The sequence below is a fragment of the Ranitomeya variabilis genome, chromosome 4 (assembly GCF_051348905.1).
Source record: "Ranitomeya variabilis isolate aRanVar5 chromosome 4, aRanVar5.hap1, whole genome shotgun sequence".
Lineage (NCBI taxonomy): Eukaryota > Metazoa > Chordata > Amphibia > Anura > Dendrobatidae > Ranitomeya > Ranitomeya variabilis.
The window spans coordinates 43430515-43502603 of NC_135235.1; the positions used below are offsets into that span (position 1 = coordinate 43430515).

Below are 72089 nucleotides of genomic sequence, written 5' to 3' on the forward strand. Positions count from 1 at the left end.
CACCTCAGTTCCCAGCAGCAGGATCTCACAGAGCACAGATCCAATGTATGCAAATAAATAATAACAGAGTTCCCTTTATTCTTGATAACAAGCACAGGTAAAACTGACAGCTGTGGGCTGCATCCTGCAACTGTCAGCTTTATCCTGGCTGGTTATCAAAAATAGAGGGGTCCCACACGTTTTACTTTACTGTTCCCATTAGCCTTTGCCTACAGCTAATAACAAGAGCAGATGGCAGCTATTAGGAGTATTCATCAGCCAGCACCTGCGCAGCTGTGGGCTGCAACCCTCAGCTGTCAGTGTTATCAAGGCTGGTTATTAAGAATAGAGGGATCTCCATGCTGTTTTTTTAAATTATTTAAATAAATAATGTATATTTAAATAAATAATAAATAAATAATAATTTATTTAATAAATAATAATTTATATTGGCCCACCCCAGCCTTAAAATAGCAACACACAGCCACCCCAGAAATGGTGCATGTAATAGATAAGATAATTCTAGAGCTTTGCCCAGCTCTTCCCACTTGCACTGGTGCAGTGGCAAGTGGGGTAATAGTTGTGGGGTTGATGTCAACTGTTTTATTGCCTCTGACATCAAGCCCATGTGTTAGAAATAGAGAAGCGTTTATCAGATGCCCCCATTACTAACCCCATAGTCAAATATAATAAACACACAGACAGAATGAAGTCCTTTAATTGAAATAAACACACAGACTCCTTTATTTGAAATGAAAACTCCCCGACCCTCTTTTACCCATTTATTCACCAAAAATTAAAATAAAAAAGCAAAGTTATACTCCTCTTTCTGCCGACAATCCATTAATGGCTATGTTGCATGATGAGCAAGATGGTTTGAAGACCTGTAAAATCAATGATGCGACTGATCTCTATGGCAGCCAGCCCACTGATAGATGCTTCTCCATTGCTAACATCTAGGCTTGATGTCAGATGATATTACAAAGCTGACATCAATCCCAATGCTATTACCCCACTTGACACGGCACCAAGGCAAGTGGGAAGAGCTGGGCAAAGAGCCAGAATTGGCGCATCTAATGGACGTGCCTTTTCTGAGGTGGCCGTAGGCTACTCTTTTTAGGCTAGGGGGTAATATCTAAGGCCCCTTACCAGTCTGAGAATAACAGCCTCCAGCTGTCAGCTTGAACTTGGCTAGTTGTCAAAAATGGAGGTGAATCAAAGCCATTTTTTTTAAATTATTCATTTAAATAAATGCTGACAGCTGAGGGATGCAGCCAGCACCTGTCAGTTTTGCTTGCACTGGTTAGCAAGGTTAGAGAGGACCCCACGTGATTTTTTTATTTATTTATTGCACAGGTGCCGGCTGATGATTACTGTCTTCATCGTACACCTACTCTCACTGCTCTTAGCAAGACCAGGCGTACAATGATGAGAGTAATGCTTTCATTAGCCGACCGATTGTAACCTTTTTACCACTGGTTACAGCTGCTGGCTCACATGCTGTCATCTGTATGACAGCATGGGAACTGCAGCGCTCTGATGGGCGGTAACAAACTTACCACCGAGCAGAGCCGATGTTGCTCGTTCTGTCATACAGATGACAGCATGGAAACGCTGGATGTTCCCATTCATTTGAATTGGGTCCGGGTTTGAGTTCTGGTACCGTTCTGATACTAGAACTGAACTTTTTTATTCCCATCCAAACCCAATTGACCAGAGCATCCATGGTTCCGTCCATCCCTACCGGTGACAGATCTACTTTGACCTGAATAAGAAGTCAATAGGCAGTGCTCTATGGGAGCATATGAAAATTACCTCTCTCCTGGAAGGAAATAAAACTTTTTTGCTAGTGCTATTTAGTAAGTCAATGACCAAGGATATTAGCCAAACAAGACCCCATCTATAGACAGCTGTTTTGGGCTTTATCACTGTGAATGAGACACCTTTGACATTTTTAGGATGGAATGGTTGAGACAAGATGAATATTAAAGCCAAGATTTGAGCAAACTCCATGCATAGAACATACCATCAGCAACATGACCCAACCACTGGACATAATTATAATTATCATTATATATATATTTTATAGACACAACCACATTGCTGCTTAAAACGAAGTAAAATTGTATTTTAATTCCACATTAGATACCAGGCTACTCCATTTACCCTGCTCAGGCCTGTGTACACTTTACTGCCATCGTCTTTACTTCCAACATTAATCCTCTGTTATTAGATCTCTGCTAAAAGTGCAAAACATTCAGATTCTTCTTCTTTCTCAGCTTCGGAAACATAAGCACCGGCAGGACATGTGAGAGCTTCAGGCCTGAATTATGTGGCCTGTATAACAGTAGTAACCATCAGATATAGGGGATTCAATGAAGATCATGTAATAAGATCCATCAATGTGAAACGAGCGCTGTCGCACTGGATGCAAAGTACAGATGACAGCCATGTTTGATCTCGACGGACCCATAAGGCTGTTTTGAGGTGTCACTTGAAAATGGTCAGATCAAGTAAGATTTACTTGTTTAATTACATTTTGTCTAAAGACTACTTTCTCCCCAAATAAAAAGAAAAATTGAAGGAAATGTGTGAAATTAAAGCTCTCGCCCTTTCTTTAACCTCACCAAGTTTTTCTGTTTTTTCTTCTTTTTTTTTTTGGATTTCCCAATCACTTAAATTTTACACTTTCCCACACATCGAAAACTGCCAAGATAAACAATGAAAAGCAAGAAATTAGGAGAATAACAAAACAAAAGAGGTTCAATTTCATGAAATCTTCATTGTTTTCCAAGAGTGTGAGAAAGTGCTGTGCAAGAAGTAACTTTAACAAGAATTTTACACTGCGACATTTAAGGATACCAATGATTTCTATACAACTGTATACCGCAGAGATTGTCTAAGGCGTGGGGCAAACCTATGGCTTGCCTATTACTTTGGGCATACTGTACCATTTTGTAGGCACTTGAGGTGCACCGAATTATTGATCGGTTTGACATGTCTAACATTCTAAGATGTACAGACTGGCTGTGGGTCTCCTGTTGTGAATTCTGCTCTTGGGCTCCCTCCGGTGGTTGTTGGTGGTAGTTTGGTTGTCTTGGGGTTGTAATCCGGGCAGGTGTTTCTGCTGATTGCAGCTCTATTAGGTATTTAGGTGTGCAGGCTCCATGAGTCAGTGCCAGTTGTCCATTGTAGGAGTTTTTTGCCTGATTCTCCTGAGGTACTTGAGCCGGTCGGCATTCTGAAGGAAGGGGTGGTCCTTTCTGCCATTTCCCCTGATTTGCGACGGGTTCTGCAGGAATTTCAGGCTGACAAACCTGGCCGCTGTCCAGTGGGGAAACTGTTTGTTCCTGATAGATGGACTAGTAGAGTGATTTCTGAGGTTCTTTGTTCTGTGTTGGCTGGCCATCCTGGTATTTTTGGTACCAGAGATTTGGTTGGTAGGTCCTTTTGGTGGCCTTCTTTGTCGCGTGATGTGCGTTCTTTTGTGCAGTCCTGTGGGACTTGTGCGCGGGCCAAGCCTTGTTGTTCCCGTGCTAGTGGGTTGCTTTTGCCTTTGCCGGTCCCTGAGAGGCCCTGGACGCATATTTCTATGGATTTTATTTCAGATCTTCCGGTTTCCCAGAGGATGTCGGTTATCTGGGTGGTTTGTGACCGGTTTTCTAAGATGGTTCATTTGGTGCCTTTGCCTAAATTGCCTTCTTCTTCTGATTTGGTTCCGTTGTTTTTTCAGCATGTGGTTCATTTGCATGGTATTCCAGAGAATATTGTGTCTGACAGAGGTTCCCAGTTTGTTTCTAGGTTTTGGCGGGCCTTTTGTGCTAGGCTGGGCATTGATTTGTCTTTTTCTTCCGCATTTCATCCTCAGACAAATGGCCAGACCGAGCGAACTAATCAGACTTTGGAAACTTATTTGAGATGCTTTGTGTCTGCAGATCAGGATGATTGGGTGGTTTTCTTGCCATTGGCCGAGTTTGCACTTAATAATCGGGCTAGTTCTGCTACCTTGGTTTCGCCCTTCTTTTGTAATTTTGGTTTTCATCCTCGTTTTTCTTCGGGGCAAGTTGAACCTTCTGATTGTCCTGGTGTGGATTCTGTGGTTGACAGGTTGCAGCAGATTTGGGCTCATGTGGTGGACAATTTGGTGTTGTCTCAGGAGGAGGCTCAGCGTTTTGCTAACCGTCGTCGGTGTGTTGGTTCCCGGCTTCGGGTTGGGGATTTGGTCTGGTTGTCTTCCCGTCATGTTCCTATGAAGGTTTCTTCCCCTAAGTTTAAGCCTCGGTTTATTTGTCCTTATAGGATTTCTGAGATTATCAATCCGGTGTCTTTTCGTTTGGCCCTTCCGGCCTCTTTTGCCATCCATAATGTTTTCCATAGATCTTTATTGCGGAAATATGTGGTGCCCGTTGTTCCCTCTGTTGATCCTCCTGCTCCTGTGTTGGTTGATGGGGAGTTGGAGTATGTGGTTGAGAAGATTTTGGATTCTCGCTTTTTGAGGCGGAGGCTTCAGTACCTTGTCAAATGGAAGGGTTATGGCCAGGAGGATAATTCTTGGGTTTTTGCCTCTGATGTCCATGCTGCTGATTTGGTCCGTGCCTTTCATCTGGCTCGTCCTGATCGGCCTGGGGGCTCTGGTGAGGGTTCGGTGACCCCTCTTCAAGGGGGGGTACTGTTGTGAATTCTGCTCTTGGGCTCCCTCCGGTGGTTGTTGGTGGTAGTGCAGTTGTCTTGGGGTTGTAATCCGGGCAGGTGTTTCTGCTGATTGCAGCTCTATTAGGTATTTAGGTGTGCAGGCTCCATGAGTCAGTGCCAGTTGTCCATTGTACTTGGAGGGATTGCATCTCTCTCTGGCTCCTCATGCCTTGCTGCCAAATTCAGCTAAGATAAGTGTCTGTTTTTTGTCTCCGTGCACACATGCAGTGTGCTTTGCAATTCAGTGCAATTTATTGTGTTTTTTGTCCAGCTTAGACTTTGTTTGGATTTTTCAGTCATGCTGGATTCTCAGGAGATGCAGATATACTTTCTATGTCTTTAGTTAGATGTGGAATATTTGTATTATCTGCTGTGGATATTTTTAGGATTTTAATACTGACCGCTTAGAATTCTGTCCTATCCTTTTCTATTTAGCTAGAAGTGCCTCTTTTGCTAAATCCTGTTTTTCTGCCTGCGTGTGTCTTTCCTCTTATACTCATAGTCAATATTTGTGGGGGGCTGCCTATCCTTTGGGGTTCTGCTCTGAGGCAAGATAGAATTCCCATTTCTATCTATAAGGGTATTTAGTTCTCCGGCTGTGTCGAGGTGTCTAGGACATGTTAGGTACATCCCACGGCTACTTCTAGTTGCGGTGTTAGTTTAGGGTTTGCGGTCAGTACAGGTACCACCTACTCCTGAGAAAGTCTTTCATGCGGCTCCAAGGTTACCAGATCATAACAGTCTCCTCACCCGGGCTTGACAGTATCATAGGCATTTATTCAGCTGTTGAGTTCAGGTCTAGGGAGTCTGTACTTAGACTATGAATGTTGGACGTGTTATCCCATCTTACATGTAATAGCCCAATTTCCACCTAGTCTTTCCACTCCTTTCCCCTCCACTTTTTGTCCTTCTCTCAATCCTGCTCTTCCCACCAGTTCAACCAAACTATGACAAGACCAGGGCTTTATCATTTCCCTCTTTAAGTGCTGACCCAGCTGCTCCACTCCTCCTCCCTGCCAGGGACTTTTGCAGTGACTCAAGACTCATGCAGGGAAAATTGACCTCATGTTTCTATATAGTGCTTAGAAAGATTCAGCTTGTGTATTTTTAATCACATGATGTCATAGATCTAATGGAATAGAGAAAAATTAACTGGGTAGAAGGGCAAAATGAGCAATTGTAAGTACACAGTGCTATATAATTTGGTGACTGCAATCTATTAAAAGGACACAAATTTTGATGAAAATGCTTTTTTAGTTAATCCTAATTTCATCTGTATATTTTATTTAAAGACTCTCATTGGCGATCCTGTGCTGAGATCTAGGTCTAGGAGGGATCCTACGAGTCTTATTACTGTGAGTACCTCTATCTGGTGTTTGTGGTTCCATCATTGATAATATGGTCAGCTCGTGTTTAGTTTTAAATATTGGTGTAGTTAGCCGAAAAGGTTCACCATTCTAAATCTACTGTACGAAAGAGAATGGGTCATCATGACACTTAAATCAGTATATCTTGGGATCCTGATAACCTCCGGGTTCCTCAAATGGGTAAAAATGGATTACATTTTGTATTCGTTATGTTGCCTTCATTATTTAATATAACTCAGAGCAGTCCAAGGTTCATAGGAGGGGGAACAAATGCAAAAACTTTTCACACTCTGTATAGCTGGAGCATATAAGTATAGGTAAAATACAGTATGTGTAGTGGCAGCGGTCTTCGACATCAATGCAATATGTATAAAGCTCTCCTGTAACATTTTATTAAAATGAGTTATAAAGTGAACCTGATTAACTACTGTAAGTATTGTCAGTCAAATTTCTTTTTTAAAAGCGTCAATTTTAGGTGAGATCCAGGCATTCTTCAGCAGGTTAGACTAGATTTCCCATACGATGCAATGAGGATATAGCACCCTTACTCCACTTCCTTGAACTGACATGCTGCTTAACAGCTATGCCAATTTTTACACATTATCCTCATTATTCCAGAGCAATACGATGATAAAGTAAACTCTTCCAAATCTAAAATAAGCTTCAGGAAAATTTGAGTGAAAGTCCCAAATATATATATCCGCTGTTAATTATTTCTTAAAGAAGTCTTCAAACTTTTTAATAAGTAATATTTGCCAAGTCTGTGTTTTTTAGGCAGTTCCCTAATTAGTTTGAATAGATTCCTAGTACCAAGGCTCTCCTTGGAGGTAGACACACTGGATCTGTGACATGGTGACCTTCTCTGCTCCAGAAGTTCTTGTGGTACACATTGGTAATGGTCTACCAGTCCACTTCTTTTGGCTTTTCCAATTAGTCTTTTATGGTTGAGTGAGAAGTATTAGGTAGTCAAAGGGTAGAAGATAATGGAAGTGTTAGGGGTGGGAAGATATAGAGCAATTGCAAGGAGTGGTAGAAGATAGTGATGAGCGAATATACTCGTTACTCGAGATTTCCCGAGCACCCTCGAGTATTTTTTAGTGCTCAGAGATTTAGTTTTCCTCACCTCAGCTGAATGATTTACATCTTTTAGCCAGCTTGATTACATGTGGGGATTCCCTAGCAACCAGGCAACCCCCACATGTACTTATGCTGGCTAACAGATGTAAATCATTCAGCTGCGGCGATGAAAACTAAATCTCCGAGCACTAAAAAATACTCGGAGGTCACCCAAGCATGCTCGGGAAATCTCGAGTAATGAGTATATTCACTCAACACTAGTAGAAGATAAAGTGAGTGCAGGGAGTGGGAGAAGATAGAGGAAGTGCAAGGGATGGGAGAAGATAGAGGACGTGTAAAGGATGGGAGAAGATAGCGGAAGTGTAAAAGATGGGAGAAGATAGAGAAAGTGCAAGGAGTGGGAGAATAAAGAAGAAGTGCAAGGGGAGGAAGAACACAGAGGATGTGCATGGTGTGGGAGAAGATAGAGGAAGTGCAAGGATAGAAGAAGATAGCGGAAGTGGAAGAGGTAGGAAGATAAAGAAGAAGGGCAAGGAATGGAAGAAGACAAAGGAAGTTCAATAGGTTGGAAAAGATAGAGAAAGAGAAAGGGGTGGGTTAAAGTAGAGGAAGTGTAATGGGTGGAAGCATGTAAAGGAAGTGCAAGTGGTGAAAAAAGATAACCAAAGCGCAATACCCAAAGTGCAAAGGGTGGGAAAAGATAGAGGAAGAACAAGGGATGGGAGAATATAGAGGAGGAACAAGGGGTGGAAGAAGATAGAGGAAGTGTAGGTGAGGGAGAAGATAGTGGAAGGGCTGGGAGAAGATAGAGGAAGTGGAAGGAGTGGGAGGATATGGAGGAATTGCAAGGGGTGGGAGAAGATAGTGGAAGGGGTGGGAGAATATGGTGGAAGTGAAAGGGGTGGGAGAAGAAAGTGGAAGAAAAGGGGGTGAGAGAAGATGGAGGAAGTGGAGGGGTGGGAGGATATAAAGGAAGTGCAAGGGGTGGCAGAAGATAGTTGAACTAGTATAAAAGACAAAACAATGGCACGTGTTTTTGTTTTTTTTACATACAGTGGGGCAAAAAAGTATTTAGTCAGTCAGCAATAGTGCAAGTTCCACCACTTAAAAAGATGAGAGGCGTCTGTAATTTACATCATAGGTAGACCTCAACTATGGGAGACAAACTGAGAAAAAAAAATCCAGAAAATCACATTGTCTGTTTTTTTATCATTTTATTTGCATATTATGGTGGAAAATAAGTATTTGGTGAGAAACAAACAATCAAGATTTCTGGCTCTCACAGACCTGTAACTTCTTCTTTAAGAGTCTCCTCTTTCCTCCACTCATTACCTGTAGTAATGGCACCTGTTTAAACTTGTTATCAGTATAAAAAGACACCTGTGCACACCCTCAAACAGTCTGACTCCAAACTCCACTATGGTGAAGACCAAAGAGCTGTCAAAGGACACCAGAAACAAAATTGTAGCCCTGCACCAGGCTGGGAAGACTGAATCTGCAATAGCCAACCAGCTTGGAGTGAAGAAATCAACAGTGGGAGCAATAATTAGAAAATGGAAGACATGCAAGACCACTGATAATCTCCCTCGATCTGGGGCTCCACGCAAAATCCCACCCCATGGGGTCAGAATGATCACAAGAACGGTGAGCAAAAATCCCAGAACCACGCGGGGGGACCTAGTGAATGAACTGCAGAGAGCTGGGACCAATGTAACAAGGCCTACCATAAGTGACACACTACGCCACCATGGACTCAGATCCTGCAGTGCCAGACGTGTCCCACTGCTTAAGCCAGTACATGTCCGGGCCCGTCTGAAGTTTGCTAGAGAGCATTTGGATGATCCAGAGGAGTTTTGGGAGAATATCCTATGGTCTGATGAAACCAAACTGGAACTGTTTGGTAGAAACACAACTTGTCGTGTTTGGAGGAAAAATTCTGAGTTGCATCCATCAAACACCATACCTACTGTAAAGCATGGTGGTGGAAACATCATGCTTTGGGGCTGTTTCTCTGCAAAGGGGCCAGGACGACTAATCCGGGTACATGAAAGAATGAATGGGGCCATGTATCGTGAGATTTTGAGTGCAAACCTCCTTCCATCAGCAAGGGCATTGAAGATGAAACGTGGATGGGTCTTTCAACATGACAATGATCCAAAGCACACCGCCAGGGCAACGAAGGAGTGGCTTCGTAAGAAGCATTTCAAGGTCCTGGAGTGGCCTAGCCAGTCTCCAGATCTCAACCCTTTAGAAAACCTTTGGAGGGAGTTGAAAGTCAGTGTTGCCAAGCGAAAAGCCAAAAACATCACTGCTCTAGAGGAGATCTGCATGGAGGAATGGGCTAACATACCAACAACAGTGTGTGGCAACCTTGTGAAGACTTACAGAAAACGTTTGACCTCTGTCATTGCCAACAAAGGATAGATTACAAAGTATTGAGATGAAATTTTGTTTCTGACCAAATACTTATTTTCCACCATAATATGCAAATAAAATGATAAAAAAACAGACAATGTGATTTTCTGGATTTTTTTTTCTCAGTTTGTCTCCCATAGTTGAGGTCTACCTATGATGTAAATTACAGACGCCTCTCATCTTTTTAAGTGGTGGAACTTGCACTATTGCTGACTGACTAAATACTTTTTTGCCCCACTGTATATTCTAATTTATGTTTGCATTACATTGCTTGTTTTGCACTTAATAAAATTAATTTCCTAATGTAATTCCCACTACTAACCCACACATTTCATCCATTTTTTCCATTTTTTTCCCAAGTCATTCTAAGGTCATGGTCAACATTTGTTTTAAAGAATTATATACCCATGAAGGTTTATCCTGTTATGTACAACAATAATCGAAAGTATTGAAGCACCAAATCACACAAAAAGTAGAAAAATGAAGCTGCGATAGAAACATCACAACGTCCCTTTACTTCAGTAGCAGCATCATATATGGCAGTGGACTGATATTGCTTTTGGAGTAAATATGAAAACATTAAATCACAGACCTCCGGGATGAGAAGTATTGGACAGGGTGTTAATAGAGGAAGTCAGTATGATGGCAATGAAGAATGAGGTAATTGTTATAGGATATTTCAATCTGCCAGATGTGCACATGTATCTGTTGCAGGTCTAGCATAAGCAGGGGCGGATTGGATGCCTGTCAAGATGAGAAGGGGGAGGACAAGTAATTGATGAGGAAGCCCACTCAATCAAGCAATATTAGTCTTTCACAATTAAAATGTGCAGGAAGTATCAAATGAAAGTTAGGTTGAAAGTATAGAGTCCAGTGATAATCAGTCAATGTAACTTGTTATACGGTAATATTACAACAGTTGCATGTAAAATAGCTCAATGTGAAGCAGTTGGTTCATGGACTTTCCAAGGTGCTGCTCAGATTTGATGGCAAAAATAGTCGTGCTCTGCGAATCTTAGCATCTACATGTCGGAACTACATGTCTGGTAGACTTCAATAAAAATCAATGGAGATCAGAAGAACTTGTTAAAAGTTATTGAGGTCGAGTAGACTTTGCTAGGAATCAATGGAGTCTGGCAGTTCATGTTAAGAGACACTGGAGTCCAGGAGAACTAGTTCAACGTCAATAGAGTTCATCAGACTTTATTAAGATTAGGTGGAGTCCAGCAGATCTTATGATAAGGCAATGGAGGCTGGAAACCCTCGCTTTAAGGTCAATGGACGCTGACAAACCTTAATAAAAAGCAATGAAGTTCAGAAGATCTCGTGATAAATCGGTAGAGTGCAGCAGCTCTCATAATAAGTCAGCAGAGACCGGGGAAACCTGACTTAAAGTCAATGGAGTCTGGAAGCCTTATCAAAAGCAATAAAGTCTTGCAGATGTCCTGATAAGTCAATGGAGACTGGCAAAGCTTGGTAAAATGTAATGTCCGGCAGACCTTGCTTAAAGGAATCTGTCACCTGAATTTGGCGGGACCGGTTTTCGACATATGGGCGGGGTTTTCGGGTGTTTGATTCACCCTTTCCTTACCCGCTGGCTGCATGCTGGCCACAATATTGGATTGAAGTTCATGCTGTGTCCTCCGTAGTACACGCCTGCGCAAGGCAATCTTGCCTTGCGCACGCGCAGTATGCTTTGCCCAACTGCGGGCAAAGCCGAAAAACATTAGTGCGCATGCACCGGCGCACTATGTCCCGGAACACAGCGAAATACTTCTGGGACATAGTGCGCCGGCACATGCGCACTAATGCTTTTCGGCTTTGCCTGCAGTTGGGCAAAGCATACTGCGCGTGCGCAAGGCAAGATTGCCTTGCGCAGGCGTGTACTACGGAGGACACAGCATGAACTTCAATCCAATATTGCGGCCAGCATTCAGTCAGCGGGTAAGGAAAGGGTGAATCAAACACCCGAAAACCCCGCCCATATGACCGCAAACCGGTCCTGCCAAATTAAGGTGACAGGTTCCCTTTAAAGTCAATAGAATCTGGTAGACCTCAATAAAATTCAATGGAGTCCAGCAGATCTTGTGGTAAGTCAGAGGAACCCAGCAGATCTTGTGATAAGTCAATGGTGCCTGGGAGACCATGGTAAAATTTAAGGGAAACTGAGAGTTGATACATGCTGCCCTATCCACCGACAGCATGTATCAGACAGTGGCTGCATGATTCCAGCCATATACAGTGTGGAAAATAAGTAATCGATACACTGCCAATTTTGCAAGTTTTCCCACCTACAAAGAATAGAGAGGTCTGTAATTTGTGTCGTAGATACACTGCAACTGTGAGAGACAGAATCTTAAAAGAAAAGCAAAAAATCACATTGTATGATTTTTACATACTGTATAATTTCGCTTTATAAGACGCCCCCCAAATTTTGAGGAGAAAAATAGGAAAAAAACCCTTTTTTTAACAAAATGGTGGTGCTTCTTATAATCTATGCGTCGTATTGCTTATCGGGGTGGTGGCTGCTGTGAAGGGGGGTCCCAGGGTCGCCACTGGGAGTGGAGCGTTGTTGCAGGCCGCAGGCTTGGATAAGGGGGTGTTCGGATGTGTGGCGCACTGCTGCGGGTGACCGGTGCTGAGGGGGTCCGGAGCTGCGGATGTCCGATGCTGCGGGGGCTCTGCCGACATCTTGTGAAAGCCCAAAGATCCTGCAGTTACTTGGTTTCCTATGCGGTGGACTGGACTCCGGGAAAAAGGCTGCCGGCTGGGAGAGGCGCATGCGCAGATGGAGATCTCAGCATCAAGATCTCGGGAGATGAGATCTCAGTATAATGCCCGATGAGGCAAACTGACATGGAAGGAAAATCCTATGTTCCTGAATGTCAAAAACACATGGCCTGGGAGAGGTTTGACTGATAAAAAAAGGTTAGGGTTCACAAAAAGGTACTCCTTGTCGTGGCTGGTGGGGATACACACAAATATATAATATATGTTTGTGTGTGAGTAAATGTAGTATATACAGTTAAACAATAAAAAAATAAAATAATATGTGTTTTACTATTCAGGAATGTGGGTGACAAACATTGTTGTGCACTTACAACAATGGACAAATTGATTCCACTCCAAAGGCATACTGATAAGAAATTTAGATTGTGAGCCCCATCGGGGACAGCGATGATAAAGCCTCTTTCACACTTCCGTCTTTTGGCATCCGTCGCAATCCTTCATTTTGGGCAAAAAACGGATCCTGCAAACGTGCTCTCAGGATGCGTTTTTTGCCCATAGACTTGTATTAGCGACGGATCGCGACGGATTGCCACACGTCGCGTCCGTCGTGCGACAGATCTGTCGTGTTTTAGCGGACCGTCGTCACAAAAAAAGTTCAATGTAACTTTTTTTGTATGTCGCGTCTGCCATTTTCGACCGTGCATGCGCGGCCGAAACGCCGCCCTCTCCTCCCCGGACTTCAGAATGTGCAGCGGATGCGTCGAAAAACTGCATCCACTGCCCACGTCGTGCAGTAAATTCACAACTTCCGTCGGTACGTCGGCCCGACGCATTGCAATGGACTCATACCAACGGAAGTGTGAAAGAGGCCTTATGTGTGCAAACTGTAAAGCGCTGCAGAATATGTTAGCGCTATATAAAGATAAAGATTATTGTTATAAATTGATTGCCACTTACGTTATTCAAAAAAACATATACAAGCAAGGACTGTTTGGAACTTTACCAACTTGACAGAAGAACACTATGCAAAGATTTTTCCATTGTTTGGTAAGTTGTTTTTTCATTTATCATGGGGATGTATTTTGCAGCTGCTTTTGATGTATTATGCTATCTTTCTACCATCTACTAAGTAGTCTTTCCTACATTTTGGCTACTCTTCTGACATTATAATATAAGCTCATGAGGCTGTAGAGTAGAGTTTAACAGTTGATGAAGATAAACAGAGGCAAAAACAGAACCGGGAAACCAGAAAAGGATTGTCACATGCAATAAATGTTCATAAATTATTTCACCCTAATAATGACTGACAGCATATTATTACATGGGTCTATAACATTGGCGATAAAGACAACCTTAGAATGACATTGACTGGGTTTACACATTGCAATTTTGAAAGTTGCAATCCATCTGCTGATTTCATAGAATTGTACAATAAATGAGTATTACAGCATTGTACATGTGTAACATATCCGCATATTAGGCCAGCAATGATACATGGATCAGAGCTACTGCAGTACTGTAGTTCTAGGAATTAAACTGTTGCCATCAGTTGAATCTTCCTTTTGTCAATGGAGTCTATCAGATCTCATGATAAATCAGTAGAGGTTGACAGACCTCAATAAAAGTCAATGGAGTCTGGTAAACCTCAACAAAAATCAATGGAGTCCACCAGATCTCATGATAAGTCAATGGAGACTGATAGACCCTTAAAATATCCACAGAAGCTTCCATTGGTGACCAGAAGATTTCCAGTAGACACCATTTGGCAAATATACCTGTTGCTATTAGACCAACTTTTTTAACAAAGCCAGGGTACAAAAATATTTTATTTGGGAAGCCTGAAGGATATCCAAACAAACAATTCTTCAGTGCATTGTGACACAAAAATAGAGGAAAAGGCTCAGTAGAGTCCATGAGGTCCAACAGAAGACAACCCCATCTGAAGCTGATTTTCAAGTACATCATTAATTGTCTAAAAGTAAGTAAACATTTTTATAATTTTGTCCAGTATGGAAAGTGGTAAAAACTTTGCAAATCACTTTATTCATAGATTTTTATTCATTTCTGTAAAAAAAAATTGCACGTAAATGGCTTTCAAACCCTGTTTTTCCAGTCTATTTGACAGCTTTTAGCTCCATTTCTATCAGTGTAGTGAAGTCAATTTTCCTAATAAAGTGATTTGCAAATTTCAAAACTTTCCTGCTGAGCAAAATTCTAAAAAAAAATGAAAGTTTAGTTATTCTTTTAGATTCTAAAAGAATAACTAAACTTTCATTTTTTTTAAATTTTGTTAACCAGGAAAGTTTTATGAATTAACCCCCCCCCCCAAAAAAAAAATTGATAGTTCTAAAATTTAGAACTATCAATTGGGGGGGGGGGGGTTAATTCATATATAACCTAATAATCCATAAAGAATTGTCACAAGAAGACGGGGTGAAGCCGCGCTCAGGGGTGAATACTGCGTGGTGATGGGTGGCAAGTGGCTGGTATCTAGGTTCGGGGTGTCACCCAGACCACAGTTACAACTATATACCTTGCACGACTGTTGTTGGATGACTATTAGGAATAACGTCAAGAATACGTGTGTGTGTGTGCATAAAACCTGTAATACGGAAAGGTGTTTACCCAATGTGTAGATGCGCTTGTGGTTCCACTGCGGAGCCCAAATGATTGCCCGAACCGGCGATCGCTGTATCGCTGTTGCAGCGTCGGTGGGGAGTTTGGGAGCAGGAAGGAGTGTAGCAGCTTGCGCGATACCTGGGAGCCCCGGCCGAAGGCGTCCCTGGTAACCGCGAGGAAAAAGATGGCTGCTAGCGCCGGCTCACGGGTGCCTGTACAGTGACGTCACTAGAGGTACGGAGCGGCGTTGGGGCCAAAAAGTGAACGACTAACCAACGCGTTTCGAAGGTGCTCGGCCTTCTTCATCAGGGTTACCTGTTAGCAAAATTCTAAAAAAAATGCAAGTTTAGTTATTCTTTTAGATTCTAAAAGAATAACTAAACTTTCATTTTTTTAAATTTTGTTAAACCAGGAAAGTTTTATGAATTAACCCCCCCCCCAAAAAAAATTGATAGTTCTAAAATTTAGAACTATCAATTTTGGGGGGGGGGGGGGTTAATTCATATGTAACCTAATAATCCAAATTTATGATGGTCTGTGAAGCAGAATATACAGGTTTGGTTCAGCGGCATGGCGGTATCTTGGTTGACATTTGAAGGAGAACACGCTACAGAGACTTGTCTCAATGACTTGATCTTGTAACCATTTTGTAAATGCATTGTGTGATCATAGTAAAGTCATCTTCTTGTATTTTGCCAAAAAGGAAAACAAAAAATAAAAGGAAACCCTTGAAAGCTAATACAAGACATGAGCATGGATCCCGCGGGGTCCTGAAATGGCTTAGTCGACCTTGTAACCAATCACAGTATACTTTATACTTCTTATATCACTTGGCCTATGCGATATTTTAAGGACGTACGTTAACATAACGTTGGACATGACTACCGCTCTCTAATGTACACATCACTGTTACATGTTTGTCTGCAAAGTAAAAATCAATTCTGGTTAATCTCAAGTCTTTTACTTGAAATGAGCAGCCCGTAACAAATTTCTGGCAATGTCACATTCCTTAAGGTGATCTGTCCTCTTCTCTCATACTCCTTGGCTTATGATGGGGTCATGGATCCGCCTGAAAGTGAGTACTTGGAAAGTTCCCATGCTAATTAGATAAAGACATGGATCTGGTTTTGTTCCATGCTAACTACATTGTACAGTGCTTGCCCTTTGGGAGATTGCTTTGACATAGCAAGGTTGCCTCGTCATAAAACATGTTGCCAAAAACACAGGAGTATTCTTCAGTGGGTGTCTCGAGGAAGTGGTGTACATCTGACCTTAAAAATTTGTCATATTTTTCTACAAAGCACAAGTTCTCAGAGAATATTTTCAAACAATTTTTTTTTTGTTGATCTTTACTTTTCATGTATTTTTGTATTCTATGGGAAATATGTTACTGGTCAATTATAGCAATTTGTATGTAGTCAAAAAATATATCTTTCTTCTAAAAGACATATATGCAATATATAAAGAGAAATCCACAGGGACAAGTCATATTAACCCTCAAAGTAATATCTAATTTATGCTTCATTCTGAAAGATGATGTCCTAACAAGTCACTTTTTCCCCTGACTTGTAGAAGAGAAGGAAAGTATTGTGGTTTTCCTTCTTTGCTTATATTAAAGAAGCATTCCCATCAAAGTTTTTATCCTCTTAATATATTTGTACTTACAATTGCTCATTTTACCTTTCTACCCAGCTCATTCTGTTGTTTTCTTGGCTCTATGTAGAAACAGGTAGTCTCTTTTCCTGCATGAGTCATCCCCCTCTCCAACTCCTGCCCAGCTGCTGTGCTCTGTTCCCCCGCCAGGAACTTTTCAAGTCATGACCCATACAGGGAAAACAGTCTTCCTGTTTCTACACAGAGCTTAGAAGGATTCAGCAAGTCTAATTTTAACCACGTGATGTCATAGACCTAATGGAAAAGAGAAGAATTAGCTGGGTAGAAGGAAAAAATAAGCAATTGTAAGTACACAGTGGTTTACAATATGATGACTGCAATATATTAAGAAGATACAAATTACGTAGAACTCCATATAGCTTTCCTTTATCACATTTCATCAGGAAAAAGATGGACTTAGTCAACCTGAGCTTGGGCTTCCTCTTTACTTCCTCCAAAAATATCCTCAGGAAACTCTGTTCAAATGAACTGTGGGTATTTTTTTATACTAATTAATATAAGAATGTGGGACATTATAGGGAAGATCAGGAGGGTGAGATATTAGAGGACATGTCACATTTATAGTGACCATTCTACACATGCGAGAGACTGCAAAATTTCTGCAAAACTTCTTATTTTTCCACAATTGACATAAACGTTAAGAAAAAAAAGAATTTAATAGTAGCTAGGTTTCTCTCTTACCACTTCTAAACTTCTGGTGAACACATACGCTTGTACAAACACTAATTTGAAAGAACTTTCATCCCGTTGTACCAAACTTATATCTTTGTTCAATATCAATATTACAATATTACATACAGTTTTGCCCCCTAAACCTAATAACTGAAGAATAGGAAATCAGGAAAGGGGCAAACACTTTTTCACACAACTGTATAGACACTACTTTTTGTCTAAAAGATGATTCTTAAACCATGTCTAAAACAATATGAAAGAGATAATTTATATATTTAGTGGACTTTCCGTATATGTAAATATAAAAATATATCGGATATGCCTAGTAGAGATTATCAAAGAAGGAAAAGTACGGCTGATTACAGTTCTCAGACCAAGACAGGCACTTGTTTTAGTTAGAAAAGAAACTTCTTTACTTGGTCATTATCTCCTCACAAAGCTTTTCGGCGATGAATCCGCCTTCATCAGATGAACTCCACCTGACCACTGGATATCACACCAGGAGTGCCCCCTCCTCTCTCCTATTTTGTTTCCAGTAGAGATTATCGGTATATTATAGCATTAACCCTACATAGCTTAATATATACCGATCAGACATAACATTGTGCAGGACCTTTTATGCTGTCAAACCATGTCTGATCCATTGAGATTTGGATTCCATAAGACCCCAGAAGGTGTTCATTGGTTTCAACAGTAGCACCAAGACATTAGCAGCACCTCACAACTATAAGTCCGGTAAGTTGGGAGGTGCATCCTCCATTGATTGGACTTGTTTATCTAGTACATCCCACAGATGATTATTCTGATTGATATCTGGAGTATCTGAAGACCAAGTGAACACCAAAAATTCTTTATCATGTTCTTCAAACCATTTCTGAATTTTTGTGGCGTGGCAGGAACACTATTGTGGTAAAAGAGGCACTGCCATTAGGGAAAATGGCTATCATGAAGGTGTGTCCTTGGTCTGCAAAGGTAAGTGGAACATATCAGATCCACATGAACAAAACCTAAGCACCCCCAGCAGAACATTGCCCAGAACATCGCACTACCTTCACTTACTAATCTTCTTTACATAATGTATTCTGGTGTCATCTTTGATCAACATGGTTCTTCGTTCCAGACAACTTTCATCCATTACTCTATGGTCCACTTCTGATACTCTCATGCCCACTATAGACACTTTCAACAGAGGACAGGAGTGAGCATTGGTCCATAGCTAGCAAGTTGTGATGCTCTGTGTGTTCTGACACTATTATATCACAGTCAGCATTACATTTAACAAAAACTATGTAACATTTTGTGATCAGACCACAATGAGCCTTCAGGGCCAATTACCCTGTCGCTAGTTCACTGGTGGTTGTCCTTCTATTGACAACTTTTGGTAGGTACTAACCATTACATACCAGAAACACCGACAAGACCTGCCATTTTGAAGATGCTCTGAAATAGTTGTTGAGTCAGCCCAATTTGGCCCCTGATAAAGTCCCTCAGATCTTTATTCCTGCTACTAAGGGCTCGTGCAGATGACCATATTTTTGGTTCAAGTGCAATCTAACAAAATATCAGATGGCACTTGGATCAATGTCTCCGAGTATGTCAAAGGAAAAAAAAATAGTAGCATGATCAATTTTCATCCATAAATTGGATCACACTCAGGAATGCAAGTCAATGAATCCCATTTTCATGGACTGACAGAATAGAGAAGATTGAGACTTTTTCTCCATCTTGTCCACATCTGGGAAAACCAATCACACTGTGTTCTGATCAGACTGTTGTTAGCAAAATGGGACCATTTTTCTCGGATGAGTAAAAATACGATCGTGTGGCACTAGCCAAACACAGCAACCTCAAAAACTGACTATTCACTTGCTGCCTGCTATATCCCACCCCTTGACATCTACCATTGATGATATTCACTTCACCTTTCTTTGGTTTTAATCTTACGGCTGTTCAGTCGATATGGTTTATTTTTCGTCTTTCATATTTTTACAATATTTTTCTCCGACGGAGTAACTTGATCTCACTTATTGGATCTGAAAGTATCATTTGGACATCTTATTCTCATTTTAGGTTTTTTAAGACTTTTTTTAAGGTTCAAAAATTGAAAGATAAAATGGTTAAAAATAAAAATAAAAAAATATATATATTTTTTTTAGCTAAATGGCTACGTTCTTATATTTTCTTACTGTGTGAAATAAATAACCTCCCCAATACTTGTTTTTATATTCACTCTATAACTAATGACTCCAAACAAATGGTACATTACAAACATTATTGCCAAAGGGCAGCCATGGTGAGAGCTACACCATTCAGCTCAAATATGTAACAAGCTGGAATATATAATAAGTCAAGTCATTACACACATATTAATTTTGTACAACTTTTGAAAACGGGATCTATTGCCATGTAGTGGTCACCGCAGAATTCTATATATTTATAGCTTTATTATGTATTTATTACGTGCCCCAGGCCCAGCTATATACACGGCAACCCAGTGCCTACTTGATCACCCTAGATTGAACATCTTAAAATATTGAGAGGTTTGTGGACATAATGTTCCTGGCTCAGTTTCCTTTATACATTTCTAATGATGGTTGGAGGAAAAAAAAAAGCGCTATAGGGTCAGGGAACAGATGGTCCCATTTCTTTTGTTTATTCTTTCTAACCCGGCTTCATTATACAGCCACATCCAGCATTCAATCTCAAATAGTAAATCTCTTCTCCCATATTACATGAGTGTAAGATAAAGCTCGCTCCGTTGACGCATTGGCCTTTGATTGACAAACTTACTCAGGAGAGCAGGTTTCCCATAAATGTGTTTTAGTCCATTTATTTGCGTCTTTAACTTTAATCACATATGGTAACACAAAGCTTCCCTCCGTCCTCCTGTGCTGGAGAGAATAATTCAAGTAGGAATGCTGGAATCACAGATTTTTCTCTTTCTTGTCTTTCTGAAGATCGTATGTATGTTTATACTCTAAGATTTTCTTTAAGAAGCGCTGATGCATACGCGTCTTTGCAAATCCCATTCTTATCACCCAGGAAATTAAAAACAACAAGCACAGATTGATGTAAATAGGGCTAAGCCTCATAAAAACCAATAAATGCAGCAAATAAGACACATCGAATATTGGCAACATTATTAAGTCACTCTTAGTGAGTAAAATGCCACTATAGTGCAATTTTATTACTCGGAATGTTGGAGAGAGGGATGATTGACAGTTGCTATGGCAATAGAATGCTGCATCTCAACACCATCAGCACCATTCTCTTAAATATAGCTGTTGGGCTTTATGAAGTGGTAAGTTTGGCCAAAGAGCTAATGATGACAAACGATGGTCAGTGCGCTGAAGTCATTAATTAGTAATGTTCTGATGTTTTACTATTAAAAGGGAGACAAGTACGAATGGATTACAACTGTGGCCGTCGCGTTAAAATTTGCTTTCCCCACCATCTTTGAATAAATAACATGATCCCCTGAGCTTTACTAGTTGTAACGAGTAATAAGCATGATTTATTTTATGTATTTTTATCTTTTGCCAGACTCTAAAGTCTTGCGTGTATAGTCTGTCCTATCTAATCTTATAATGAGTTAGCTTATCTATAGTTATCTGTTTTCTATCTGATGGGATAGATGGATAATAGATAGATTATAGAAAGATAGAGAGATTATAGATTATAGATAGATTATAGATAGATAATAGATAGATATAATAGATAATAGATAGATTATAGATAGATAGATGATAGATAATCTATAATAATAATCGCCAGTTGGGACTTCCGGCCGCTGTCTCCGAATCCAACAAGGCACCCCTGCAGTGTCACTTGTGCCTGCGCAAGTGACATTCATGTCACCGCCATTCCCGTGCATGCGCACGGGAACAGCCACAACTGCACCCTCTACCCGCGCATGTGCCGTAATGCGGCTGTTACTGTGCCTGCATCAGGAATAGCGGTGACGTCTATGTTTTACTTGTGTAGCCGCAGTAACAGCCTTACGGCTACGAACGGTGCCTGCGCAGGTGACAGATATACGTCACTGCTATTCCCAGTAACAGCCATAACTGCGTGGTGTACCCACACATGCTTATGATTGTTGATTACCTCATGCAGCACAAACTTCCCCACAGTCCCATACTGTGCATCAATTTTGTCTACTATCTGTTAATTTCACCGCACTCCCGATACGATAGCATCGGGCCTATTTCTAGTAGATGGATAGATAGATAGATAGATAGATAGATAGAATGTCAAAAAAGATAAGCCAGCATCAATCAGATAAAATGCAGGAGCAAGCCACAAGGTCCGAAGCAATGGAATACTGTATATATAGAAGAACAAATGGCAGCACTTCCATTTCAGAAAGGTGAAAAATTGTATTTATTCCAAGACCATTTTCACAACATTTTGGCTCTGTGCTTGGAATAAATAGCAGTTTTCACCCTTTTAAAATGGGAGTGTTGCCATCTTTTATTCTAGATGTAAGGATATTAGGTAGATAAATATTTGATAAATAAATTGTGATAGATAATAGATAGAAAAAGATTGGCATGAGAAAGGTTCACACTAATAACTGAACTGGGCAATTAAATGTAAGCCTTTTCTCTAATTTCTCAACTGGCGTGCTGCCTACATTATATATTATATGTATATATGGAAGATTGGTCTTTAATGGAGAGTCTTGACACCCTCAATTTTTTGCAGCTGCGGCTCAAACATTTTGTCTTTTAGAAAGATAGATACTTTGAAACCTTCCAAGATCATGGAAAGTAAAGGAGCAGTGTTTACAGTTCTAGGGTTCTAGAAGGTGCCTGATCTTTATCTGGGGCTGCTAGAGATCTACTCGTGCATTAAAGGAGTTCTCCCAAATCACTAATTATTCCCTATTCACTAGAGAGGGGATAATTTGATTGCTGAGTGTCAGACTGCTGGCACTTCCTGATATCTCGATTAGGGGACTTATAGCCCTGCCTAGAATGGTGTGGACATGTGCTTTCTCCAATTATTGTCTATGAGATTGCTGAATTAGCTGAGCTCTGTACTTGGTATTCTCCAGAGATCCCATAGACAATGGGTGGAGCGGAGGCCGAGCATGCACACCTCCATTCCATTCAAGGGCAGCAGGGATTCCATCTCACCAACCTTGCAATATTGTCCTCATACACCATGATTATGATCCTCTGATCGGAATGCATTGGTTTTGCTAAGTAGTTTGGTCAATCCTTACGTTCCGAAATAAAGTTGAAGATTTTATCCCACTCCATTCAAGTCGAGTTTCTACAAAGCTCACTTCTTGGGATCTCTGGGAGTCCAAGCAGTCTGTTCAACAAGTTATTGGCCTTCAAATGGTTTGGAGATAACTTGCAATTTTGGATAAACCCATTTAAAATCAAACTTTAGTATGTATGTAGTCATATATTAATTGATAAATAAATACATTCCTTTGAAGATCTGAGCTGTGAGGCTCCAAAGATCTCTTCAGTAAAGTAGGAAATCTGAGTAGCTGTCAAGTGACAACCTATATACTCTCTGTGACCTGATTCAATTCTCAGATCTCTAAAGAGAAGAGAGGCACCCATGCCAGTAGATATTTCTTTCCTAATCCAAAATATTAGCCTCCCCCTGTAAACTGCCCATGTAATGAAACTAAATACTGTACTTAATGCCATGGCCGAAAGCATTGGCACCCTTGAAATTGTTCCAGAAAATGAAGTATTTGTCCCAGAAAATTATTGCAATTACACATGTTTTGTTATACACATGTTTATTTCCTTTGTGTGTATTGGAATGGAGAAAATTGCACATAATTGCCCACAAAACCCCCAAAACGGGCAGGACATAATTGTTGACACTCTCAGCTTAATATTTGATTGCACTCCCTTTGGAATAAAAAACTTCAATCAAACACTTCCTATAACCATGGACAAGCTTCTTATACCTCTCAACTTCTGAATTTTGGACCACACTTCTTTTGAAAACTGTCCCTGGTTTCACTTATTTGAAGGTGCAGTCTCCCAACAGCAATTTTAAGATCTCTCCATAGGTGTTCAATGGGATTTAGATCCGGACTCATTGCTGGCCACTTCCGAACTCTCCAGTGCTTTGTTTCCATCCATTAATGGGGTCTTCATGGAGTATGTTTCAGATCATTGTCCTACTAGAAGACCCATGACCTAGGACGCAAACCCAGCTTTGTGATACTGGGCACTACATTGCAACCCAAAATCCTTTGGTAATCTTCAGATTTCATGATTCCTTGCACAGAGTCATGGCACCAAGTGCCAAGTGCCAGAGGCAGCAAAACAACCTCAAATCATCTTTGGCCCTCCACTATATTTGATTGTACTGAGTTCTTTTCTTTGTAGGCCTTATTCAGTTTTCTGTAAACAGTAGAATAATGTGCTTTACCAAAAAGCTCGCTCTTGGTCTCATCTGTCAACAAGGCGGTTTCCCAGAAGGATTTTAGTTTACGCACGTACATTTTTACAAACTGCAGTCTAACTTTTTTATGTCTTTTTGTCAGCAGTGGGGTCCTCCTGGGTTTCCTGCCATAGCATTTCATTTCATTCAAACGTTACTGCATAGTGCGCACTGACACTGATGCACACCGAATCTGCAAGACAACTTGAATTTCTTTGGAACTTGATTGGGGCTGCTTATCCACCATCCGGACTATCCTCCACTAGGGTTGAGCGAAACGGGTCAGCCATTTTCAGAAGTCGCGGACTTTTGGCAAAGTCGGGTTTCATGAAACCCGACCTGACCCCTGTGTGGGGTCGGCCATGAGGTCGGCGATCTTCTGAATCTGGTATCGGAATTCCGATACCGAGTTCCGATATGTTTGCGATATCGGGAATCGGTATCGGAATCCATATTTAAGTGTAAAATAAAGAATAAAAATAAAAAATATTGATATACTCACCTCTCCGACGCAGCCCGATGTAACCAACATCAGAATGAGCGCTTGAAAGACCTTAGATGACGTCGTGGCCTGTGATTGGTCGCGTGGCGGTCACATGACCGCCACGCGACCAATCACAGGCCGCGACGTCATCTAAGGTCTTTCAAGCGCTCATTCTGAGGTACCGAAGTGTTGTGAATTCCGTTCTCGAACTCCCTCCTGTGGTCATGAATGGTACTTCGGTGAGTTCTGTCCGTGGACTCCCTCTGTTGGCTGTGAGTGGAGCTGCTGGTTCTGACATTCCTTCTCCAGCTGCCCTCGTTTGGGGCTAGGCTGATTCTCTATTTAACTCCACTCAGATCATTACTCCATGCCAGCTGTCAATGTTCTAGTACTGGTTCAGATCTCTCCTGGATCTTTCTGAGGACCTGTCTACTCCAGCACAAGCTAAGTTCCTGCTTGTTCATTTGTTACATATGGTTTTTCTTGCTAAGTTCTAGTCCAGCTTGCTATCATGAAACTACCTGGCTAGCTGGAAGCTCTGGGGGTGCAGAGTGCACCACCGCATCGTGAGTCGGTGTGGGGGTATTTTTTGCACACTCTGCGTGGTTTTTGTAGCTTTTTGTGTTGACCGCAAAGATCCCATTTCTATCCTCAATCTGTTTAGTTAGACTGGCCTCTCTTTGCTAAAACCTATTTCATCCTGTGTTTGTGATTTCCTCTTATCTCACAGTCAATACTTGTGGGTGGGCTGCTTTTACCTTTGGGGAAATTTCTCTGAGGCAAGTAAGGCTTTGTTTCCTTTCTTTAGGGGTAGTTAGCTCTTAGGCTGTGAAGAGGCGTCTAGGCAGTGTCAGGCACGCTCCACGGCTGTTTCTAGTTGTGTTGATAGGAGTAGGGTTTGCGGTCAGCAGAGTTCCCATTTCCCCAGAGCTCGTCCTGATTCCGTGTTTAACTATCAGGTCATTCCTGGTGCACCTAACCACCAGGTCCATAACAGTACAGCTGGCCCACAAAGTGTTAATGCATCTCAATAGAGGGAAAAGAGAAGTTCTGAGACCATTTTTTTTTTCTTCTCTGCAGTGTGTTTTGCCTTTCTTTTCCCCTTAAACTCTGGGTGGTTCAGAACTTAGGTGTGGATATGGACATTCAAGGTTTGTCCTCTAGTGTAGATCAACTCGCTGCAAGGGTACAAAACATTCAAGATTATGTAGTTCAGAATCCTATGTTGGAGCCTAGAATTCCAATTCCTGATTTGTTTTCTGGGGATAGATCCAAATTTCAGAAGTTCAAAAACAATTGGTACTGTACAGCCTAAATTTCTTCTGTCCGTTACTCTGATTTGCTCTTTGTCATCCTATTCTGTTATGGCATTTGTGGATTCAGGCGCTGCCCTGAATTTGATGGACTTGGAGTTTGCCAGGCGCTGTGGTTTTTTCTTGGAGCCCTTGCAGCATCCCATTCCTTTGAGGGGAATTGATGCTACGCCTTTGGCCAAGAATAAGCCTCAGTACTGGACTCAGTTGACTATGTGCATGGCTCCTGCGCATCAGGAGGATATTCGCTTTTTGGTGTTGCATAATCTGCATGATGTGGTCGTGTTGGGTTTGCCATGGCTGCAGGTCAATAATCCAGTATTGGATTGGAAATCAATGTCGGTGTCCAGTTGGGGGGTGTCAAGGGGTACATGGGGATGTTTCATTATTGTCTATTTCTTCCTCCACTCCTTCTGAAGTCCCTTAGTTTTTGTCGGATTACCGGGATGTATTTGATGAGCCCATGTCTAGTACCCTACCTCCTCATAGGGATTGTGATTGTGCTATTAATTTGATTCCTGGTAGCAAGTTCCCTAAGGGACGACTTTTCAATTTGTCTGTGCCAGAACACGCCGCTATGTGGAGTTATATAAAGGAGTCCTTGGAGAAAGGGCATATTCGCCCGTCGTCGTCACCATTGGGAGCAGGGTTCTTTTTTGTGGCCAAGAAGGATGGTTCTCTGAGACCTTGTATAGATTACCGCCTTCTTAATAAAATCACGGTCAAATTTCAGTACCCTTTGCCTTTACTGTCTGATTTATTTGCTCGGATTAAGGGGGCTAGTTGGTTCACCAAGATAGACCTTCGAGGGGCGTATAATCTCGTGCGTATTAAACAGGGCGATGAATGGAAAACAGCATTTAATACGCCCGAGGGCCATTTTGAGTACCTGGTGATGCCATTCGGCCTTTCTAATGCTCCCTCTGTGTTTCAGTCCTTTATGCATGACATCTTCCGAAAGTATCTGGATAGATTCATGATCGTATATTTGGATGATATTTTGGTCTTTTCGGATGATTGGGAGTCCCATGTGAAGCAGGTCAGAATGGTGTTCCAGATCCTTCGTGCTAATTCCTTGTTTGTAAAGGGATCTAAGTGTCTCTTTGGAGTTCAGAAGGTTTCCTTTTTGGGCTTCATTTTTTCCCCTTCTACTATCGAGATGGATCCTGTTAAAGTCCAAGCTATTTATGATTGGACTCGGCCTACATCTGTGAAGAGCCTTCAGAAATTTCTGGGCTTTGCCAATTTTTACCGTCGCTTCATCGCTAATTTTTCTAGTGTTGTTAAACCATTGACTGATTTGACCAAGAAGGATGCTGATGTGGTGAATTGGTCCTCTTCGGCCGTTGAGGCGTTTCAGGAGTTGAAACGTCGTTTCTCTTCGGCTCCTGTGTTGTGTCAGCCAGATGTTTCGCTCCCTTTTCAGGTCGAGGTTGATGCTTCTGAAATTGGAGCAGGGGCTGTTTTGTCTCAGAGAAGTTTTGATTGCTCTGTAATGAAGCCATGCGCTTTCTTTTCGAGAAAGTTTTCGCCTGCGGAGCGTAATTATGATGTTGACAATCGGGAGTTGTTGGCTATGAAGTGGGCATTCGAGGAGTGGCAACATTGGCTTGAAGGAGCCAAGCACCGCGTTGTGGTCTTGACAGATCACAAGAATCTGACTTATCTCGAGTCTGCCAAGCGGTTGAATCCTAGGCAGGCTCGTTGGTCGCTGTTTTTCTCCCGTTTCAATTTTGTGGTTTCGTATCTTCCGGGTTCTAAGAATGTGAAGGCTGATGCCCTTTCAAGGAGTTTTGTGCCTGATTCTCCTGGGGTTCCTGAGCCGGCTGGTATTCTCAGAGAGGGGGTAGTTCTGTCTGCCATCTCCCCTGATTTGCGGCGGGTGCTGCAGGAGTTCTAGGCTGATAGACCTGACCGTTGTCCAGCGGAGAAACTGTTTGTCCCTGATAGATGGACTAATAGAGTTATCTCTGAGGTTCATTGTTCGGTGTTGGCTGGTCATCCTGGGATTTTTGGTACCAGAGATTTGGTGGCTAGGTCCTTTTGGTGGCCTTCCTTGTCGCGGGATGTGCGTTCTTTTGTGCAGTCTTGTGGGACTTGTGCTCGGGCTAAGCCCTGCTGTTCTCGTGCCAGTGGGTTACTTTTGCCCTTGCCGGTCCCGAAAAGGCCTTGGACACATGTTTCCATGGATTTTATTTCAGATCTTCCTGTTTCTCAAAGGATGTCAGTCATCTGGGTGGTTTGCGATCGCTTCTCTAAAATGGTCCATTTGGTACCCTTGCCTAAATTGCCTTCTTCCTCTGATTTGGTTCCATTATTTTTCCAACATGTGGTTTGTTTGCATGGCATTCCGGAGAACATCGTGTCTGACAGAGGTTCCCAGTTTGTTTCAAGGTTTTGGCGGTCCTTTTGTGCTAAGATGGGCATTGATTTGTCTTTTTCTTCGGCTTTCCATCCTCAGACAAATGGCCAAACCGAACGAACCAATCAGACTTTGGAAACTTATCTGAGATGCTTTGTTTCTGCGGATCAGGATGATTGGGTGACCTTCTTGCCATTAGCTGAGTTCGCCCTTAATAATCGGGCCAGTTCGGCTACTTTGGTTTCGCCTTTTTTTTGTAATTTTGGTTTTCATCCTCGTTTTTCTTCAGGGCAGGTTGAGCCTTCGGACTGTCCTGGTGTGGATTCTGTGGTGGACAGGTTGCAACAAATTTGGACTCATGTGGTGGACAATTTGACCTTGTCCCAAGAGAAGGCTCAACGTTTTGCTAACCGCCGTCGCCGTGTTGGTCCCCGACTTCATGTTGGGGATTTGGTTTGGTTATCATCTTGTTATGTTCCTATGAAGGTTTCTTCTCCTAAGTTTAAGCCTCGTTTCATTGGTCCTTATAAGATTTCTGAAATTCTTAATCCTGTATCATTTCGTTTGGCCCTTCCTGCTTCTTTTGCCATCCATAATGTGTTCCATAGGTCGTTGCTGCGGAGATATTTGGCGCCTATGGTTCCCTCCATTGATCCTCCTGCTCCGGTGTTGGTCGAGGGGGAGTTGGAGTATGTGGTGGAGAAGATTTTGGATTCTCGTATTTCGAGACAAAAACTTCAGTACTTGGTCAAATGGAAGGGCTATGGTCAGGAGGATAATTCCTGGGTTGTTGCCTCTGATGTCCATGCTGCCGATTTAGTTCGTGCCTTTCATTTGGCTCATCCTGATCGGCCTGGGGGCTCTGGTGAGGGTTCGGTGACCCCTCCTCAAGGGGGGGGTACTGTTGTGAATTCCGTTCTCGAACTCCCTCCTGTGGTCATGAATGGTACTTCGGTGAGTTCTATCTGTGGACTCCCTCTGTTGGCTGTGAGTGGAGCTGCTGGTTCTGAGATTCCTTCTCCAGCTGCCCTCGTTTGGGGCTAGGCTGATTCTCTATTTAACTCCACTCAGATCGTTACTCCATGCCAGCTGTCAATGTTCTAGTACTGGTTCAGATCTCTCCTGGATCTTTCTGAGGACCTGTCTACTCCAGCACAAGTTAAGTTCCTGCTTGTTCATTTGTTACATATGGTTTTTCTTGCTAAGTTCTAGTCCAGCTTGCTATCATGAAACTACCTGGCTAGCTGGAAGCTCTGGGGGTGCAGAGTGCACCACCGCATCGTGAGTCGGTGCGGGGGTATTTTTTGCACACTCTGCATGGTTTTTGTAGCTTTTTGTGTTGACCGCAAAGATCCCTTTTCTATCCTCAATCTGTTTAGTTAGACTGGCCTCTCTTTGCTAAAACCTATTTCATCCTGTGTTTGTGATTTCCTCTTATCTCACAGTCAATACTTGTGGGGGGGCTGCTTTTACCTTTGGGGAAATTTCTCTGAGGCAAGTAAGGCTTTGTTTCCTTTCTTTAGGGGTAGTTAGCTCTTAGGCTGTGAAGAGGCGTCTAGGCAGTGTCAGGCATGCTCCACGGCTGTTTCTAGTTGTGTTGATAGGAGTAGGGTTTTCGGTCAGCAGAGTTCCCATTTCCCCAGAGCTCGTCCTGATTCCGTGTTTAACTATCAGGTCATTCCTGGTGCACCTAACCACCAGGTCCATAACACCGAAGCTGCCGGTTACATCGGGCTGCGTCGGAGAGGTGAGTATATCAATATTTTTTGTTTTTATTCTTTATTTTACACTTAAATATGGATCCCAGGGCCTGAAGGAGAGTTTCCTCTCCTTCAGACCCTGGGAACCATAGTATCCCATTGCACTGCATTGGGTTTCGTGTTTCGGCCGACCCCGACTTTTTTATAGGATCGGCCGATTTCACTTGACCCGACTTTTGAGAAAGTCGGGTTTCGTGAAACCCGACCCGATCCTATAAAAATGAAAGTCGCTCAACCCTATCCTCCACTGTAACCTTTCGTCAATTTTTCTCTGCCATCCACATTCAGAGGGATTAGCTACAGTTCCATGGGTTGTAAACTTCTTGATTGTTTTGTGCACCGTAGACAAAGGAACATCAAGATATCATTAGATGGACTTTTAATCTTGAGATTGTTGATATTTTTCAACAATTTTGGTTCTCAAGTCCTCAGACAGTTCTCTTCTTATCTTTCTGTTGTCCATGCTTATGCACACAATGCAAAGATTGAGTCAACTTCTCCCCTTTTTATCTGGTTTCAGGTGTGATCTCCATATTGCGCACACCTCTTACTTGCCACAGGTGAGTTTGGACGAGCATCACATGCTTGGCACAAAGTTGTTTATCCACAACTTCGGAAAGGTGCCAACAGTTTTCTCCAGCTGACTTCTGGTTTGTTTTTTTTTAGTTGTCCCAATACACGCAAAGGAAATAAACATATAACATCCATATAACAAAATATGCAATAATTTTCTAGGAAAAATATTTCATTTGCTGGAACAATTTTAAGAGTGACAACACTTTCAGCCATAATTGTACTTGACAGATGTGGCCATCATGTAATCCACCAAGAAAACAAATAACTGAGTTAAAAAAAATAGGTATACCCAAGTAAAAATATCATATCTTATTAAAAATATTAGAAACATAAACAGTACATGAAATAAAACTGAATGCATATATATGGCATGTGCATAGTAAATGTGGTCACCATGTCACACATCATTTACTATACAGTTTCCGTATGACTCACCAAGTCATGTGATATATATGTATAAACACATTTTGCATAAATATTCATGCCCAAAATAAAATAAATAAAAAATATTTCCTCCCCATAAATGGATATAAAATCAAGCAAAATATAAAAATATGTAATGTATATGGCAAATGTGGCCGCAATGTGACCCCCCCACCGTTTCCTTTCCTGGTGACTTGATTATGTTTAAGCTGCCAATATTAGCTAAATAAATAGTTTTAATATATTTTTCCAGACCAGGGCTTTATATCCTGTATTGAAAGTATAATTGTTCACAAATGATAATTATCAGCATGATAACAACACTGAGCGCTCCCGTCCTTTCTTCTTATATTCTGATTGATTCCACATTCTAACCTGTGACCGCTTTAACCTCACTCTTTGCGATTTTTCATTGGCCAAGGTGTGACATGTCACCGGGTCCGAATACATTAATATTTAATATCCACACTGAAAAAAATGGCACACACAAACAATAAAGCCTAATAATAAAAGACCATCCCATTATTGACCATGATTGAGTATGAGTGTGCAACATTATATTCTTCAAGGGTATTTGCCCTCATTGGATTTCTGATCTTTAATAAAGACTGGAAAAATGACGATGATTCAGTCACATTACTTGATTCCAATGTTAAATCTGGAAAACACATAAGAATAAAAACAAAATAGCAACATTACACGTACAACAATCAAACAGAACTAAGAACCTTGGATTCTACTATTTTCCTATTATCTAAGACTCATGGAAAAAAGTAATGTTCTAGTGCCACAACTCATCGAATTTCACCATGGATTTTGATAGGACCGGATGATCATCTAATGTGTTTAGGGGCCTTCCGCTTCTCCCCTCTGATGGATAGTGTTATGGAAAAAAAAGGATTAGAAGTGTTAAATGACAAAATTAACACCGCAAAAAAGGGCAACCGAACTAATTCAGGAAGCAGCAAACCTATGTAATAAAGATGGAGGCATCATCTGCATTCTGTTCTGAGACCAGGGCAGGTAAATAATGTTGTCCTTTTAGTCTGTGTAATTCTTGAATTTTTGGGGGAATATTAATTCGTCTTTCTGAGACTTTGCTTTTAATAATAGTATAGGGACTCGTGTATGAGGACCGTTGACATGGGTAGCAAGCTTGAGTATTTTGGCCAAAGTATCGACTAATACCTCATGTTTATTACATAGATTATTTTTTTTGCATGTTATTTTTTTATCCAGGGTGCAGCCAGGCCCGTCAATGTTGAACTTGTAAACTACGGTGTCTGTGCTGGTGGGTGCACTTATATAAGGTTGGGCAGCCCCCCTAGACTAATAGTATGGGCATAACTAAGAGGTTGTAAGCCAGACTGTGCATTATCTGTGTGTGACCAGCACTCTATACAAGCCTTTTTTGTGTGCAATTTTAATACTGAGCATGAATTGGTTGGTTGTTAGTGGTTGTCTCATCAGAATTTTGTGTTGCCTCCATCTTCATTACATCGGTTTCCTGCTTCCTGATTAGTTCTATGACCTGGCCAGGTAAATGGTTTTGTCCTCATTTACTGTGTTCATTCTTGAATTTTAGGAGAGTCTTAATTTCTCTTTAGGTGGCCTTGCTTTTAGTATGAATGTTAAAGTACAATGGCCAATTCTTTGGTACCCCTGGAAGATAATCTTTCCACAGAGGTGTCTAATAGTAATTTGAAGACACATGCATGCTCAAAAATGTGGAGCATGTATGTGTATAAGGTGGTTGGTAGAGATAGTGGTCAGATGAAAAAGTATTCTGGTGACCACTAAGGTGTAGAAGCACCTTTTACGGGTTGACAATCTAATTTGTAAAGTTGTCCCGATTCTCTTCTGCTGGTTGATATTGGGAAAAAATTGGATCTGGCCAGTTGGATTTCAACATGGTCCATTCCTTTCTTTTTCATTGGAGATAGAGGTGTCTAGAATCAGATTATTTCCCTGTCCCCATGTAGAACATGTGCACACATGCGTGTGTATGTATAGGTAGGTTGGGTCAACCATTTGGCCAAAAGCTATCTAAAGTTTATGGCCAGCCTTACTTGGTCAAAGTATTGGAATGATTGTCAAATTTGGTTGTAAGGTTTGACCATTATCTCTCACTCAATGCCAGGACTATTGTCTTCAAAGACATAATTAGATTAGTTGCTTAAATTGCCTTTTATCTGCTTTTCTTTTTTGCCTTTTCATCAGGTATAGCATGTTCTCTTCTAAATTATTTCTAGCGGCTCCTAATTACACAATATGGAGAATTGCCCGCTAGAGGGTCTATTCCTAGCACACAGTATTCATCTTTCCTGTCGAACAGCCTTTCATGCCGTTATTTCCAGGCTTGACCCCCTTCGTGTAGGTTTCACTCTAGTTTTCAATAATAAAATGTTTCTTCTCTGAAGCTCTAAAAGGGTGTGCTTAATTCCTACAGGACTTCAGACATAACTTTTGCATTTTAAATTATACATGCCCTGGAAGATAAAGTAATGCTAATGAGGATTAACCGACTTTGAAAAGGACCTTTCTCACCTCTTTTGTAGCTATAAAAACTGCTTTGAGAAACAAACAGGTCATTGAAAGAACCATGTTTTAGATATTAAAAGAAAAAAAAACCACGATTTTCAAAAATAAAAGAACCGTTCATATAAATTAATTCCTGAATTACACACAACCACTGCTGGGAAAGTGGACATTGGTAAATTGATTTACTGATGTTAGTAACTTTCTTGAAGAGTTCCAAGGGTCACAATCATAATCTGAGCAGCTAAACAATGATTTTGAAGAATAACCCTTATTATAAAACTCTCTAGAACATGGAAATATTATTCCGATTCTATTAGGTCTCTTTGGTGACTTATGTGACAATCATTAGTGCCCAGAATGGAGAAACTTGGTGATGAGTTAGAAAGCATTTCTTCTCAAAAGCCTTTGAAACCAGACACAATTCACACCTGCACTTATTTCTTTGTCCTGGGTACTCTTTGTTGAAGAAATTCAAGTTCTAATATTTCTGCAAATTACTGAAATTTATAGGCATTGTTAACATTGGTATAATTTTTTTTAACAGAATCCATGATGGAAATGATGGTTCTTGGATACGTTATGGTACATATTTTCTCCATTGAGATTTAATGGGTCCATCAGGTTTTTCAGATTTTTGTTGGCTGGAATAGCAGAGAAGTAGAATTCATTTCCGCAGGTTTCTGACCAGGCATGAAACTTTGGATAGAAAAGAACACAAGTGAGAACAGAGACGTATTTCTTGAGTTAATACTAGAGTAGAATTTATTCAAGTAGAATTGAATTCTACTTGAATTTTCCAAAAATACATATGCTACAGAATACATATTTTTGTAATTAGCCCTGTGCGACCACCATATTACTAAACTGTAGAAGGTCACCAAAAGGGTAAAAAAACAACAACAAATAATAACTACCTGACCACTCACCTGTCCTGTCATCCACCATGACTCCGGTGTCCACTTTCCACTTTTTAGGGCTTCTTCTCTCCGAAGTCATGTACTGCTCTCTTCCCTCTAGAACAGGACTTTTGGCCGCAAGGTAACGGCGCATCATAACTTAGTCATGTCTCAACATGTGACCTACAAGGCCTGGTTGCAGTCAGAAGTCCTGTTCTAGAGTGAAGACATCAGAGCGCCACTGTGGAAAGAAGAGGACCAGATGGTGGGCTACGGGTGTGTCGGGACAGTGGTAAGGTAATTATTAGTTTCATGTTACACATATCTCTCCCAAAGCCTAACATGGAAAATTGCATTCGCGGAGTACAACTTGGCTGAAAATTGAATTTTCCGGTAGCGTCTACTCGATTTGCCGAATTTGAATTTTGTCACATCTGCTAATTTCTGGTTAGTCCAGAAAGCGTTTTTGAAGGATGGAAAAGTGAGAAATAGCATAGTTTCAGCCTCATATACATATTTTAAAGAATTTATACATTTAGAAAATCTGAGGTGCATTTTTTCGACTCATATATATTAGACCCCTTATAGCAGTATCACTTGTAGGGCCCTGAGGGTGAATATGTGTTTTGTCCTCGACATGGTTTACCGATAAATACTAGGACATATATTATAAATCCACTAGTAAACATTGCCATCATTTACACTGGTTATCTGGGGCATGTGCCCCAGATTTTTGGTCAGATGCTTCATATCCTATTTCTGCATCCTCATGACACCAATGTAATTGAAAACTAATGCAGATCAGGGAGCCATTTCCCTTCGATTTACTTATTTAGTCCTTCGACATAAAAGACAATAGTATGTCAGTGGCCTGGCATAGGTGGTCACTACATCCGGGCTTTCTGGTGGCGCAAACATGAAGTGACAGCTTGTCATTAGAAAAGGGTTTAAACTTGTTTTTTATTACTCCAGAGTCACTACTTCTGTGTGGGACTATAAAGGACGGACATTTGTACTGTGTTGGGACCCTACTACTGTATGGGCAAAATGAGGCATAATTTATAGGGGGCATAAAAAGGAGCGTGGTTAATGCATGGGGGAACAATATGCTGGGTATAAAAAGGCATTATTTCTCAATGGTGGATTATACGGCAACTTTAACGGTGTGGGGGGTGTTAAAAGAAATAGCATAATTATGGGATGGCAGAAGGGGAGGCATTATCATGTAGAGGTGAATATTACTTAGTTGAGGCACTATGGGTGCTCTGTTATTTTCTTGCAGGCACTGAAAGCAGCACTATTAATGTGTGGTGCCTAAAAGGGGGCACTATTACCGAGTATGGTGCCTGTAGAGGTAGCCATTACTGTGCGCAAAACAAAGAGGGCCAGTATTACCATATGGGGTTCAGTTTTCTTCTGGGGCACTAGATAGTGAGTTTAGGTAGAGATTGACACTACGTGGGGAATATGCCGGAAGAGATTAGATGAATTGTGGTTGAAGAAGTGTTCATTGCGGTCTGGGCCTGGAGGAGAAGAATGTGAAAAGTGAACATCACTGGAATTTATCTATAGCGTGATCTCTTATACCATCAGCAAAGCATATCTACCACTACCAGTGGCATACAGTACATAGAAGTCATAGAGCCCCATAGCAAAAGTAATCCCTAACAAAAAATATATATATACGGTCAAAACTCCTTAGTGTTCTCACCAGCAAAGCTCATTTTGTAGCCATTATAGAGTATAGTGCTCCCCAAAATTCCTCCCCTCCCCACAGACACACAGTGAGCATGGCACCCCCATGGTGAATCCCCCGCCCACAGTTTCAGGCCACATATACAGTGTATTACGTGTCCGTATGATGCCCCCATTTAGTATGAGGGCTCCACAGTCTCCCACTCAAGCTTTGGCTCCTGATTCACCATTCTATTCAATTGTATCTGTGTCCTGAGGATACAGATATCGCTAAAATTGTGACGTAGAGGAGGCCCGATACATAGCGATGCTTGCCACCCGGAACTCACAGGCCCCATAGTGGCCGCTATGAACGGTATACCCCTGAACACTGCATTGTCACTGAATAGTGGTATTATTGGTATTAATATAGTGCTTTTTATTCAGTGACAGTATGATGTCTTTATTCAGTCACTGTCATGCGGCAATATTATATGGCCCTTATGTAGCGTTATTATTAGTAATATTGGTCTTGGTATATTCAGTAACAGTATCATTACATTATTTGCTCCTCATATAGCGGTATTATTAGGTAACTGTTCACTGTCGTGCTGCGGTATTATATGGCCCTTATATAGCGTTATTATTAGTAATATTGGTCTTGGTATATTCAGTAATAGTATCATTACATTATTTGCTCCTCATATAGCGGTATTATTAGGTAACTGTTCACTGTCGTGCTGCGGTATTATATTGCCTTTATATAGCGTTCTTATTAGTAATATTGGTCTTGGTATATTCAGTAGCAGTATCATTACATTATTTGCTCCTTGTATAGCGGCATTATTAGGTAACTGTGTGACTGCATTATTTGTGGTTTTGAAGAGGCAAATTATTTGTTTATCCAACATTGCTGATTTTCCTTATAAAACACAAATCGGAACAGTATTATCATTCGCATATGTTCAAAAATATCTAGTGTATAAAACTGGATTTTCTGCTCTACTACATCATAAAAAAAAGAAAACAGAAGCTTGACTTACTCTGTGACATAAATAATTTTATGAGTGACAGTTTGGTGATAAAATTTACCTTTGCAGTAGTGATACAGGGGTTAGAGTCACAGTTTATTATGTGTTTATATGCTTATTACATGTATTATTTACATGCTACTAGCGTATTCAATAGATTTATCCAGAGCCGGTGCAAACATCTAACCTCCGAGGTTGATTTGTGCAAGTGGAACACAATATTCACACTGTTAGATTATTTGTTCCATTAATCTGCTCCTATGTTTCATTCTGAAATATGACTAAAACAACGTAATCTGTATCAGTAGCAGCGCTATAACTTATATATAAATGTGAACAGCTTCAATCTCTGATTAGGCTGAAACCTGAATGTTGGGTACGGTTTTGAGGACTTCTTCATGGAAAGGGCATGTGAGAATTACCAATTTGGGGGGAATTGGCGGCTCTTATTCCAGAGATCAGTTGTGCTTGAAGTCTTATTTTAATACCGTACTTCATGGGACGAATACGCTAATCAGCTTTCTCCCAAGGGGGGGCAAAAAAAAGTCTTAGTAGTGCCACCTATTGGAGGTAGCTATTATTATTATTATTTAGCACCAACATATTCCTCAGTGCTTTACAGACAATAGCTAGTGATGAGCGAGTATACTCGTTGCTCGGGTGATCTCCGAGTATTTGTTTGTGTTCGGAGATTTAGTTTTCTTCGCCACAGCTGAATGATTTACAGCTACTACCCAGCCTGAGTACATGTGGGGGTTGCCTGGTTGCTAGGGAATCCCCACATGTAATCAAGCTGGCTAATAGCTGTAAATCATTCAGCTGCCGGGATGAAAACAAAATCTCCGAGCACTAACAAATACTCGGAGATCACCCGAGCAACGAGTATACTCGCTCATCACTATCAATAGCCCCTATTCATCAAAGCTTTTAAGTCAATATTTTGACATAAAAAGCTTTGAAAAGTTGCAACATTTTTGTGCAATATTTGGCCGCATCAAAATTTTTTGACTTTTGCCATTTTTTTCCTCCAACAAGATGGGCAGAGCTAGGGTGGGACAGGAGCATGGCGAGACTGGTTCATCAAATTCATGACAAGTGATGTCACAGTTTAGATGGATCATCCTTATTCTCATTTGCACATGGAAACACAAGAAACAATGGAATGAAACTGAAAGGGAGAAGATACAGATTAGATATTAGAAAAAACTTTTTGACAGTGAGGGTGATCATTGAGTGGACCAGGCTGCCGCGAGAGGTGGTGAGTACTCCTTGAATGGAAGTCTTCAAACAGAGGCTGGATTTATTTGATAACAAACATTGCACCCAATTTACTTACTGAACAGTAAAGGGGTTGTCCAGTCGTAGGCTTTACTGTAAGGGTTTTCCGGTACCAGTGTCATGTGACCAAGTATGTGATTAGCATATTCCCAGCCACATGTCAGCTACACATTGCATAACAAACTTGCATTGAATGAGTCTGCACTCATCTAGTCGGCACATGTGAGGATTCACAAGTCCGCACTCACATAGAGTGACTGCAGACTTGTAGCCTAATGCTGAAATCACACCAGCACATGGTATCCCATGCGATATGCTAATGACCCTCGGCTTTAGCTCTGCTGCGATCGCGAACCGAGTGTCAGTGTTCTGTGCTCCGATCCTTCTCGCATGAGAAAATCGCAACAGAGGTGCAGACGAGACGGAGAAAGTAATTTCTCCATCTCCTCCATGGCCTGACTCGGCGTATATCAGACTCCACTGGGGTGACATCCAAGTGCAGTCCAATGTTTCACCCGCACCCATACAATTGAGTTTTGCTGCCAATCGCAGCATGCTGCCAAATCGGCATGACAAAATAGTTACAGATGTGAGCTGCCCCATAGTGTAACACTGGACCGAGTGTTGTGTGATGTTTTATCGCATAGCACTCGGCCGTGTTATACGGCACTGTGACTCTGGCCTAAGGCCGACCACTTCTTTAAAACAGTTATCTTATTCAGGGGTGTTACTTGGAATTACTTTTCCAAAACGGATTTCACAGGCAGACAGATCCTGTGTTTGTAATAAACGCGATCTGATGTTCCAGATACCCAGCGACAGTGCACATGCTCATCCCCTTCCTCTCCAGCGATATCTAATTCCAACTCCACTGATGAAGAAACATCTGGATTTTAATGGGGGTATTGAACATTGTGTAAATGACAGCTCTGTAATATCATCTTTCTATGGAACTTACCACTGATTGAATGAGTGGGACTTTCTGCCATTTTTGTTGTTCACCAGTGGAACCAAGAAGTTGAGATTAACGGAGATCAAATCAACATGGGAATGAGCATTTTATTGTTTTAAATCAGTATGAACCCCTCTAAAGGTCAAAAATATCCAATATTTACTTCTGCTGTTCCTCTAATTTTTAAACTTTATTTTTTTAAATACGTCATATGGTTCCAGAGATATAGGCCTTTTTACTGAGTACTAATTGTTATGGTCTTTTCCTAGGGGGTGTGGCTCGCTGGACTATTTGGGGGCATGGCTATAAGTTCTTTGGGGGCATGCCTATAGCTATTTTTCTTTATTATTGTGTTAGCCACACCCCCCTTAGGTTAAGATCATATAAAAATAAGCACCAATTAAAAAGGCTCATAGCTTTGAAACCATATGGTGGATTTAAAATAATAATAACAAAATGTAAAAATTAGAATATAAGAGCAAAAACTGGTCACTTGTGATCTGGTGACAGGTCCTCTTTAAAATAAAAAAATGTTTTGCTGTCCTACTGAGATCATCACTGGACAAATAAAAAGCGGATTCCGTGTTTTTATTAAAAGGGACGGTAATAATTTTGACAAACAATTAATTAAGGGATTGACCTATTGAAGGAATTCGTCCAATTGCCACTTCCCAAAGTCAACAACGTGTTCTCTCTTCTTTTTCTTCTTCTTCTTTTTCAAGGTTGAAGAGGCAGATGGCCCATTGGGGTTTTGTTTTGATCTTTGGATCATCATAAAATATTGGGAGTTAGTATCAATTGAACCTTGCTTCTTTTAACCTCAAGTACAAGGAACCCGAATATTTCTATCTGCTGGGTGGAATTGCAGCAGGTCAATGGGTCAAATCAGGACGCTGCGAGTCGTGTAAAATAATTATTGACCTACATGACTTCTTCAGGCAATCTGGTAATCATGATGCTTCTGCCTTGTTAAACGTCTTCTCCTCACAAACAATTAGTATGGCAATAAGCAATGTCTCTGGAATAAAGGAGAGGCTGCACTTTGTAAGGAATGACTGTACGCACTTAACCTTTTAAAATGTCATTACAGAAGGTGCTTTGCACTAATGAGTCATTTTTCTAGAAAACTTTTACTGGTGGGAGGTGTGGATGGAGGGGAAGACTCGGCCACCTTCTCCTTGAGCGTAGCTGCGATACGGCTTCATCTCTAAGCGCCTCAGTTCACCTAGCCTTAATTGGTCTCAAGTAATAATAACTGTTTATTTTCCCTGCCTGTAGAAAGTCATCAGACAGATCAGAAGCCTAGAGCCTTCATTTCAGAGGCAGTTACATTTCGGGACTTGAAGTGTTTTGGGAACCATCAAAGTGAAGGCTTTTACTGTATCGCCCAAGTCAAATAAGGTCTAAATGTAACATTAGTATAAGAAGTGTGGTCCACATGGACAACTCAGGGACGCCGATCAATTACGTCTAGTTCAAGTTGCCTATTAATTCTATAGCCCAGCCTGAAACGCGTTGTGAATTTAACCAGCAACAAAGCGGTTAAGTAAATTATGGTGGGAAACGACAGAGGCATGAAAGTGATTTTTTTTTTTTCTTGTCTTTATGTAGAAAATTAAAGTTAAAATATCATTAGCATCATTGTATCTCCATTTATTCAATCTGCCCACCCACTCTTTCCTCATAAAAAAAGATTGTGCCGGAGTCCTAATTAGCATAGGCATGAATTGCTTGTAATTACAAGAATAGTGACCCAACGGCAGAAGTCATTTGATAATAATTAAGTCTTTACTATCATTGCAAAGCCATCATTATGCTTGAAGGTGCCGTTGGAAGGATCAGAATGGGATGTTTGGAACATTTTCTAACTATATATACACACACACACACACACATATGTGTTAGTCATATGTAAGAAAATACTCATTAAGAATAAAGATATCTCCCTATTTTTATGGATGAATGCCAGCAAAGATCCAGCCATCTGGTGCATGGGTTACTCCGTCCTTCAAATATTGTATTCTAAAACAAAAGATTAAAATTAATTAAAAATATCTATAAAATTGGCATAAATATTATATACTTACAATTTTGTTATTTAATTTAAAAGGGAGTGTCTGGTTGTCTTAAAAAATGTGTCAAAGGCTGTTTTTCTGCAACATAGCAAAATCATCAGCGCTATAGTTGTGAAAACCTGTCTGGAGCACTTAACCACTGCGGGCAATCACTGGGCTTAGTTGTCTTGCTTGGTTTACCATGACATGAACATTGAAGCAAATGACTGTCAGCAGCAGTCACACAATATAGAGGAAGCATCATAGCTGCAGCCCTTTCAACAAACATCGGCAGAGAGCAGCGGATTGTTGACACTGGAGGAGCAATAGTGGGCAAGTAATATCTAGTGTAGCATAGCTGGGAAGGACAGAGTTAAATCCCAGCTCTGGAGGGGCTTGATTAGATACCCCTGTAGGGTTTTGCTTAGAACCAGGAAGTAGCTTCATGGCGTGTCAGTTTTCTAAGGGAGTGTCAGTCTGCTGGATGAAGAAGAGTCAAATGTGAGTGAACAGTCAAAATGGTGATGTTCAGGCGGCAGAGTCTGTGTCCATGATATGTAGGTGGCATACCATTGCGTGTAATCTGTAGGTAGTAGAGTACTGCAGAGCATTGTATATAGTCTGTAGTTAGCAGAGCTCTGTGTGTAAGCTATAAGCTGTAGACAGCACAGTCATGTAGGTAAGCTGTAAATAGCAGAGCTCTGTGTGTAAGCTGTAGACAGCACAGTCATGTAGGTACGCTGTAAATAGCAGAGCCCTGTGGGTAAGCTGTAGATAGCAGAGCCCTGTGTGAAATGTGTGAATGGTGTTCCCCGGAAGCTGGGAGCCAATAAACCATTTTGGTAGAGTGACCCCATGCTGACACTGTGGTTTGGCATATGGTGCCCAGCACCAAGCTTTGGGCAGAGGGGGAGGATATGTAGCATAGCTGGGAAGGACAGGGTTAAATCCCAGCACTGCAGGATCTTGAATAGATACACCTGCAAGGTTTGCCAGGAAGAAACTTCTTGGAGTGGCAGTCCCATGAAGGAGTGTCAGTCTGCTGGATGAAGCAGAGTTGAATGTGCTGCTGGTGAGTGAACAGCCCACATGTGAGCTGTAGCTGAGGGAGATGTGCCAGGGTCTTTCTCTGAATGGAGACTGCGGCAAGCTGTATGTTTTGTGAGAGTTGCAGAGAACCATGTGGAAACTGCAGCCTGCTCATTGTTAACTGTGTCTGGAGTTGTATACTTCTGTTTGGTGCTGGAAGCTGCTCGAACTTGGGCTACAGGTGAAACCAAGACATGTAGGACCATACCTCTTCTCTGTATGAAGCTTACTCTGGGAGAAAGGTCTGTAATCTGTTCAGGTGAGCCCACACTGACATATGTGATCATGATTAAATACACAGGCCGTGTGCAGAGAACCACAAGTATCAGTGATTGCTATGGACAATAGCTGCTTTATTTGACCGATCTGCGGCTAGCTCATCTGTGTGTAAGTAGGCAGGGTCTGTTCTTTAACACTTGGACAATGCCGGGATTTATCTTTACAAGTTTGTTTTGGTGCTGGGCAATCTGTGGAAAGCGTTTGTATCAACACTGCTTTGCCTGTGTGAATGCTCTCTAAGGCGTAAGGCCTATGAGAGAGAATGAACTCATACACTAGTTTTTGATCTATTTTGCAAAGTTAAAAGGATTATCCAGGACTATATTACATTTTTAACGTGGGTCTAAGATTGAACAGGAAGGCAGTTGCTGACAACCTGCCTGTTGCGCCCAGCAAAAAGCTCTGCCAGCAAAGAGCGGTCATTGACCTCTCCTGCTGGTGATTCAACAGTTTTCTGCTGAAGTCACGCCAACAGGGCAGCACCTTCTCCTACTCTCTGCTCTGATGGGGCGGGACTGCCAATGCCATGCTATCTGACAATTGGCTCCCAGCTGCCTAACTGCAGGGAGCCAGCGGTCAATCAGCATGACACCAGCAGTCGTGACCTGTCGACAGAAAAGAAGAAGAGCTGCTCTGTTGACATGGACCAGCTGAATAGAACAGGCAGGTAGTTAAAAACTACATATCTACATACCTGTTAGCTTTTTGGCTAATAGTAAAAAAATAATTTAGTCATGGATGACTTTTTTTAAAATAAAGGAAGCATTGGACATTTTTTTAGTGACCTGAACAAACTCTTGTAATTTTATTAGAAAAGGCTTTGATATGCCAGTCCCACTCTGCTGTACTATACATTTGTCTAATGAGTGGCAATTATTAAGATTTGGCTGTGTTATTATTTTCATTTAAAGGGGTTTTCCTACAAACAAAGGTTAATTTTAATCAATAGATTGTGGAATAATAATAATTTCCATAATTGGATGTGTTTAAATAAAATGTTCCTGTGCTGAGATAATCTTATAAATGTGCCCCTGCTGTGTACTGTGTAATGTCTGTGTCTGATCATACAGGGACATGGTCTGATCATACCACAGCTCCTGGGCGAGGGGAAAAAGGGGAACACAAAAGAGAGGTATCCTCTCATACATCATACATCATAGCGGGGGATCGCAGCAGATTCTTTTTGTGAGATAGAACATTTCCGTGCCTGTTTTTAAGCAATGTTTTACCTCAAAGAAAGCATCTTTTGCGATCCCGTGCTGTAGTGTCTGTATACTCTTTTGCTTCCTCCCCTGCCCAGGAGCTGTGGTATGATCAGACCATGTTCCTGCAATGTCAGACACAGACATTACACAGTACACAGCAGGGGCACATTTATAAGATTATCTCGGCACAGGAACATTTTTTTTAAACACATCCAATTGTGAGAGTTATTGTTATTCCAAGATCTATTGATTAAAATGAACTTTTGTTCTTGGGAAAATCCCTTTAAGTATCAAAACTTGCTGCTTTTTCTACACACTTAAAGAAAGTGCTGTAATATTTCAGAAGCCTCGTAAGTCTCTCACAATAATCACATATTTTTTCTAAATACATTTGCTTAAATCTATTATTACACTTTTTTACTTTCTCTCAATACTAATGATAGTCATGATTTAATCTGTAACTAGATCTCCCCATACCCGAGAGTAATATATATATATATATATATATATATAAGACATTAATATATATCATATACATACAATTTAGCCTCTTCGTTGTGGAGATATTAGCAATCACAGTATTTGGAACCTGTAACTTTTGACTTGAACAATGACAACTGTCCGCAGGACAACTTGCCATAAAATGCAGAATGCTGTGTGTGAATTTAACCTCTTGCAAAAAGTGATCTTCTCCACAGTCAGCTTGTTGTCCATAGACCACTACCGGACTTCATGGACCCTTTTGTTCCCCAACTCTCTTAATATGTAAGAACCTGGGCCCCCGGGGATGCTCTTACCTTGACTTGTGCCATCCTTTCTGTGTCTACAGTTTTCATCCCTATAAATGGAGATGACACTATTCTCATTTATCCTACATGATAATAGAAGGTGATGGGCGCCGACTGCCTGTGTTAAACTCTCGATATAATTCTAACACCGCAGATTACTTTTATAATACCGCGCAATGGAGGAGGCAGCAATATTCACACTGCCCACGTTGAAATTAATTTCCCACGCTCAAAATAGAGTACAGTTATTAAGCTTAAATTTGGATTAAAATGTAATATCCATCCATCCAGAATTATTTGCGTGGGAAACTCATTTCAGTAAGACGACTATGGCAGACGTCGTATCCTGACACAAGGGATCAGCTCATCTTCTATAGTCTTTTTTTTTTAAAATACATAATGAAAAGAAATCTAAATTGCTTTTTGACAATAGATCATTTTATGGAGTGTGGAGAGTTTGGAAAGTTCGATATTCGAGGATCCGGCTACTTGTCCTAGGAGGGTTTCATCAGAAAAAGAAGTATTGTACATGGATACAAAAATACACTGCTCAAAAAAATAAAGGGATCACTTAAACCACACAATGTAACTCCAAGTCAATCACACTTCTGTGAAATCACCCTGTCCCGTTATGAAGTGACACTGATTGTGAATCAATTTCTCCTGCCTTGTACAAATGGAACAGACAACAGGTAGAAAAGACTGGCAATTAGCAAGACAACCGCTATAAAGGAGTGGTTCTGCAGGGGGTGACCACAGACCATTTCTCTGTTCTCATCCTTTTTGGCTGTTGTTTTGGTCACTTTTCCATTTTGCCATTGCTCTCACCCTAGAGTTACTGTACAGTAGCATGAGGCGGTGTCTACAACCCACAGAAATTGATCAGGTAGTTCAGCACATCCAGGATGGCACATCAATGAAAGCTGTGGCAAGAAGGATAGTTGTGTCTGTCAGCACAGTGTCCAGAGCAAGTGAGCAGATACCAGAAGACAGGCCAGTAAACCAGAAGATGTGGTAGGAGGACCATAGGAGGGCAATAACCAATCAGCAGAACCGCTACCTCCTCCTTTGTGCAAGGAGAAACAGCAGTAGCAGTCCTATAGCCCTGCAAAATGACTTCCAACAGGCCACTAACATCAATGTGTCTGCTCAAACTGTCAGAAACATACTCCATAAGGGTGGTATGAGGGCCTGATGTCCAGAAGTGGGTGTTGTGTTTAAAGCCCAACACTGTGCAGGGCGATTGGCATTTGCATAGAACACCAAGATTGGCAGATTTAATATTGGCACCCAATGCTCTTCACGGAGCAGGTTCACAATGAAGACATGTAACAGTGTCTGGAGATGTTGTGGAGAACATTCTGCTGCCTGCAACATCCTCCAGCATGATCGGTTTGGCAGTGGGTCTGTAATCGTGTGGGGAGGCATTTCTTTGGAGGGCTGCTCAGCCCTCCATATGTAAGCCAGATGTACCCTGACTGCCATTAGGTCCCTGGATGAGATCCTTTGACCCATTGTGAGACCATATGCTGGTGCAGTTGGCCCTGGGTTCCTGCTGATGCATGACAATGCTAGGCCTCATGTGGCTGAAGTGTGTCAGCAGCTCCTGCATGATGAAGGCATTGATGCTATGGACTGGCTCACCCGTTCCCCAGATCTGAATCAAAGCAAGCACATCTGGGACATCATGTCTCGTTCCATCCACTAATGCCATGTTGCAACACAGACTGCCAGTAATTGATTGATGCTTAAATCCAGGTCTGGGAGGAGATCCCTCAGGAGATCATCCGCCGCCTCATCAGGAGCATGTCATACAGGCACGTGGAGGCCACACACAATACTGAGCATCATTTCCTTGTCTTGAAGCATTTCCACTGAAGTTGGATCAGCCTGTAATTTGATTTTCCACTTTGATTTTTAATATTATTCCAAATCCAGACCTCCACGGGATATTAGTTTTGATTTACATTGATCATTTTTATGTTTTATTGTTCTCAAAGCATTCCACTGTGTAATGAATAAAGATTTGCAACTGGAATATTCCATTCAGTGATATCTAGGATGTGGGATTTTAGTGTTCCCTTTATTTATTTGAGCAGTGTATATTCCCAGCTGGTCAAGAGTCAGAGAGGTGAGCTACGAATAACACAATGTGCACAGTGGCTTTAGAACCACATGCTATTTAACCTGGAATACATTGGTGGAGTGGTCAAGTGCTGAAATATTATTGACATGCCATCAAGTAATAGATGCCCCGACCAAGTATTGAGTGCATTTACTGAACATACTTTTCAGTAGGCCAACATTTCAGATTTTAAAATAATTTTTCAAGCTGGTGTTATAAAGTTTTCTATTTTACTGAGATAATGACTTTTGGGTTTTCATTGGCTGTAAGCCATAATCATCAACATTAACAGAAATAAACATGTGAAATAGATCACTCTGTTTGTAATGACTCTATATAATATATGAGTTTCACTTTGTGTATTGAAGAACTGAAATAAATTAACTTTGTTGATGATATTCTAATTTTGTGAGATGCGCCTGTATTTTTCGAGCACGCCGAAGACACTGGGTTACCACCCAAGCATGCTCAGATAACACCTTATCCCAGCACGTTCGCTCATCACTAATTAAGACCTATATATCCATACCAGGATTGTCAACTTGACTTTTTATTTTTTCTGAACAACTTAAACAGAAATTCACGGACAGACAATATTGTGTACGCACACATTGGAAAACCATAATAAATCATTGATTATTCACGATATTTGTTTACAGCCCATAATTCTGATATTAAGACATCAACTGTGATCTGTAAAATAATTACAGTCAAAATGCCTTATTTTTTGGAGGGGAATTTCAGGATGGTTAGCAACTTTTATCCAATCCGCTAGTTTTATTAATATAATCATCCTGACACATTCCCTTTAAAAATCTACAATAGATAACATGATACATAATGTTTCTACAAGAAATACAACATAATTAGTGGTATCAGATAAGCTAATGTCATTATATTAAAATAATTTCTACATTAGAAAAAAAACAGGAATTTGCAAAGTGATGCAAGTTACCTAACAATGGAATCTTAAATGTTGGAACCAATCTAGGGTCACACCAGCGTATATTCTACATCTGAGAAAATCAGGGTTATTATGCTAATCATACTCTGATCACAGTGTGTTAAAATTTTCTCTGATGAGGAGAAAATGGTTAAAAAAAAGGTCTCCATCTGCTCCATTCTGTCAGTGCTGGAAAATTGGACTGCAATCAGATGTCATCCGAGTGCAGTCCGCTGTTTTCCATGCACTCATTGACTTGCATGGCCGAGTGTGATCCAAATATCATATCAAGCTCAGGCGTGCAGTGATTTTTCCTTGGACCGTCTTGACATATGCATGGCCCCACAGCATAACAATGGTCCAAATGGAAAATACAGTGGTGTGAGTGAGCCCTTATAGTGAGCACGTGCTTTGTAAGAACATCCAGTGTATAAATGCCAACAATTTTGGAGATGATTAAGTCCTACCCCCAGCCAGGCCCCTCTCAGAAACCCCACATCTATTCCTCCTAGAAATGCCCCTGACCCACCCAGTATGTACACACTCCATCCCCTTTAAAGCCAAGAGTCACGTGAAATCCTGGATAGTTGGAAACCTTGCCAGTATGTTTCCAACATTCACATTTCCAGAGTACGTAACCCATTTGCTACCTGTAACTTATATCAAAGGGCAATCCCTATTATGCATGAAGGCAATGCGAGAAACTGCAGATATTCCTTTGGAAGTAACATTAGTGGCACGGGGCAAATGTTGCTGGATGTAAACTTCAAAATTGGAGGAAATAACCTATCAAAGAGTTGAGCCCACCAGAGGATTTGATTCATAGGGCCCATCTTTCTCCCCACTTAAAGCCCCATAGCAACTGCAAGGTTTGCACTATGGAGAAGGAGAAGCCAGGGCCCACCGGAAGATTATCCGGTTCTTTGGTGGGCCAGTCCACTGACTGTGGCACATTCTGTTATGCTGTAGAGAAAGTTGAGGCCACCTGCACTAACCACTGTATTGTAGTATGGGCACTCATATAGATGAACAGAAATCCATTTAATTCAACAATTGCTGTAGTTTGCCAGGATGGGAGCCATACTTACAGTGGGTACGGAAAATATTCAGACCCCTTTAAATTTTTCACTCTTTGTTTCATTGCAGCCATTTGGTAAATTCAAAAAAAGTTCATTTTTTTTCTCATTAATGTACACTCTGCACCCCATCTTGACTGAATAAAAATCCCAGAAATGTAGTAATTTTTGCAAATTTATTAAAAAAGAAAAACTGAAAAATCACACGGTCAAAAGTATTCAGAATCTCAGACCCTTTGCTCAGACACTCCTATTTAAGTCACATGCTGTCCATTTCCTTGTGATCCTCTTTGAGACGGTTCTACTCCTTCATTGGAGTCCAGCTGTGTGTAATTAAACTGATAGGACTTGATTTGGAAAGGCACACACCTGTCTATATAAGACGTCACAGCTCACAGTGCATGTCAGACCAAATGAGGATCATGAGGTCAAAGGAACTGGCTGTAATAATTATAGGGGATAACTCAGGAGACTCTTTGTGTGGAACAAGACAACTACAGGACACAGTTTTATAAGTGGTAAAGTCTATATTATCACACGGTGATTCAAACAGGTGCAGAGGGGAACTCAAGTCCACAACACTTGGTGCAAATAATAAACGCAGCTTAGCAGTCTATAGGAAACTTCAGAGGAATCAAGCAGAAAGTCTATGAAGCACAGTTATTCTTGAGGATACTTGACACGAATAAATCCTTGTCTTAGTCCAGACACAGATAGATATGTTTATTAGGCAGTTCAAATCATATCTTAGCTCAACCAGGGAGGCCTGGTTAATAGTCTCAGGGTATTGCAAAGCAGCAACAGCTTACATGTCCAGCAAATGCAGATGGAAGTAAACACGAGCAGCAGATGAAGGAGGATTACTGGAAACTTGTGCATGCAGCAGGAACTCAGAGCAGAGTAGCAGGATCACCACACAGGTTAACAGGAGCAGGTGTATAGCCAGGGAGTAATCAGAGGTCAGGAGCTGGATGCAAGGCAGAATACTCTAGCACAGACTGAAGGCTGGGGTGGAGTTTTATAGCAGGAAGAAACAGTGCACATGAGACCAAAGACGCCATCTTGGAAAAGGGCAGTAATGCACAAAAGGTAAAAAATGTTCAGAGTCCTGACACTGGCCAAGGAGCTCAGAGACAGAATTGTGGAAAGGCACAGATCTTGCCAAGGTTACAACAGAATGTCTGCAGTACTCAAGGTTCCTAAGAGCACAGTGGCCTCCATAATCCTTAAACGGAAGAAGTTTGGGACCACTAGAAGTCTTCCTAGGCCTGGCTGTCCAGCCAAACTGAGCAATCGTGGGAGCCTTGGTGAGAGAGGTAAAGAAGAACCTCAAGATCACTGTGGCTGAGCTCCAGAGATGCAGTAGGGAGATGGGAGAATGTTCCACAAAGTCAACTATCACTGCAGCCCTCCACCAGTCGGGCCTTTATGGCAGATTGGCCAGACGGAAGCCTCTCCTCAGTGCAAGACATGTGAAAGCCCATATAGAGTTTGCTAAAAAAACACATGAAGGACCTCCAGACTATGAGAAATAAGATTCTCTGGTCTGATGAGACAAGGATAGACCTTTTTGGTGATAATTCTAAGCGGTATGTGTGGAGAAAACCAGGCACTGCTCATCACCTGCCCGATACAATCCCAACAGTGAAACATGGTGGTGGCAGCATCATGCTATGGGGGTGTTTTTCAGTTGCAGGGACAGGACGACTGGTTGTCATTGAAGGAAACATGAATGCGGACAAGTACAGAGATATCCTGGATGAAAACCTCTTCCAGAGTACTCTGGACCTCAGACTTGGCTGAAGGTTCACCTTCCAACAAGACAATGACCCTAAGCACACAGCTAAAATGACAAAGGAGTGGCTTCAGAACAACTCTGTGACCATTCTTGACTGGCCCAGCCGGAGCCCTGACCTAAACCCAATTGAGTATCTCTGGAGAGACCTGAAAATGGCGTCCACCAACGTTCACCATCCAACCTGACGGAACTGGAGAGGATCTGCAAGTAAGAATGGCAGAGGATCCCCAAATCCAGGTGTGAAAACTTGTTGCATCATTCCCAAGAAGACTCATGGCTGTACTAGCTAAAACGGGGGCTTCTACTCAATACTGAGCAAAGGGTCTCAATACTAATGACTATGTGATATTTCAGTTTTTCTCTTTTAATAAATTTGCAAAAATTTCTACATTTGTTTTTTTTTAGTGAAGATGGGGTGCAGAGTGTACATTAATGAGAAAAAAGTGAACTTTTTTGAATTTACCAAATGGCTGCAATGAATGAAAGTGTGAAAAATTGTAAAGGAATCTGAATACTTTCCGTACCCACTGTAAGTTGTATATATACCGTACATATATACGGTACATACAATGTTTATTAATACCCATATATGTATTGAAAAATGCATAAATATAAAATATTTGTATGAGTATCTTAATGTGCTTCATATGTACATTAGAGTTAAGCAAAATTTGGCATAAAAAACATATCTGAAATCCCACTCTCTCATGTTTACTTGTAATCAGAATTCTTACATTCTTAACGCAGAGCCACAAAAATGTTTCCCTGATGCAACCAATGTTTTGAGATGTATTTATTATTGAGAAAGGCATAAATACAAAGATTTGTTTTTACAACCATCCGAGTGATTTTCCCATGAAAATTCTTTCCGATCATGGCAAAATTAACAAACATTGTATTATCCCACATGGAAAATTCTCAGCAAATTATCACCGAGGAACACATTTCCATTATTTATAAATGATTGTTTTTAGAACTATAATAGTCCGTCCGGAGGATCATATGTAACAGGTTATTGCAAACAATATGAAAGAATCATAATGGAGCTTTATTCACTATAGGCAATGACTTCCTTAGTCATTCCTTAGGAATGTGGATCCTATTAAAGACATATAAAAAGTGTGAGGGTCCGATGGCAAAGATCAATATGGAGCTCTGATTGTGATGCTAGATTTTGCCTGGCAGGACAGATTGGGTCTGATGTTAGTTTCCCTCTTGAAAGCCCATGACCACTGGGCCAGTTGCTCACTCCTCAAGCTCGTTCCTCTGTAGAGCGGAGTCCTGCACAGGTTTTGGCCACTTGGTATCAAAGGAAATAGACTTAATAGGGCTCCCCTCTCCCCATGAACAAAATAGCAGCTCCAGGGTCTGGGGTTTAGGCAGATGCATAGGTAGAGGTTCAGCTCATGGTGGCAAGTCTTCTGATTGGACCCCTAACCAAGTAACCCTGATCACAGCTATGCTGGCGCACCCTAAGGCCGGGGTCACACTTGCGAGTGTGATGCAAGAAACTCGCGCATCAATACCCGGAGCTGCCGCCAGCACTCAGGACTGCATGTATGTCTATGCAGCCGCACACTCCAGTCCCGAGTGCCGGCGGTAGCGCCGGGTATTGATGCAAGTTTCTCGCATCACACTCACAAGTGTGACCCTGGCCCAACAATGGGTATAGAGGAACCTCAGAAGTTGACCTAGCCACCACTGAAAATAATTCACTGTACAAAGTCCAACACTGATATTACTGCCTTATGGTGACCGTAATAGTAGAGACCAGTCCTGCAGAACATATGAGAGATTACAGCACAGTTCTATATAATAACTTACAGCTGACGTTCTTTCTCATGGAGTCGTTCACTTTTCCCATTTTTTCATCTATTCCCAACCTGCACAAATTCCTCATCCTGCTGATACCCCAATGCTGAGCCGCTGCTGCCGTATGTGTCCCTATTACTGCACCTACTGTGTGGTACAAAAACAGCACTCCTCTTAGTGACCCACAAAATAATGCCTAATACTGTGCTGCTTCCAAAGGAAAATGCCTCCTTTGTTCCCTCTAGATGGTAAAACAAACCTGTATAATATTTTAATGCCCTGTACCAGCGCTCTAGAAAACAGTGTTCATATGTTGCCCCCTGGAAAGTAATAATACCCCCTGTAGCCCCTTTGACAGTCACAATACCCTAAGTACACCTATAGCACAAAGTGTCCACTTAACATTAATAATGTTCCCTGAGGTTACCCCTGTGCAGCTCTTCTATACACAATATGTCACCACAACTCCCTAATATACAGTATGATGTTACCACAACTCCCCTATACACATACCCCATAGCCACTAATACACAGTATGATGTCCACACAGCTCCACAATAGATAGTATAAAGCCCCCAAACCTATATGATGCCCACACCGTAGTCCCCATGCTGAATGATGGCCCCACAATAACCTCCACACTCTATAAATTCTCCTCAGTAGCACCCACACTGTATAATGGCCCATTAATAGCCCCCACACTGTATAATGGCCCATTAATAGCCCCCACACTGTTTAATGGCCCATTAATAGCCCCCACACTGTTTAATGGCCACTTTGTAGCCCCCACACTGTTTAATGGCCCATTAATAGCCCCCACACTGTTTAATGGCCACTTTGTAGCCCCCACATTGTATAATGACCCCTTAGTAGCCCTCATACTGTTTGATGGTCCCCAAACTGTACGATGGCCCCACTGTAAACTCCAAACTGTATGATGGCCCCCATACTGTCTGACGGCCTACACATTATCCCCAAACTGTATGATGGCCTCTACAAGTAGTACACACAGTATATTGGCTACCTGAGTAGCCACTACTCTGTAAGATGGTCCCCTTAATAGCCCTCACTCTTTATGATGGTCCCAATTTATAGCCATTAGTGACCCTCACTCTGTAAGAAGGACCCCTTAGTAGCCCACTCTCTGTAGGAGACCCATTAGTAGCCTTTTCTCTGCATGATGGTTCCCCTAACTAGCCCCCACACTGTATCATGACTCCCTTAGTAGCCACCACTCTGTAAGGCTGGGTTCACACTGCGTTGAACCCGTCCATTAAACGGACTACGTTACACCGCGGCATAACGCGGTGTAACGTAGTCCGCTAGCGCCGCCATTGACTCTAATGTCGGACGCATCGCTAGCGAACGCTGACAATGGGCGTGCACTAGCCATGTGCTGTCATTGAGTGACGGACCCTGAGACGCAGGCTGCAGCGTTTCCGGGTCCGTTACTGCTAGCGCAGATGGAGCTAGCAGATGCTCCATCTGCGCTAGCGTGCTGCCATACCCGCACTTGCGTTTACATTAGCCCGTTAACGTATGTGTTGAACGGGCTGCTGTAAACGCAGTGTGAACCCAGCCTAAGAGGCCCCCACAGTAGTCCCTTCTCCATATAAGGGTGCATTGTAGCCTCAACAATGTATCATGGACCATTTAGTTGCCTCCATGCTGTACGATGGTCCACCCTTAATAGCCAACATGCTGTAACATTTCCACATTAGCAGCCCCTATGCTGTATTTCGTCCATCATTGTAACCCCCTCTAGGAAAAAGGGACCGCTTAGAAGCCCCACTACATGTGAGGGCCCCCTTAGTAGATCACACACACTATTATTATGGCCCCATTAGTAGCCCCCCTACTGTTATTATGTCCCCCCTATTAGCCACCATACTTAATGACTCAATCACATAATTTTTTTTTAATAATTGTAATTTTTATTGAAATAATGTTTTACATTTTTTCAAGAAAAGAAAAAAATGTAGCCATTTAAAATTTTTCACCATCATATAGGTTGCCAACCAATCATCACACTGGAACTCTGAAGTCCTGGGAATGGCGCTGTGATGACATCTTCACAGATACAGTAAAGGGTAGCAGCAGCCCCAAGTGGGCCCCTCCAGGTCAGGGGCACAGAGCAACTGCCCCCTTTTCCTCTCTGGTAGCTACACTACGGAGTCCAGGGCATCTCGGAGTTGTGCAAAAACTTTGCAAGTTTTAGTGTTTTCACGGCAGTGTATCTGAGCTCCGCCAAAATGGGCTGGGGTGGAATGGAGTGTGGAGTGTGGGGGGTGTGATACCCTAGTTCATCTAATTCTTGACAAGATGTGTCATTCATTATGCCAGAATTCTTACTCCGGTCAAGGACTGGGGTAAGTTTTCTTTTGAGGTCTACAGAGGCGGACGCCACTCATCAGACACTCGTGATTCATTAAGAGGCTGAGTCTAGAGAGTGTGAGTCCAACACGTCCCCTTATCAAGAAAATCACCAATCTTGATTAATCGGCCATAGAGTTCTTTTTGTCAATTTTCCATAAGATGCAGTATTACGAAGTTATTTTCTTATAGTTGAAGACTATAGAGAAAAATTCCCACAATCCATATAGAGTAGACATATCGTGGCACATGGAATACCGACATTTTTTGCAATACAGAAACCTAGAGCCTTTTAGGTGGAATTTATTTTGGCACCAAAAAGTCATACAGTGGTATTTGTGAAAATGTTTTTTGCATCCTTTGCCTTTTTGCAGCAGCTCTGGCACTTTTGTAAAAATGGTCAAGGCTAAAAAATAATAAAAAAAAGAGTCAGTAGTACAGTACCTACCACCGAGACCAAGGGATACATTTACTTTTATGTACTTCTGAATATTGGCATAGATTGTAGCTGACATCTGCACCATTTCACAGCTGGTATAGATTTCTTGTTCTGGAGCAAAAGTTGTGCCAAACTTATAAAAAGGCGTTCCGTCTTCACAAATGTCGTGCTCCTTACTCTAACAGACTTTGGACATTGAAATGCTAGAATGGGTACCTTCACTTTTGGGTTCTGGAGTATTACATCCATGCACACATAGCTCTGCATTGGAGCTGTTAACACAAACGGGGATTTAGGTATATCTAGAAAAATGGAATAATATAAATCTAATAATATAAATAATATATATTTTGAAATACTGAATTGCTCACTGTGCAATTTCTTTTATAGTAGAACTCAAATCCACCTATTTTAGGAAGAAACCAACATATATTTCCAGCTTGTACCTAGTCATCCTCCTTCTGTCTCTGTGAGTTATCCCCGCTTCTTAGTACAAGGTACAGTCTATGCATTTCTGAAAATAAACTTCTTAATGTTTCTGTCTTAAGAATCAGCAGCTGTGAACAGACGACATAAATCACGGCTATCCAACTGGTGCACCATTAAGCAGATGTGATCTTTTGAAGAAGTGCGAAATGCAAAAAGTTACACGTAGGTACAATTTGTGTACATTTGTATATTTTATGTCTGATTGCCCATTCTTTGTTAAAAAGAAAATGTAACACATTTCTCGAAATGGCAAAAAAATTGCAAATTTTTCTTTTTCGTGTACGGTTCTGTGCTACGGCTCTTTCATTTGCACAATTGGCGAGGGTCCTTGAAATCATTAAGTGATAAGGTATCTTTGCAATCTGCCATTATGAACTGAAATGGAGATACCTATTTAACAAGCAGGTTTGGTAAAATTATCCTATCATTTTGTCTACAGTTCTATGCGTCTCCATGGTTACAGACTACAAACTCTTTGTAGTCTGATCCTGCAGGCAACACTTCCTTCCATTTGTTTCCTATGGTTTGCTAAATAAAATTCTCAGAAGGAGAGCCCGAAGTATAGAACCTGAAGACAAAGAGTTTGTTTGTATTTTATAAACATGGATACATATAGTTCTACATTTATACGAAAAACAGACCAAGAGATTGTTTGAAAAGTTGCTTCATTTTTTTTAATTCTGGATTCACTAGATCAACCGGGGAAAAAAAAGAGTTGCAAAAGTATTCATGCCCTTTAGCACTGAGGTCTAAGTAGCTCATTATGTTGGATACATATTTTCCACATCCTCTAAACAAGAAACATTGACGTTCCGTAAACATTGGACATGGTCAGTAAGGGAGATCTGTTTCATGTCGTCGTACTGAAAGCTGCGAAAGAGATGTGATTGTCTATGATATGCCTGGTAAGAAAATGAAGATTAAACACAGAGCATCGAAAATTGCTGAGAGCACGTTCTGCATCATTAAAACTGCGGTTCATATAATGTAACCCAATAATGAGTGTAACTATGTACTTAGAGCCATCCACAGGTTCTTTATTGTATAAAGCAGACACCAAGTCATTATTTGCGCTCACCAATAATTACATGTGCAGACCTCGATCACTCACTCAAAATATTACATCAACGACAATGGCAAAAGTTATCTGTGGGGATTTCGCTGCTTCACAAGGCCTTGTTAATTTACCTTTATTAAGAAAGAATTATCTAGGGGGAACACATAAAGTAAAATATAGAGTCAGCAGTTTACGCAGTAGCCGGGCTTCACTTCTTCACTTATAAGGATGCATTTGTTTGTTTTTTTGTTTAAGGTGTAAAGAAGAACATTTCCTACTGGAGTAAAAAATAAAAAAAGATACATATGTAGGTCGTCAATTTGACTTCTATCAAGTTCTAAAAATTTTATGTAAGTGTTGTTTTTTAGTGGGAGAAACCCCTTTTTCGGAAGAGCTTTGGAGGAGACATAAGAAATCTCACGGTCTGCCGGGGCTAGCCAAATGAAGGAGACAAGTTACACGTACTGTAGATACATTTTTTGTATTTTTTGCAAAAGAGACAAGACATATGAGGGTTTTGTTCAAAAAGTTATCTACCCCAGCATGTTCTGTTAGAGAGCTGAGCGTTATGTTGATATACTGAATGTCTGGACATGCAACAGTCATAGTAGAAGATCAGTCTGATGAAAGCACTGGAAGTGACAGGATGGCAAGTGCAGATCAAAATCCACTTTTAAGCGCAACAGATTGTGTTGAGTTTGTGGTAAAATGGAAAAAGACTCTTAGAGATCTGACCATGTCTATGTTTCTTATTATAGTATATGCTTACTATAATGATTCCATCCCTCAATGCTGAGCTATCTGTGCAGTGATTGAAAGCTCAGTTGTCCAGTCTGGTGCAGGGGTGTGCTGAGCTGTCTGTGCAGTGATTGAGAGCGCCTTTTTCCAGTCTGGTGAAGGGCATGCTGCGCTGTCTGTGTATTGATAGACAGCTCAGTTTTCCAGTCTGGTGCAGGGGTGTGCTGAGCTGTCTGTGCAGCGATTGACAGCTCAGTTGTCCAGTCTGGTGCAGGGGTGTGCTGAGCTGTCTGTGCAGCGATTGACAGCTCAGTTGTCCAGTCTGGTGCAGGGGTGTGCTGAGCTGTCTGTGCAGCGATTGACAGCTCAGTTGTCCAGTCTGGTGCAGGGGTGTGCTGAGCTGTCTGTGCAGTGATTGACAGCTCAGTTGTCCAGTCTGGTGCAGCGGTGTGCTGAGCTGTCTGTGCAGTGATTGACAGCTCAGTTGTCCAGTCTGGTGCAGGGGTGTGCTGAGCTGTCTGTGCAGTGATTGCCAGCTCAGTTGTCCAGTCTGGTGCAGGGGTGTGCTGAGCTGTCTGTGCAGTGATTGACAGCTCAGTTGTCCAGTCTGGTGCAGGGGTGTGCTGAGCTGTCTGTGTAGTGATGGACAGCTCAGTTGTCCAGTCTGGTGCAGGGGTGTGCTGAGCTGTCTGTGTAGTGATGGACAGCTCAATTGTCCAGTCTGGAGCAGGGGTGTGCTGAGCTGTCTGTGCAGTGATTGACAGCTCAGTTGTCCAGTCTGGTGCAGGGGTGTGCTGAGCTGTCTGTGCAGTGATTGACAACTCCATTGTCCATCAGAGTTAAAACAGCAAAAAAATCAAAACCACACCCTTTTCTTTGTAAGCAGAAGGTCTCAACGGACACAGGGGCACACATCCAAAACCAGGGAGTCCATCCCAGATAACGTACCAAAACCACAAAGAACAAGAAGACAGCGCCACAATGGATGGTGAAAAAATAGAAGCTTACATTTTATTCTGCCTCCTGTAGTGACGTTTCGGTCAACAGACCTTTATCAACTCCATTGTCTAGTCTGGTGCAGGGGCATACTGAGCTGTCTGTGTTTTTATTAACAGCTCATCCATTCAATCTGAGACTGGGAGGAGCTGAGCTCTCGTCAGGTGCTCCTGGTTCATCTGATTGCTCAGCTGTTTAATTGAGCTGACAGTCCAAAATAGTTGTCAGCTATAGCTTCAGCTAAGTGTAGTTGGTTTACTCTGTAATTATATTTTGCTTATTGATCTATCACTGCCTGATAACGGACCTTGATCTGACCATCCATCTATTTAACCCCTTTTTCTCTGATCCGCTCTCCTCCTGGTATTTTGACCTTGGACCATTACCTGACTATGACTTTGTCTCTTCCTTCTCTTTATGACGTACTGTCCTGGCTAGTGACCTCGACTCCTCAACTATCCCAATTCATTGCTTGTCTGTGAGAAGTGACTCAGTATCACACTTACCAATTTTCCTGGAATATCAGGGAGTCTCAGGAAAAAAGGGGAAACTTCCAGATTCCACCAAAACTTTCCTGAAGGAAGCTTTCTAGAAGGTTTCTTGTATGTGATGCTTGGTTGCTCTATCCTGATATAAAGACCCATCATCTAGATAGATGCATGATTGAGGGTGTAGGTAACAAGCAACAGGCACAAATTTGCATGGCATTGGAAAATAGATGTCATAGAAAAATAGCCAAATCAGCAACCGACAAGAAGGCCAACCATGAAAGTTGCCACTTATGCTATAGTGTAATTGCCCATAATATGGTTTTGAGTTGACAATAGTGACAATTTATAGAATACTATGTTACTAGTGTTGGCAGTGCCTGGATAAGACCAGGGAAGCCTCATACAGGGAGTCTGAGAGCCACAAGTGGCTACCAAGCCTACAGTTGGTTAATACAGTAAAAAGGCTACAACTATAGCTCTGTCTGGGACTTAAATGTAGTTTCCAGAAAAAGCCCAAGCTCAAGAGATATCATTCTATAACTAGACTGAATAGGCATTTACAGGTTTGAGAAACTTGTGTCGCTTGGTAAAAAATGCCCCCAAAATTGGCAAAATTTCAGCAGATATTCCACAATAAATATCCTGCTTATGTTAGACAGGTTTTTTTTCCTCATGCCACATCGTGACTGGCATTGTCTTGTTACAGGTCATGCTTGATTTGAAACACCATTGTTTTTTTAATTTTCTGCTGTCATAAAATGTTAAAATATTCCTAAATGTTTGCCCTCTTCGGCCTTCGACATGTGACCCCTGTTGGTGTATTATTATCTAGTTGTGATTACATTACATCAATAGGTCACGTGGTTTATAGTACCCCTAGAGATGCTCTATCAACGTTTCATGTTAAGAACTGTTAAAGCTCGACACACGTAAGTTGTAGGTTATAAACACTGGCTGTTATCTGTCTAATATATTATATGTGGATCTTTCTTTTTTAATGACTTTAGGCTCAATCTCGAGCTATGGCGACTTGATGGATGAATGATCTGTAGGAAGATCAAACTTGTGTAAGCCTACATAGGTCCACCAGGCTCTTCTCCGCCATTATCAAAAATGAACATTATAAAATAAAGACATTACCATTTTAAAGGTTGCAGCTTGGTGGCTCAGTGGTTAGCACGGTAGCTTTGCATCCCACCAAAGACAACATCCAGAAGGAGTTTGTATGTTCTCCCCGTGTTTGTGTGGGTTTCCTCCAGGTTCTCTGGTTTCCTCCCACACTCCAAAGACATACTGATGGGGAATGTGGATTGTGAGCCCCAATGGGGAGAGTGATGATAATGTCTGTAAAGTGCTGTGGAATATGTGTCATGTCAGACGCTATTCACACTAGGGCGTCCGACAGACAGCGGTAATTCCACATTCGTCCACTATATGCTCAGTGGCGCTGGCTAGATTTTTATCCAGGTTGCCCAGGGTTAATCTAGCTGGTACTCAGATTGGAGGCTGGGTCACGCCAACGGCCTTTAAATAGTATTGCTGGACTTTGGGCGTCGCCGATTATAGCTTGTGCCTCATGCCTAGTAATTCCGGTCTGGAGTGGTGGTCTTGGAGAAGAAATATCGTATCTGGTGGTGTATTATCCTTTGTTATATTTCTCCTTCCTATATTTGTATTTGTTTTGCCCTGGGCACATTATTGTGTTTTCCTGTGTGTCTGCGGCGTGGTGCGTTTTTTAGTTCTCCCTGTCTGTGCTTTCTGTGGGGGTTGGTGTGTGGTCTATTCACTGGGTGGCGGGTGGTGGTTTCAGCATAGGGCTGAAACAGGAGTCAGAGCCAGGCCTGGTGGCCCAGACAAGCACACCATCAGTGTAAATTCTGGGAGAGGGACAGACAGGGTTTTCCCTAGTCTGAGGGATATCGCAGGGGCCGGGTAACCAGCCTTAGTCTACCTAGTCTCCCCATGACAATATGTTGACGTTATGTAAATAAATTGTAAAGAAGCGCTGGATTGCATGGTGGAATTTATCCAATTTGTTTGACGTCCTCCCGGCCCACAGAATCCTTGCGCTCTACTTGATGAGGATGAGTGACTGAGAACTTTAAATTACTGCCGGTTAAGCACACGTCTCACCTTTGTTGTGCTAGGGAAATTAGAGCCTCATTGGGGATAAAGATTGACGTGTATGATGACAACCTCTGTGCAGCGCTATGGAACATGTTGGCGCTATATAAACAGCTGTATATCAATGCATAAAGACCAGTGATGTGTAGAAAGTCACAGTCATACTAATACTATTTCTCCAGGAATCCTAGCAAACAAGCTGTGATGTAACAGCCAGATACATTGTAACACAAGCTGAACTCCGGGCGACTTCCCGAGATTTTACAAGGTCCACAGTTCAAGTTTTTGTGACCAATTGAATAATTGAAAGTCAAACAAAACAAGCAACGCCAGCACGCTTAATCCGAGCCAATATTACTTGTGTTCTCAATTTATTAAAAAACAACATCTGGCGTCCAGCTCCAGCAGCCCTAAATGAAACACACACTTTATTTCTCTCCCCCCGTCCTACTTATTTTTACTGCTCGCTGTAAACTTTTTTTTTTTCTTCTCCAAGTCTTTGCAACAGGTGGGCCCAAAACAATGTGCGACGTCTGTTCCTGTGTAAGTCTAGGACCACAAACCACAAGTCCTGCTCAGCCGCTTCCAGATACATGAATGTCATTTCCTATTGCCGATCTCCACATGCTAAACATTTTCTTCCTGGGTAATGTGTACTGTCATCACTCGTGTAAAACCATGTTTCTAATCAAATGCATTTGGTTCTGCTTCCTCGTGGAGTAATATCTGGCGCCCTAATCGGGGAATAATTGAGTAATCTGGGCTTTTATTCTGTTTTCCTCTTCACTATAAATATATAATTTTTTTTCTGCCATTCTGTGGTGGTATCATACACTTCATTAATGTTTCTTTAAGATAATCATTAAAGGGTATGGACATCTTCAGGGGGCTTCTCTCTCTTTTTTTATTTTTACTGAAATACGGGTATTTTGGGTTAAAATTAATTTTTACTTTTTTTCATTTGGATTCTATTAAAAATGTTGCATTTTTAAGGCTGTTTAACTCTTTGTTCATTGCTGGTTATAGAATCGGATTAACTGAGAATCTGTCAGTGAGCTCATACAGACGGAGAGTTTGTAACTCATTAATCTGTCTTTGGGAAGAGTAAAACTCAGACGAGGATTGCAACTCAATGTTCGGACTGGGCGTCTGAGCATTACAACATGCAGCTGACCAGTCCGAGCACTGCGCTAAAAATCCTTGTCCAAGTTATATGGTCGTCTGACTTTTCCCTTTTACTGAGCTTCTTTCACCTGAGTCACGACCAGAGATCCGAACAAAAGGGAAGTGAACTTTTATGTGATCATAAATCAGCTGAGATAAACTCAGTAAAAGAGGTAAGAACGCACCCATCAAAATGAGCTCACTGACAGATTATCAGTTAACTCATTCTACAGTTAGCAATAAACAGGGCAAGACAGAGATTGTAGAAGGCAAACGGTGCAAAATGTTTAGTGAAATCCAATTGTAAGAATGATTTTGGCCCAATAAATATGCTTTTAAAGGTGTTATCAGAGATTTTGCTTTTTTTTATTCTATGGGGCTAAGATCTCACAGGCAGGTAGTTAATAGCTATCTGCTTGTTCTGCCCTGCGCTGATATCTGCCAGATCAGAGAGGTCAGAAACCGCTCCTGTCGGCAATTCTCATGTCAACAGAGCAGTTTTTTCTCTTCCACTCTGCTCTTTTGGCAGGGAGTCACTGCTGACGTCATGCTGATTGACAGACGGCTCCTCACTGTTAGGCAGAAGGGAGCCGGCTGTCAATCCTCATGACATCACCAGTGATGATCCATCAACAGAGCAGATAGGGAAAAGAAGAGGCTGATTTGTCTACGTGACGTCAGCGGAAGCCGCAGAATTGTGGGCAGAAGCGGTCCAGCTGTGGCTGCTCTGAGCCAAAAGAGATCGGCACCAAGCAGAACAGGCAATTTGTCAACAGGTTTAAAGAGAATCTGTCAGCAGGTTTTTGCTATGCAATCTGAGAGCAGCATAATATAGGGAAAGAGACACTGATTCGAGCGATATGTCACTTACTAGCCTGTGTGTTGTTGTTCCAATAAAATCAGTGTGTTATCAGCAGGAGATTATCACTAGAGGACTAGGGGTATCATGCCTCCTGGTCCTACCTTGCCCTCACCATTAATCAGCAGCTCTCTTTCAATATACATTGTACACAGAAATTTGCCAATCAGTGATGTGGGCGGGGTTATGGAGGGCTCAGCATTGGGAGCTCTGCTACGTCTGCAGCAGAGAAAACTGTAATACAGTATGCAGACCAGCAAGTGATATATCACTGGAATCAGGGTCTCTGTCCTTACATCATGCTGATGTCAGTTACATAGCAGAAGCCTGCTGACAGATTCCCTTTAAATAGAGAACAATAGTATAGATAGATTCTAAAAGGGCTGAAAATTGTGCAGTGTATTTCAACTAACAAAAAGTTAGTTGAAGGTTATGTTCACGCATCGTTTTCGCAGTGTTTTTTGCTGTTTTTTCATGCTTTTTACTGCATTTTTTGGTTAATAAAACTAAGGTTTTTTTTTAAATATGTATTGTAGACAAAGAAAACATGTAATCTGAACACAAAAAAAGTGGCAAAAATGCCGCAAACTGGCATTAAAAAAGCAACGTTTTTACTACCAAGAGAGCAGGTTTTGGCTGCAGAAAAAAGCAAAAATGCTGCGTGTGAACACTGCCAAAGCGACCAGAAATGGTGGATGGGAAAGAAATGTGGATCTGGATGTGGATTCTCCTTTCCATAATAGAATCATCCCGCTAATAAATGCCCCTTAACATCTTAAGACTCTGATGTTTTTTCTTATGAGATTCAATAAAAATATTCTGTGCTTCATTGTGTGAAAGCTCGGGAGGATTTTATGGATGGGCTTTACAGGATTACACCCAACATATGGTTTTGGGATGGACTTTTGCTTTTGGCTCCTTTGCTCTATCTGGGTGTCTGCTGCTCAGTAATGTATCAACTTCTGCTCTTGGGAGTTCTGAGCTTCGGGCTTCACATATTAAGTATTATAATACAGAAAAGAGATGCTTTTGGACAGAATTTATGTATCTGGCAAATGCCCAGACGCTCCATCTACCAACAGCCACAGAAATGGGTTTTGGATTGTTGTTTTTTTTTTTTTTAAATGTATATGGAGAGCATACGCCAACTTATGTATAATGTGCGAAGGCCTCGCCCTTAGTTTGACATTAAAATTCTGAAGCTTCCAAGTTCTCTTTATTATGGATACAATTGTCAGTTAACCCCGTCTGATCTTCTAAAAAAAGACTGCACACAAAATATTAGTGGGGTATACGGTATGTTCCAGGAAAAACACATTTTTTAGATGCTCTATCACAGCGATCCCTGACTTGTGGTTTTCCAGTTATAGACTGCTACTCCCAGCATGCAGAGGTCATGGGATCATATCACTTGTAGTCCTGAAAAAGCTAATGAGCCACTGATGGCAGATGCCCCCTCCATTCCTTTTCCTCACCCCACTATGCCTCTACAATACCCCCTCCATCCATCTTGCTAAAACCGCTATGCCTCTACAATGCCCCCTCCATGGCTATTGCTAAACCCTCTATGCTTCTTCAATGCCCCCTCAATATCTCTTGCTCACCCCACTATGCCTCTTCAATGCTTCCTCCATGCCTCTTGCTCACCCCTCTGTGCCTATTCAATGCCTCCTCCATGCTTCTTGCTCACCCCTCTGTGCCTATTCAATGCCTCCTCCATGCTTCTTGCTCACCCCTCTGTGCCTATTCAATGCCTCCTCCATGCCTCTTGCTCACCCCTCTGTGCCTATTCAATGCCTCCTCCATGCCTCTTGCTAGCCCCTCTATGCCTATTCAATGCCTCCTCCATGCTTCTTGATATCCCCTCAGTGCCTCTTCAATGTCCCCTCCATGCCTCTTGCTCACCCCTCTATGCTTCTTTAACACCCCCTCAATATCTCTTGCTCACCCCACTATGCCTTTTCAATGCCCCCTCTATGTCTCTTGCTCACCCCACTATGCCTCTTTAATACCCCCTCCATGCTTCTTACTCACCCCACTATGCCTCTTTAATGCCCCCTCAATATCTTTCTCACCCCTCTCTGTCTCTTCAATGCCCCCTCCATATCTCTTGCTCACCCACCCCTCTATGCCTCTTTAATGCCCCCTCCATACCTCTTGCTCACCCCTCTACGCCTCTTCAATGCCCCCTCCATGCTTCTTGCTCACCCCTCTATACCAGTTTTAAGGGAGGGTTTCGCTGTGAGATTTGCTATCTGTTCTGGAAGAAAATTAAAGAAATAACAATGGTAGAGCATCTTTTATTGGAAACTTCATTGTGTCGTTCCTCTGTTATCCTTCCTGGTAATATATGAATAATTGATGACTGTTCTTTACTCTTCCTGGTGTTATCAGGCTGTGTCCCCGCACACTGTGGCATTGTACAGTACAATCAGTGCTGACAGTATCAGACACACCCACTTGTTCATGTGGCCATCCGTTTACAGGAGGAGTAACAGGGGATGCTGCATTATTGTCATTTCATGGGTAATGTAAGTATTGACTAACACAGACATGTCTGTAGAGATGGCACAATACATTTTGTATAGAGACATTTACCGTATAGCGAGGTCTACTGAATAATGTATACTGTACAGTGATGTCTGCGGCATTGTGACAGACCGCGTATAGTGACATCTCGTGTACAATGAGATCACATCATCATTACATATTCTGCATAGTGACTTCTCCTGTATCGTTTCATCTCCTGTAAAGTGACATTGCCTGACCTGACAACTTCAGTATCCGATCTCATACTGTGATATCTGCTGCCCTGTAATGGGCGGTGTATTGGAAGAGTTACTGTACAGGGTGGGCCATATATATGGATACACCTAAATAAAATGGGAATGGTTGGTGATATCAACCTCCTGTTTGTGGAACATTAGTATATGGGAGGGGGGAAAACTTTTCAAGATGGGTGGTGACCATGGCGGCCATTTTGAAGTCGGCCATTTTGGACCCAACTTTATTTTTTCCAAAGGGAAGAGGGTCATTTGACACATTAAACTTATTGAGAATTTCACAAGAAAAACAGTGATGTGCTTGGTTTTAACGTAACTTTATTCTTTCATGAGTTATTTACTCTTTGTTTACAGCCATTGACATGTCGCAGAGGTTAACACGTGAGGAGAGGATAGAAATTGTGTTGATGTCTGGTGAACGCAGTACCCGGGTCATTGCAGCAGATTTCAATGCAAGACACTCTACGCAAGAAAACTGTCACCATTCCCATTTGATTTAGGTGTATCCATATAAATGGCCCACCCAAAAAAGTTTGCCTCATCACTGAACATAATGTTCTGTGTAAACTGAGGGTCCTGTTCCAATTTTTGTTTTACCCATTCTGCAAATTCAGCGCGTCGATCTGGGTCATCCTCGCTGAGATGCTGCAGCAGCTGGATTTTGTAAGGGTGCCATTAGTGAGTAGCTAATATCCGCCGAAGGGGTGTTCGACTGATGCCAGATCAGCGCGCTGAATTTGCAGAATGGGTTTGCAGATATGGTTAACCCCCCATGACAGGTCATCCATTTGCAGCTGCTAGCAGGTTTGCTTTGGGTAGCAAAAGAAGTAGTCCCATGTCTTGGACGCAATGCTAGCCGGAGACTGGTCTAGAGATCATGTGGGCAACGCCATGAAGACGCCTTCATGATGGACCATCACATTGGCCTACTCTAGAGGTTATGGTGTGAGGTAGCCGGTGGCATCAAGTCTTCACTTAGGTACACTAACCGCTTGGTGTTAGGGTAGTTTCACAGTACCGATGTTTCCACATCCGAGAAAAACGGTCCGAATATTCTGATCAGGCTCCGATAAGAGTTTGATCAGAGAGGCATCCGTTTTTTCTCAAACATGGAGAGAGGAAAAAAAGTTTCTCCATTCTGTCAGTCCGTCAAAATCAGATCCGACACTCAGATCAAAATCGGACATGTGTCCGTTTTTTTCCGCCTACCGCTACAATCGAAATCCACAGATAGAACTCATATAAAAAATCCATTGTATGCATGAGTTCACAGTGTCCTTTTTGGGAGCCGGGGTTGTATATATATTTGCAATGTCAATATGTTTTAAGATAATCTTGAAATTCTTCAAGCCCCAAGCTAAAATACCATTCAACATTATCTCTTTAGGAAAGGAATAGTTGCAATTTTCTCGAAGAGTCTGCAGAAATCTGTTTTATTGTGTGTTTTGTTTCACGTTGTTCTTGTGTCCTATATACGCCAGTAAATTGTATAATGACAACTGCCTCTCCACCCCATCCCTAAAAAAAAAAAAAATCAATTTGTAATCTGATTTGGCGTTTTTGATTTCCACTGACAAGTTTAAATTTCATTAAAAGCCACCTTATTCCGACATAAAAGAAATCCTTGAAGGGTAAAACGGAGGGATTGTCTATGAGAGGATAAAGAAACAAACTCCTTTTGTGCTGTTTATTCAGTACATTAATTGTGCGGTTTAACATGTGGTGTCCGGTTGGCATATGCACCGTTATCAAGAACTGGAATCAGCGTGAGGAGGTAAAAAAAAAAAAAAAACCATGAGGACTCACATTCAAAAAATGGTTCTTTGGCATATTGACACTTCGGTTATCAAGAAGACTCATTATCTACTTCCAGCGGCCTCTCATCTTCCTTTTGACATAATAAGCAACAAATCACTGATGCGGCCGTTCTGCATTCTCTTAATTGTGTGTATTTGCCCGTGCGAGAGAAAAAAAATGATCATCAATGTTCCTTGTCTTGATGAGAAATTGACATTTTCTGGTTGATTATTTGGTGGGACTATGGGAGGCAGATAAGGCCTGGAGTTGTTTTAAAGGAGGGCAGACTTTCTTTCACAAGACTCTTTATTGCGCTAGTTGACCTGCTTGATGAGTATAGATTTCATGAGGTCTTTTTCAGCATTTGAACTATAAAAGGTTCGCAATGACACCACCCCTTATAGACAAAAGATAACCTTGCCCTTTGAATATATTGATTCTTTATTAACTAGGCTGTTTAATGCAATGAAATGAGGCATTAGATTGAAGCCCATTTCAAGTGCTTTGAATAATCTTTAAAAGCTTGGGAGACTTTTAAAATGTGCCTGTACAATAATTGCCAAGTATTTCAGAGTCTTCGACAAGAACAGCGAGATGGAAAAATGCCTAAAGTTACGTTATTGCATCAAAACCATTATGGGTGATAGATGATCATTGTATTATACTAGCAAATCTTTCATTTCTAAATATTCGAGAAAAGATTTGAACAAAAATTTGGTCCATTTTGACCACTGAAATTAATAAAAACCCTTCAAGTATAGGTTCAATCAGTTTCTCCCTCAACGGTAGTTTATCGACTATGCAAAGGTGAAAAGCAGGAGTGTAACTAAAGTGGGTGTAGTTGTTGCAAGTGTCCTGGTTTTCACAGTGACATTGCTTTCCTCATGGGGAGAGTGATGTCACGATTTGAAGCGATGAAGGATTCCTTTTATCAGGTAATCACAAAGCACACAACATGTTCACACTCCAGGCCAGAAGGGGGAGCTCTGATCCTGCTTATGGGTGACTCCCCTATATATAAACTCTGGTCTAGAGAGAAAGTGAGTGAGCTCGTGCCAGACAGCAGACTGGAGCAGTCTGAGGCAGAGAGAAGTGTGAGGGGCCGTGCAGCCAGAGGTGCTGCAGCTCCAGGATTGAGAGAGCATGGAAGGAAGAACAGTGTTTAGTGTTGTGAATTTACCTTTTGGCTCCCTCTAGTGGCTACTAGTGTTTTTACTCTGGGTATGTCTATCATCCCTTGTATGCTCACCTGGGTCGTTAGGTCAGGGGTGTTGCTATATTAGCTCCCTGGACCTTCAGTTCAATGCCTGGCAACGTTGATATCAGAGCTAATCTGTAGTGCTCTTGTCTACTGATCCTGGTTCCTGCTTGATTAAGCTAAGTCTGCTTTCTTGCTTTTTGCTATTGTTTTTGTTTGCATTTTTGTCCAGCTTGTACATTATCTGTATCCTATCCTTGCTGGAAGCTCTAGGGAGGCTGGAGTTCTCCCCCCGGGCCGTTAGACGGTTCGGGGGTTCTTGAATCTCCAGTGTGGATTTTTGTAGGGTTTTTGTTGACCATATAAGTTATCTTACTACATTCTGCTATTAGTGAGTGGGCCTCTCTTTGCTAAACCTAGTTCATCTCTGTGTTTGTCATTTCCTCTTACCTCACCGTTATTATTTGTGGGGGGCTTGTATCCAACTTTTGGGGTCTATTCTCTGGAGGCAAGAGAGGTCTTTGTTTTCCTCTTCTAGGGGTAGTTAGTCCTCCGGCTGGCGCGAGACATCTAGCGACCAACGTAGGCATGTTCCCCGGCTACTTCTAGTGTTGGCGTTAGGAGTAGATATATGGTCAACCCAGTTACCACTGCCCTATGAGCTGGATTTTTGTACTTCGCAGACTTGCTGATATCTCTGAGACCCTCGCCATTGGGGTCATAACAGTTTGCCAGGCCAGTATTAAATGTTAAATGCATTGCAGAAGCGGGATTATAAGAAAGAAAGTTCTGAGTTTTTTTTTCTCTCTCTCATTTTTTTTTCTTTTCCCCTTTACCTCTGAGTGGTTTGTGATTGCTGCAGACATGAATGTCCAGACCTTGATTACAAGTGTGGACCAGCTTGCTGCTCGTGTGCAGGGCATACAAGATTATGTTACCAGAAATCCTATGTCAGAACCTAAGATACCGATTCCTGAACTGTTTTCCGGAGACCGATTTAAGTTTAGAAATTTCAGGAATAATTGTAAATTGTTTTTGTCCCTGAGACCCTGTTCCTCTGGAGACTCCGCTCAGCAAGTGAAAATTGTTATTTCTTTTTTACGGGGCGACCCTCAGGATTGGGCTTTCTCGCTGGCGCCAGGAGATCCGGCATTGGCTGATATTGATGCGTTTTTTCTGGCGCTCGGTTTGCTTTATGAGGAACCCAATCTTGAGATTCAGGCAGAAAAAGCCTTGCTGGCTATGTCTCAGGGCCAGGACGAGGCTGAAGTGTATTGCCAAAAATTTCGGAAATGGTCCGTGCTGACCCAGTGGAACGAGTGTGCATTGGCTGCAAATTTTAGAAATGGTCTTTCTGAAGCCATTAAGAATGTGATGGTGGGTTTTCCCATTCCCACAGGTCTGAATGATTCTATGGCCCTGGCTATTCAAATCGACCGGCGGTTGCGGGAGCGCAAAACCGCAAATTCCCTCATGGTGTTGTCTGAACAGGCACCTGAATTAATGCAATGTGATAGAATCCTGACTAGAAATGAGCGGAAAATTCATAGACGCCAGAATGGCTTGTGTTACTACTGTGGTGATTCTACACATGTTATCTCAGCATGCTATAAACGTCTTACTAAGGTTGTTAGTCCGGTCGTCATTGGTAATTTGCAACCTAAATTTATTCTATCTGTAACTTTGATTTGCTCGCTGTCATCGTATCCTGTCATGGCGTTTGTAGACTCAGGTGCTGCCCTGAGCCTTATGGATCTGTCATTTGCCAAGCGCTGTGGATTTGTTCTTGAGCCATTGGAAAATCCTATCCCTCTTAGGGGTATTGATTCTACGCCATTGGCAAAAAATAAACCGCAGTTTTGGACACAGGTTACCATGTGCATGACTCCCGAACATCGGGAGGTAATACGTTTTCTTGTTCTGCATAAAATGCATGATTTGGTTGTTTTGGGTTTGCCATGGTTACAGACCCATAATCCAGTCTTGGACTGGAAGGCAATGTCAGTGTCAAGTTGGGGCTGTCATGGAATTCATGGAGATTCCCTGCCCGTGTCTATTGCTACTTCTACGCCTTCGGAAGTTCCGGCGTATTTGTCTGATTATCAGGATGTCTTCAGCGAGTCTAGGTCAAGTGCATTGCCCCCTCATAGGGAATGTGACTGTGCAATAGATTTGATTCCTGGCAGTAAGTTTCCTAAGGGGAGACTGTTTAATCTGTCGGTACCTGAACATACCGCGATGCGTTCATATATCAAGGAGTCTCTTGAGAAGGGGCATATCCGTCCTTCTTCTTCCCCTCTTGGTGCGGGATTCTTTTTTGTGGCCAAAAAGGACGGATCTTTGAGGCCTTGTATTGACTATCGGCTTTTAAATAAGATCACTGTCAAATTTCAGTATCCTTTGCCGTTGTTGTCAGATTTGTTTGCCCGGATTAAAGGTGCCAAGTGGTTCACCAAGATAGACCTTCGTGGTGCGTACAACCTTGTGCGCATTAGGCAGGGCGATGAATGGAAAACCGCATTCAATACGCCCGAAGGTCATTTTGAGTACTTGGTGATGCCATTTGGGCTCTCTAATGCACCTTCAGTTTTTCAGTCCTTCATGCATGACATTTTCCGGAAGTATCTGGATAAATTTTTGATTGTTTATCTGGATGATATTCTGTTTTTTTCTGAGGATTGGGACTCACATGTGGAGCAGGTCAGGATGGTTTTTGAGATTTTGCGTGAAAATTCTTTGTTTGTAAAAGGCTCAAAGTGTCTCTTTGGTGTACAGAAGGTTCCCTTTTTGGGGTTCATTTTTTCGCCTTCTGCTGTGGAGATGGATCCAGTCAAGGTCCGAGCTATTCATGATTGGACTCAACCCTCGTCAGTTAAGAGTCTTCAGAAGTTCTTGGGTTTTGCTAACTTCTACCGTCGTTTTATCGCAAATTTCTCTAGCGTTGTTAAACCGCTGACGGATATGACCAAGAAAGGCTCTGATGTAGCTAACTGGGCTCCTGCTGCCGTGGAGGCTTTCCAGGAGTTGAAACGCCGGTTTACTTCGGCGCCTGTTTTGTGCCAGCCTGACGTCTCACTTCCCTTTCAGGTTGAGGTGGATGCTTCGGAGATTTGGGCAGGGGCCGTTTTGTCGCAGAGAGGCCCTGGTTGCTCTACTATGAGACCTTGTGCCTTTTTCTCTAGGAAGTTTTCGCCGGCAGAGCGAAATTATGATGTGGGCAATCGGGAGTTATTGGCCATGAAGTGGGCATTTGAGGAGTGGCGTCATTGGCTCGAGGGTGCTAAGCATCGGGTGGTGGTCTTGACTGATCACAAAAATTTGATGTATCTCGAGTCTGCTAAACGCCTGAATCCTAGACAGGCCCGCTGGTCATTGTTTTTCTCCCGTTTTGACTTTGTGGTCTCGTATTTACCAGGTTCTAAGAATGTGAAGGCCGATGCTCTGTCTAGGAGCTTTGTGCCTGATGCTCCTGGA

At 41.8% G+C, this 72089-nt stretch overlaps 2 long non-coding RNA genes across 2 annotated transcripts; both read left to right on the top strand.

Annotated features, from left to right (window-relative positions):
• Positions 1-2267: 2267 nt before the first annotated feature.
• LOC143768372 (uncharacterized) lies at positions 2268-10130 on the top strand. The gene is made up of 3 exons (XR_013213831.1): positions 2268-2492; positions 5964-6026; positions 9891-10130. It is a non-coding gene; the product is annotated as an uncharacterized LOC143768372 (long non-coding RNA).
• Positions 10131-20471: 10341 nt separating this feature from the next.
• On the top strand, positions 20472-56780 carry LOC143768371 (uncharacterized). Its single transcript, XR_013213829.1, has 4 exons — positions 20472-20526; positions 55310-55388; positions 55468-55570; positions 56721-56780. It is a non-coding gene; the product is annotated as an uncharacterized LOC143768371 (long non-coding RNA).
• Positions 56781-72089: the final 15309 nt, after the last annotated feature.